This window comes from Callospermophilus lateralis, unplaced genomic scaffold, assembly GCF_048772815.1.
Source record: "Callospermophilus lateralis isolate mCalLat2 unplaced genomic scaffold, mCalLat2.hap1 Scaffold_45, whole genome shotgun sequence".
Classification (NCBI taxonomy): domain Eukaryota; kingdom Metazoa; phylum Chordata; class Mammalia; order Rodentia; family Sciuridae; genus Callospermophilus; species Callospermophilus lateralis.
Genome location: NW_027514398.1, coordinates 10384419 through 10456507, shown reverse-complemented (window position 1 = coordinate 10456507; position 72089 = coordinate 10384419). Strand labels below are relative to the sequence as shown.

Here is a 72089-nt window from a genome sequence, read left to right as displayed (position 1 = left end):
CTAGTGAAATCATGACTCCATAGTATCTATTGTCTTCTTATGTTAGTCATATTAATAAGAATTGGATCAATGAAAGATAAAATAAATAATATAAAAGAAAAATCTCTTTGCCCCTAAATTAAGCTCTAGTTATTTGCTATATGTAAGTAGTATAACATAATAAATATATTTATGTGTATAATTATTTTAAGAAAAACATGGTATAATTATTGTAAGCAAAAACCAATAATCAGGATGGGAGTAGAACTCAAAGGGATCAGCAAGCTTTCCTTTATTTTGGAACAGAGTCAATCAATCAGGTATAGAAAGGGCTTATTTTCTTTCTTATGCTTATTTTCTTCACACAAAAATGGCCACTTGTTATAGAAGGAGTCAGAATTTTGTACTTTACAATGAGTGTGGCTTAATTATTGGAAACTGAAGCAGGACATGTTGGTTTGGACAGTCAGGAAAGAAGTTGTAAAAAGCCCTTCACTCACTGTCAATGGGAAAAGCTCAGAACTCAGTATTTCCAGCTCACCTTCCTCCCAACCCCCATGCCCCATAGTGCTGGGGATTGAACCCACAGCCTATGCATGAAAGGCAAGTACTCTACCAGCTGAGGTATATCCCCAGGTTTTCATTTTCCTTTCTCAGTGTCTTCAGCAGCAAGTGTATCAAGTGAAAACTACCTTTAAGTCATTTTAAGTACCCAGAGCTTCACTATTTGCTTTTCTCCTTCTAGGACTCATCAGCAATGAGAAAGGGTAAAAGTCCAACTTTAGAACCCTTTGTGGTTGGAAGGGGGTGAATGAACCCAAGAAGGGATGAAAATTAGCTTTTTCCCTAGGAGCCCATTGTTACTGGGAAAGGACTAACTGAGGGAAGTTTGATGTTTGGCTAACTTCCCTCCCTCTCCAAGCCACACCATCTTTGAGTTTTATCCAGGGACTTTATATCCTTCAAGTTTAACATTTACAAGCAATATCATACTCATTGTAAAATCACATATCAAACCAAAAAATAAGTTCAGAAAATAAAAAATGTCAAGACCAAAATATTTATATTTTTTGATGAATGAAATATAGTAAAACAAAGACAGTATAAGTAATTTGTTCTTTTTGTAGATATTTAAAATTTAGGGTCTTTTTGAAAGGAATGAATTTCAATGCTTGAAACAAATGCAATTACAATAATTGAACCTTTTGTTGCTGAGAGTATGTCATATATTCCATTGTGTGGATGTATCACAGTGTGTGTATCAGTTCTTTTAGGACATCAGCTATACTTCCAATATTTGATGGATAGATTTAAAGCTGCTAAATATTCTTATCCATTCATTCTTGAGAGAAATGTTTACATACATACATTCTTTAGCCTTTTTTAAAACAAATCTATTCTTTAAGGATTACAATATATGTCTTAAATTAGAGTCTATCTTCAAATAGTAGTATCTTGTTTCAAGTGTTCTGAAAGAATTTCACAGCAGCTTTCACAAATTCCCTTCCTCCACCCTGCCTTATGGCTTCACTTTTACGTATGTTAAGACACATAGTGTATTAATATTATTTTTGCATTAGGCAATTATGTTTTAGAATTTTAAGTTGTCTTAAAATCACAATTTATTCCATTTCAAGGCTTTTTGGTTTCTTTCTGAATAGTTTTATATTTACTTTTCTTTCTAGTTGAGAAACTAAGTATAAAACTTTAATTCACCGAGTTTTTGTTGTGTTGAGAATGTCTTTTGTTTTTAAAGATGTTTTTGTTGGTATAAAATTATTGGGTGACAGGTTTGTTTTCTTTTGTTTTCTTCCAGTAGTTTAAAGGTGTTATTCTACTGCCTTCTGCTTTATATAATTGCTGATAACATGCCAGCCATGCACAGTTTTTATCTTTGTTCCTCTGTATATGTTTTTTTCTCTCACTTGTTTCTGTCAATACATTTTTCCCAGAAGTTTAAGTATGCCTAGAGATAATTATTTTTTTAAGTTTTATCATAATTATGTGGTATCCTCTGAGCTTCTTATTGTCTGCCATTAACTTTTAAACTATCATTATTTGTTCAACTATTTCCTCTGTGTTATTATCCTTCTCTTCTCTATGGAGGATTTCAATTATGCATAGATTAGAATGTTTGAAGTAGTTCTACCTCAATTAAATGGTACTATTTTTTCTTTTATTTTTGTCTGCATTTCAGTTTGACCTGTCTTTAAGCACAATGATTCTTTTCTCAGTGACATTGAGTCCTCTCCTGAGCTGTTGGACATTTTTTAAAATTTCTGTTTTGTGCTTTCCTCTTTCTTGTTGTCCTGAAGTAATTCAGCCTAAACAAGTATTTGTATTTGACTACTAATTTTGGCCCCAAACAACCTGCATACATGGAGAATTGCACCCTGGATTAGAACAAATTCCAATATATCTTAAAGGTGACCTTTATAGCCAAGGCAGTCACAGCAGTTAAGTTACAACCAATCACAGCTTTCAACTTACCAGAGTATGTCCACAGAAGAAAAGTGCTAATTGTTTTTAAAAAGGTTGTCTCTGTATGTTACTTTCTTTTCTGTTCCTATAAATATAACCTGTGTTAAGATGTGTAACTTCTTAGAATATTTTCTTTGCTCAAGTAACCTTTGCTAAATTGAACTGGTTTCAGCTTTTTTTTTTTTTTTTTTTTTTTTTTACAATTTGAACCCTTTTAAATTCCATAATTTTAATGAAATGATCAATCTGATCTTGAATGTGCTCCATTTCTTCATTAGAGCCTTCAATGTATTAAACATATTTATTTTAAATTTCTCCTCAAATAATTCATATATATATATATATATATATACACATGATCTATTTCTGATGACTGTTTCTGATAAATTTTAACCACCACAGAGAAATGATAGTTACCCTTCCTCCTGTTCCACATGTTAAGTTTTTTTTTTTTTAATAACAAAAGAAGATAGATTAAGGGAACAGTCTCATATCATCCCTGACTTCATGTTTACACCAAAATTAAAATATCTCAGGATGTATTTCAGTCTTTTCTACAAATGCTTATTGGTATCAGTAGAGAACAATCCTAACAAGTATAGAAACTCCCAGCTGCTGTAGAATCTACAGGTTTCCAAGGCTCTCATCTTCCTGCATTTGACATTTAAAAAATTATCAACTCTTCTGGCTGTGCTTGTCATTGCCATCCAGTTATGTCTACCTCAGGTGATACAGTACTCATATCTTCTTTTTTCCTGCAGTCAAGTTTTCTTGGGACTATTATTTATTCTTCATGTGCAGCTCACTTTGGGTGCCCTAGAAGTCAGCACTTGGATATTAGTCTTACATTGCTTCTAGATCTCTACATCCTAGGATGGATGTTAAATATCATGATTTCAAAGATAGACTAGATAACAGCAAGAACAAAAACCACAATAATAATAAATATCCAGACTTACATGGTGAGTATTTTCTAAATGTTTTATCTGTATTCTCTGTTTATCATCATGGTAATAACATAGAGTAAGCAGTACTGTATCTATTTTCCAGACAAAGTAAGGAAGACATACTGAGGATATTTCATTTACTCAAATTGCTATCTGAAGAGTAGAAGCTTGAGCTGAGTACTGACACATAGTCCATAGAAATATAAGCATTAAATATCCTTGGTTTCTATTATATGTAAAATCATGTAGAAGCATCTAACATTTTATGATAATACTCAATAGGTATCCAGCCAACATTTACTTTCTTTCTGTTGTTTATTTATTTATTTATTTTTGCTTCAGATTCTGCCTGAAATTTATTGTCATCTCAAGAATGTCAAAGTCCATCAAAAGCAATTCTTGGTTCGTTTTGAAAGCCTTTCCAATAAGGTTTTTGTTTTTGTTTTGTTTTTAACAAACACAGTTATATTGTTTGGGACACGTTTTATTCAGCAGCTTGAACATTTTAGTTTACAAATAGAATCTAAGTCATTATTGATTTCTTTTTTCCCTTTCTTAGGGGGAAATCAACTTTGCAACCAGTGTTTATTTATAGAGGTTAATAATCAGATTGAGTGGTTAATGGGGCTGTTTGCTTGTTGTGGTTACTGAGCACAGAGCTAAAGCTTCTGGCCACTCAGGAAGGCATCCAAAGCGAAAGGTGTGCTATTTCCACTTTTGAGGGAAAGAAATGAGTACACAGGCAGTAAGGAAATAAATAATCAAAGAGTTTTATAAGAGTTACACTATGCAATTTTGACCTAAGATTTCTCAGAACAGCATCTCAGTCTCACACTGATGATTCATGAAGGCTTAGATTGGCCTCTTGAAACCACAAATCTGTGACACTGATATTTTTAATTTCCTTTTGTTCTGTCCTAGGCTAACCCTGTCATTGTCAAACACCAACAGGTCACAGGAAAAGAAATGCAGGTGAGAGCATTCAGTTTACCCTGAAACTATTTTCAGAGACCCCACCCTCTTGATCCAATCAGAATTCCAGACATTTTCCTTAGCTTTGTCTTCTAATCTAGTCATGGGAAACGACTCTCGAAATTCGCATTAGAACAGCTCAATTTTAATCTTTTGAGACACAATGGACTTTGATTAATTAATAAGCTAATGGACTCCAATTTTATTTTATTCATTTTGACAATCAATACATGGACTTCCAACTTTGATTTGAATGGCTTTTCTCATTAATATGCCAATCTGCATGGTTACACTTCTGGTTTTAGAACAGTCTTGTTTTATGGTATCCTTCTTTAATACCTCAACTTTTTTCTTAAAAATCGAGACCGTTTTCAAGAATTTTTATTCTCAAGGCAATATTTTATTACATGAAAGTTATTTACCCAAATCTAAATAATCATTCCATATACATTGTATATACTGTTTTTATTTAGAATAAAATGATTATTTCATAGTTTTAAGAACACTTGTATAGGAGGAAGAATTCCAAGATCATCCCAAATGATAGTCGCCCCTGTATAATCTCCCTCTTCTGTGAAAGGAACCTCTGAATGTGATGAGATGTCACTTTCGTGATTACTTTAAACTATGGCATGTGCATTTTAGTTGCCCTCAAATTCATAGGTTGAAGTCTTAACCCTTTATTTGATAGCATTGGTATCATTTGGGGAGGCTGATTAGGTTACAAGGGTTGTCATGAATGAGGAAAATAGTATCTTCGTAGACATCCAATCTTTTGGTACCTTGACTTGAAATTCGCTAGCTCCAGAACAATGAAAAATACATTTCTGCTGTTTTTAAGCCACCCAATCAAAGACACTTTGCTATAGCAGCATGAGCTAAAATGTTACCTTCTGTGGCAAAAAATGGGTTTGAAAATATAATTAAAGGTCCAAACTGACCTGAAGTTAGAGATAGTCTGGATGGACATGACTGAATCATACAATTCTTACAAATATGCATGTAAATATCAAAAGTGAAGGAACTTAGAAATTCAAAACACAAGAATTGATTTGAAGTACCATTGCTGGCTTGAAGGTTGAATGAAGGTTGAATGTGCCACATGAGGATAGATGACGGGTTACATGAGGGCAGCATCCAACAGTTGAGTCATCCCTAATGTGCAGTAAGCAGGGAAATGAAAAATGCACATTCTCCTACTTCAAGGAATTCAATTCTGCTTACAAGATAAGTTCAGATTTGGAATTTCTCCTAAATCTTCATACAAGAACTCAACCTGACTGACAGCTTCATTTCACTAAAAAGATACCATGAGCTGAAAATGTTGCCATGTTATCTTGGACTTCTGACCTTCAGAATTGTGAGCCAATAAATAGATGTTATTTTAAGTTGGTAAATTTATGATAAGTTATTTTATGACAAAACATCTATTCTTCTTCTGGTATATTGAAAAGTCATTTATCACATTCTCTTCTCACCACTAATGATATTTATATCCTTGTTACTTGAGAATTTTAAATAAAAACTATCCATTAAAAATTAGCAAAATAGCTTTCATATAAGTCATAAATTTATCTCACAGGATAAGAATCTCTTTGGCATTTAAAGGCCTTTATATTTCTCATAATTTAATAATTATGTTTTTTTCATACTTTGTATTCTACAAGGATTAAAAGTAAATAGAAAGGATATAATACGAAGTAAAAAAACTAAAAACAAAAAAACTCTCAGGTAAGAAACAGCATAAAAATTTGTAAGACAATATTAAAGTGCTACAAGGGGTAGTCTGGGGTCACTAAGTCTCAACTGTTCTAATTTTAAGAAACATAAGAAGCCTCTGCCAAGCAGTGGTGAGTTTATTATAAACCCTTAGAGGGTGTGGGTAAAAGTAACTTCCATACTTCCTTTGTCACTTGAAATCCTGAGATTAAAAAAGACCCAGAGACATGTTTAATTATTAATAGAATTTTAAGTAAGCCCTATTTAACAAGAATTCTGATGTCAGATGTGTAGCCATTGTCAAATATAAGCTATTGTTACTTTTTGCTCTTGAGCTTAATGAGTTGGTTTTTACCTGAGCTCATGTAGTCTCTCATAACAAAATCTGTTCCTTCCCCAGGATTCTTTACTTAAGTTAAATCCAAGCCCCTGGGAGAAATGGCCAAATTCAATATTAGTTCAAAGAAAAAAAAACAGTGAATCAAAAATACATTATTTGTAAGAGACAGCAAAACTAAAAAAAACTGGTCATGATGTGCTAAAAAGATACAGGAACTGACTTGAAGGGGCTTCCACTGCCCAATTGGAGAATAAGATACCTAATGGTAGTGACAAAGTATAGTGTGTTACCTAATAGCAGTGACAAAGTATAGTGTGTGTGTGTATGTGTGTGTGTGTGTGTGTGTGTGTGTGTGTGTGAGAGAGAGAGAGAGAGAGAGAGAGAGAGAGAGAGAGAGAGAGAGAGATGTACTATAAATATTGAATGTCTAATACTTAAATTATGGTAAATCACACCCAGCTAATGCAACTGAAAATATTTTAATAAAGAAGCTATGTAGGAAATGCTAATAAGATTGTGGGAACCAACAAGAGATGCTGAGATACTAGGTGTAAATGGCAGTAGAAAGACCTGAATAGACCTGTAGAGGAACTTATATTGTAACTGGAAATAGGTGAGAAATTGAACTGCAGAGGAGAAACTAATGCATGTTGCTGAAGTTTGGAAAAATATCTGAAACAGAAAGGGAGTAGGATCTCTCTTTTCTTCTCATTGGTAATTGCAGCTTTTGCATGAAGTATTTTTGGGTATTTTAAAAACATTAAAATTCATTTTAAAAATTCACCAAATATTTATTCTTTGGGGGCACTTTTCATTCTTTCATAAAGGTCTATGTTTATCTCTGCAATTAAATTCATTCAGTCTGAAAAAAAATGCCCTTTTAGCAAGCTTATCTTTTAGTGTCAATCTGGTTGTGAATTCCCTTAGTTTATTTTATACCAAAGTAGCTTTTTAACCTTCATTCTTAAAGGACATAGAATTCCAGGATGACAGGTTTCTTTCAGCCAAACAAATTATGCTGTGTTCCTTGTTCTTTTTTTCCACTATATGCTTATATTCTGGTTGACTTTAGTTTTTTTTCTCTTTATGTTGGTTTCAGCAGTTTGACTATGACATTCTAGATGTGGTTTTCTTCATACTTACTCTGTTTAGTGTTTCCTGAGGTTCGTGAATCTGTGGAAATCGCTGTGTATTTCCTTTACCATATTTGGATGTTTTCAGCTGTTCTTTCTTTAAATAGTTTTTCCTTCTCAAGTCTCTCTTTTCTTTCTTTTTTTTTTTTTTGGACTAAAAGAATACATATTCTAGAGATTTCAAGATTTTACCCAGTAGTTCTGGAGGCTTTCTGCATTATTTTTCACTCTTATTTAGATTGGAAGAAATTTATGTCTTGATTAATTTTTAAGTTTACTGAATACAGCTTTTGATATTTCCATTTATGATTTTAAGCTTTTTCTATGAATTTCATTTCAGGTGTTTAGGTTCATTCTTTATTTTGTTTCTTTGCTGAGATGTCTGTCCTTTCTTCTGATTCATTAAAGCATTTTTTATCTCATTGAGCATTATAACAGCTTCTTTAAAGTCATTGCCTAATAATCCCAAGGTTGGGGTCATTTGGTGATTGGCTTCTGATGTTTGTCTTTTCCTATAAGAATGGTTTACATATTCTTGGTTCCTCATTCTTTGAGTAATTTTGGATTATGTCCTGCACATTGTGTGTTTATATATTGGGACTTTGCATACTGTTTTAATCTCTAAAGAGTATTCATTAGCAGGCACTTAACTTGGCTACACTCAGACTAGAAAGCCTGTCTCAACTGTGGTGAAAATTTAGATCTCAGACTAGTTCTTTTAGTTTTATGTGAATCTTTGAGTGGATCCAGCACATGTATTTTAGAGTTCTTACCCATTATCTTGAACCCCTCTTCTTTAGATTTCTATCATCTGAGGTTAGCCCCTCACTTTCTGGTGACTGGATTTCCCAGACTCCATTGCTCTGCTCCTCAGGTGACTAAGATGGAAGACTTTTTCTCAGAGTATTAGACACCCTAATACATTTGATTACATCATGACTGCAGTTTGTCCTCAGGCCATGGGAGTAGACATTGAAAACTCCTTTGAGTTTCTTCACCCAAGTTTTGATAACCTTTCAAAATTCACTGTTTTGTTTAGTCTCCAGAGAACACAGGTAGATTGTTTTTTCTTTCTGTATTTTCTCTGTCATTTGTCATTGTTTATTAATGGATCATTCTTTTCTCTGAAAAAGAGGGGAGGTGTGTTTCTCCTCTTCCCAATTTTGTTGGCAGTAATTTCTGTTTTAAAAGGCATTACACTTATATATAATTGTGATGTTTTCAGGGCATTATACTTATATATAATTGTGATGTTTATTTTGACATAATGATACACACACTTGACTACATTATATTTTTATTTCTTTCCTCAAATATTTACTAAATCCTGTAGCAGGTTCTGGGAATATCAAGAAGTACAAGACATAGCAATTGAAATATGGTCTTTGGAGTATGAAGATTGGGTTTATGTAGTGACTTCCTACCTTACTCACCCAGTGTCCTTGATCAAGACATTTAGCATCTATTTCTTAACCTGTTAACGAGTAACTGGAAAAAGTAATTAGAAATGCTGAACACTAGCTTTCGCATTGGAAGCATTTTATATGTGCTAGTGTCTCTCATTTTATATAACACCATCAAGTAAAGGAGATTACCTATAACAGATAAATATTATACAAAGGGCAACAGAGGATTTTACAGACAGAAAAGGATTATCTGTCACATTATGAAAAGAAGTAGGATGACTTTGTGGGAGAAATGATAAGTAAGCTGAGCCTTAGAGGACCAGAGGAAAGACTATACTCTTATTTGGAAAAAATTACTTTGTCACAGTGAGACTAGCAAGTAGTTAATATTAATAGTAAGGAGGTAAATTAGAAATTTCTTACAGTAACATAGGTACCATATATCAATCATTAATCATAATGTATTGATTGTAAATATTGAGTATTTATACTAATTCAGTAAATATTAAGATTAGATATTTATATTAGATGTTTATATTAATCATATTAACATTGCATTAACTTTTCAAACAATATTTTTTCTTTCTTTTCTTTTTGCAGGGGGATACCTGGGATTGAATTCAGCTGTACTCCCCTATTGAGCCATATTCCCAGCCATATTTTGTATTTTATTTAGAGACAGGGTCTCACTGAATTACTTAGTGCCTAACCTTTTGCTGAGGCTGGCCTTGAACTCATGATCCTCCTGCCTCAGCCTCCAGAACCACTGGGATTATAGGCATGTGCCACCACACCCAGCAATACTGATTCTTACATAATAGTTAATCTTCACAACAATCCTTACACATAAATAGAAGTGCCTTAACCCTATCTTATAAATAAAGTTTAGGCTTGGAAAAGCTAAGTAACTTGCCCAAGACCACACAGCTAGCAAGAAAGAGTATAGAACTTGATAGAGATCTATCAGTTGTATGGACACTAGTGGTTTAGCAGAGACAAGATGAAGGCATAAATTAAGACAGATTTTTTTTTCTGCCTAAGATTTGGTTTTGGTAGCCTCAGAATTATTATTCTTTTCAGGTATACATCAATGCCTATGCACATCTTTTTGGATGCTATAGAATTAAGTTGATGCTATTTAGGAATAATTGCATAAGATCTTTTATTGAAAGAGAAATATCACATATAATTCTCACATGCCTGCTTTTTAGAAAAACTCTTGATATGTACTTTTTATTTTTGCATATTGTTTTTACAGAATTGTGGGTTTCATTGTGGCATATTTGTGCATACATAAAAATGTAATTATTTTCTGGAGGAAATTTGTGGCAACAATATAATTGTATTTTTCCAGTACCTTGTATATATACAGTTATTCCTTGGTATCTGCTGGTGATTTGGGTTCAGGACCCTTAAATCCTCTACATGTAATGGTGTGGTATTTGGATAGAACATATACAAATGCATACACTTATAATGCCTAACACAATGTAAATGCTGTGTAAATAGTGGGTAATAGTGTATAGCAAATAATAAAAAGAAAAGAGTCTGAGCAAGTTTAGTAGAGACATATTTTTTCCCAAGTTTAATCTTTTGAATATGTAGTTGTGCAGCTCATCAGTATGGGGACCAAGTCTGAGGGTGCATAAGTATTAGTGTGTATGTCTATGTGTATGCATGTATGCACATAGGCATACATAATAACATATGTGATGTTTAATAAGCTCAACTCATGGATGTAATAGTAAAGATATTTTATATATTTTTTCACTGTGTCTCTGAATCTTCTCTGGGCAATAGTTCTTATCCTGACCTAGATGAAAATACATTTGGGTTGTATGCCTTCTCCAGTCACACAAGTTAAGAAAATAATGTGTCAGCCCACTAATTACCATGTTCAGACTCAATAATAACAAGAAAATCTGGATTGGATATAAATATTGGCCTTGTTTTAGGAAAGCAGAAGGAGTTGGTTTTCTCATTTTCCTTACCTAGAACTTTTTGTTGTTTCCACTCAGCTCATCATCCATGTCTTTCTGACTCTTCTGGGTTACAATAGTCTTTCCTCCACCTCTCTCTCATTATTAGATATCAATCTTTTTGTTTCTGCCAGTCTGATGAAAAAACACATCTCACTGTTATTTTAATTTATAATTTCCTGATTACCTGTAAGATTGAACATCTTCTCAGATTTTTTTGGCTGATCACATTTCTTCTTCTGTAGTTGTCTATTCATGTCTTTTAACCATTTCTTTCTTGGTTTTAATTTAAAAGTTGTAGTTCTTTATATATTTTTAATAATAATTTACTTGTTATTTTTTTTCATCTATCTTTTGTCTTTTTTTGACTTTTATTGAGAAGAAATTTTCCATTTGTTTTTTATTGGTGGGTATACTGGGGATTGAATTCAGGGGCATTATGATCACTGAGCCACATCCCCGGTTCTATTTTTTTTTTTTTTTGTATTTTATTTAGAGACAGGGTCTCGCTGAGTTGTTTAGCACCTCACTTTTTGCTGAGGCTGGCTTTGAACTCACAATTCTCTTATCTAAGCCTCCCGAGATGCTGGGATTACAGGCATGTGCGCCTAGCAAGTTTTACATTTTTATGAAGTTCAACCTTTTGTCTTTTAGATTTGTGTTTAGTCTAGGGAAGTCTTTCCTATTCCATTACTGTAAAATATTCTCATGTAATTCTTAGTATATGTTCACATTTTGTGTGTTTAGCTAAGTTCATAATCCATTTGGAATTTACTTTTGTTTATAACATTCGGTCAGGATCTAAATTTATAGTTTTAAAAATTGATGGCAATTATTCAATGCAATTTATTGGAAAGAACATATTTTCCACATTGATATGAAGTTTCACTTTTATCATAAATAAAATTACAAATAGGTTTTGGACTCTGTTCTATATCATGGAAGAGTTTTCTATTCCTATGCCAACACTGTAGTTCTCACTACTATGACATGGTTTGCTTTGACATCTGGTAGTGCAGACACCCCTTGTTTTTCCTTTTCTTTGTTTTTAATGTTCTTGACTATTCCTGTGCCTTTTCTATTTTATATGAATTTCAGAATCAGCTTGTCATAGTTCACAAATGATCCAATTGAAATTATGGTTCTAATTTTATTTTATTATGAATGAATTGGAAGAGAATGGACATTTTTATAACATCAAACTTTCCATCCAGTATCATGGTACATCTCTGACTTTATTTAGGTCTTTAAAGCGCTTTAGTAAAGTTAGCTTGTTACAAAAGACTGAATCTTTTACATTTGTAGTTAGTCTGAATTCTATGTATTCCATGTTTTTTTTAAAAAAAATATTTTTAGTTCTAGATAGGCACAATGTCTTTATTTTATTTATTTTTATGTGGTGCTGAGGATTGAACACAGTGCCTTACATGTGCTAGGCAAGTGTTCTACCACTGCGCTACAACCCCAGTCCCTCATGTTTTGTTTTAATTGCCTTCCCTAACCATATATGCAGTCATGTTTTAGCAAGATTTTATGGCCATCGCAATTTGTACAAATCATGAAAGATTCTTTAAACACTGCATAATTTGGTAACATTAATTCTTAGTAGAAAAGAAGTACTAGATTTAAAAATCACAAAATATGGGACTGTGGCCCTCCGATTGTTAGCTATAAATTATTTAATTTTTTTCCACACTCAGTTTCTTATCTGTGAAACACAAGTAATGATTTTAACTACCTCCAGGGTCATTGTGAGTATCCAGTGAGACAAAATTTGCAAATATTCACTATATGAACATAAGGGGCTAGCAGCAGAATTCTTGCTTTTTACTAAAATACTTGGGAAAAGTTGAATGGGCAAACATTTGTATTGATATAGGAAAATCTGGAATATACCAATAAAGAAATTATTATTTTTTGCGTGTTACAATAGCCCTATAAGTTAAAGAAAAGGCAAAACTCATCAGAAAACTTCCTCAAAATCCCATTAGAACCAGTTCATGGATGTATAATGAGAGCTTTACAGTGTATAGTAACTATGATTTGCTAAGCATCTTCTAGACTCTAGCACCAAGCACTTCACTCATATTAAATCTATAGGATAGCTCTTGTTACCTCCATTTTTAAGAGTCTTTTCTTCTTCATTTAATCTTTCAAATTTACTAAAAAGTTGCATGAATAGGTTAAACTTCTGTGCAAACTTAACTCAGATTCTCCAAAAGTAAACATTTTTCTATATTTACCTTTTAAATTTCTTTCTCTGTAATGTGTGTGTGTATATATATATTTAATTTATATTTTTATTATTATATTATTATTTTTGAAACATTAGAAAATAAGTTGAAGATGTAATGCCTTTTCATAACTAAATTCTTTAAGAACCCTGTGTTCCAAAACCTTGAGAAAACTATCAGAACCAAGTAACATTGATAAACTATTACTATTCAATACTGCACTATATTTAAATTTTACCAGTTATTAAAAAATGCTGTTTGTAAGTGGCATCCTTTCCTTTTCCTTAAGAGTTAATCTAGGATCATCGTTGCATTTAGTTGTCAAGTGTCTTTGGTCCTCTTCAACTTGTAAGATTTTTTTTCCCTTGCTATTCATGACTCTGACCTTTTGGACAAGTACAGGAAAGTTACTATGTAGAGTGTTCCTCAGAGTTATCTGATATTTTCCCATATTTAGATTTATCTGATATTTTCTCATATTTAGATCTGATATTTTTTGCTGTAGGCAAGAAAAGCAGAGTAATGCTGTGCTATTATTAGTTCTTCATATAAGAACTAAGGGGTGTATTCAAGCCATTGTTTTAGGTGTTGAATTTTATTACTTGACTAACATGGTATATGCAAGAGGTCTCCATTTTTAAGGATTTCTGTACTTATTAGTTATCAAGTAGGTAACAAATAGTGTATGAAGAGTTACTTTGAAACTATGTAAAATTTCTGTTTCCTAAACTTTCACCCATAGTAAAATAGTTTCAGTATATGCTGATAATCTTTATTTGAATCACTTCTTATGGTCAAGGTAGTTTTCTAATTCCATTATTCTTCTCTTATTATTAGCTAGCATTCTAACTGAAAGGTGGTACTTTCCATTCATCTCTCTTTATTAATTTTAGTATGAATTCAGGAACTGCTAACCATAGTCAATCTGTTGCCATAGTCATGCTCAAATGATCTCACGTTTGGTCTGTGAAGTCCCCTTCAAGTTGGCTCTGGTATCCTTTTGACATGACTCCCTTATTTTCAAGGCACTTCTTTCTTTTTAGTACAAGTTCTCCCTATGCTTTCCCCCTGGATCTGAAACCATCCCCTTTTGGTGGCTCTCCATGTTTTTGTTTGTTTGTTTGTTTGTTTGTTTTTGTTTTTGTGGTGCTAGGGATTGTACCCAGGGCCTTGTGCATGCAAGGCAAGCACCTCCATGTTTTTTAATGATGGCTGTGCCAGTTTACAGTTCCACCAGCAATAAATAAAAATTATCTTTTCTCCACACTTTTGCCAACACTTGTTATCTCTTGCCTTTTTGAGAACAGCCTATTAACAGGTGTGAGGTGATATCTAATTGTGGTTTTGATTTGCATTTTCCTGATAATTAGTGATATTGACTACTCATAATATCTTCTTTGGAAAGATATTTGTTCAAATTCTTTTGCACATTTTAAAATTATTTTATTTTATTTCTTGAGTTGACTGAGTTCCTTAACTCTATCACATATTTTGGCTTGCAGACATTTTCTCCCATTAGGTAGCTTGCTTTCCATTTTTCTGAGTTGTTTTCTTTGATATACAGAATATTTAATTTGATCTAGTCCCCTTGTTTATTCTTGCTCTCATTGATTGCACTTTTCCAGCACATGTTTTAGGATTGTCTTTTCTATTTCTGTGAAATGTGCCATTGGAATTTTGATAGAGATTGCATGGACATTTCACTCTAGTTTTAATGAGGACAGAATTTTTATTTGTGGATGGGTATGAGGGTGCTGGCTGGGTAGAGTATGGCAGGTCACCTTCAGGGAAGGTCCAAGTGGATAAACTGTCTGCAGTTCTGTTAGCTGAGATTTGTCTTGCTGAAAGCTGTGTAGTCCTCAACAGCCATGTCTGAAGTGGCAGTGAGGCCTGCTGATGTCTTTGGTGAATGCCAATATTTGGTCCCACTGAACATCAGTGACAGGTGACATTTTCCATATGATTTCCAGGCAATGTAAAACTTAGCTCAGGGTCTTTGCTTATATCATAGACTTTGCTTATATCATAAACCAAAACCACTTTTTTTGCATTCACTGTGTTTTCTCATATAATTTCAATAATAAGCATTTATAACCAGTATCATCCTAGACATATGATAGGATGACCATTGGAAATGCCACTTTCTCCAAGGATAGAAGGAAAGGTATATTTTATTCACTGTTTTCTACCTACCAAATATGAATTTTAGACCATTTCTAAAAAGAAAGATCTGTTCAACAAAATGCTGTCATGCTTGTTTATTCAGCAACTGTTCATTAGTTGTATTCTGGGTCCCATGTGTGCTGTGTATTGTGACTATAGAAATGCCAATACCAATATGTTCACCCAAGGAGGAAAAAGAAAAGTCCAGGTAATGGTTTACAGAGAAAGTCCTTTATAGTTGTGGTCAATGCTTCCAGGAAGAATTTAGTTTTAAGGAGAGCATGTGGTAGGCCCAGAGCCTGAGGAAGAAATACAACTTATTTGGACTGAGAGAGAGATCTAGTTACTGAATCCTAAGTGTATAGAATAAGGATACCCTTTCTTTGATAGTTCTCTTGGCTTCCTTGGTGAACCAAAGCAAAATAAGGGAAGTCTTAGTTTGAAGAAAGTGAGAAGTTCAGGTAATCCATATATATTAAATATTCCTTATGCCATTTTAGCTTAATGGAAGTACTTCCTTTGGACTAAGTGATCAGAGCAATGTCTTAAAGTTCAGATTATTTACAGCCCAAATCCTGGGATGCTATTTAAATATCCATATTTGTAGACCTAGATCAACCTGCGTGATGGCAGGTTGGGGACGTGGTCAGCATTTTAAACAAACTTCCAAGGTGATTCCAATGTACTCCCTAATTTGAGAACATTTGCACTTATTTAGATTCTTGTGATTGTTAGACCTTCCAAATGATCTCTATGCCCTTTCATATTTTTTGCTGAATCAATTCTGGGATTGCTTCACAGCCAATTTAATGACATTGGTCAGACACTTGGAAGAAGCAAGGAGCCAATCTATAATTCCACAAGAGACTGAAATCCTTGCTGAGAGGAACAGTGAAATGCATAGGAAGCCAAAATGTGATTGAATTCTGGCTATATCATTTACTACATATATGGCCATGAAAAGTAATTTTTAATTGTGATTTTGTTTGCTTATTTATAAAATAATCAGCATCTTCCAAATTTCAGACGATAGGATACTACTTTTCAAATTAGTACCACCTGTAATATTAAGACTATTTTCATAGTTACTTAGTTCAATTTTAAAAGCAACCTTATATAATTTCCATCATGGGAAAACTAGCATCATTCATCATAATTAGAAGTTACAACTTAAAATATGTTACAATTAAAAAAAAACTTAGAGTATATTATTGATTCTCTAAAATAATCTCATCTATAATTAATGATATTGTATTATTCTTTGGGAAATAGTAAATTAAATGATAGTTAAGGTAATTTTTCATTCTACAGATCTATGTATTTATTGGAGTTATGTTGGAGGTCTTCTTTATTTCTGGAAAGGAGAACAGAGTCCAATTTCTGAAATATCAACTTTGTGTGATTATCAAGGAAAAATTCTACAATAAAAGTATGAAAAAGTAATGGCTCTCCCTCCAAAAGAAATGGTCTTTGATGCTACTCAAATATTTAATTAAATTCTTATATAAAGTATACAGTTTGAAACAAGAAATGTTTTCCTTTATAACTTCTGCTAACCTCATCTGCCTTTTCAAATCTTTAAAACTAAATTGGAATTAGAAAAAAAATTACAGTTGTAGCAGACATGAAATTCCATGTGAGTTTACAATACACATATTGTGCTTTCTTTAGGTTATTGTGTGGTGATGGTAGGGAAAAAGTTGGGAGATAGGTGTTTGTGGTGATGAATTGAGGGTGGGACCTTCTAAAAAGACACTGTCTAATATGTTCAACCTGTACTCCAGGGTCTCATTCATATTGCTTATCTTTGAAGTAAGTGGTCACAGTTGCCCTTAAGATTTATCACAGTGATTATCATCAAAGGAATTTGTTGTGGTTCTGTGCACGCAACATCAACATAGTTGGTTCATTCAGTAGGGGAACAAAGGATAATAAAAACTAGTACAAAGAATAACAATTGTCTCTGTGTTATGGTCTCTGTGGTATACATTTTGTCCTTGTGAAGAGTTCTCTCTCTCTCTGCTTCCTGGGGCCACGTCTTGAGTTGTTTCCTTTCACCACACTCTTCTCCTATGATGTTCTGCCTCACCTCGAGTCCCAGAAAATGAAGTTGGCCATCTATGGACTAAGACCTCTGAAACCGTGAGCCCCAACTTTTCCTCCTCTGATTGTTTCCTCTTCTAATTTTTCTTGTCAGGTCTTTTGGTTGCAACAGAGAAAAAGCTGACTAAAACATCGTGAGACTGATTTATCTTCTTGTTCATTGGCAGTACTGAAGTATAGATGGGCACAAACTCATCCCATTTAGATATGGTGTTCTATTCAACAAGAAGGAAAATTGTCCCCTCTACTGGGAAAATGGTAAATCAATCTATTTATGAGGATGACCGAGATAATGGAATGAAAGTGTGTGTGTGTGTGTGTGTGTGTGTGTGTGTGTGTGTGTGTGTGTGTGTGTATTTCCTCCTTCCAGTATTTAATAGGCAATTTGCAAGAATTGTTTCTTAATTTTCTTTTAGGTGATGTCAGTTACTTTTAATATATGATTAACTTATGATTTTGATTTAGAAAAGTATGCATGATACACATGCACAAATACATAATAATTTTGTATTTATGAACCTCCTTATGTCAAATTCCTGAGCTTTAAATTCCATCAAAGATAGAACAAAATCCTTTGGGGGTTTAATAATAACGGGAGTCAGATATTAACATGCTATACTGTACCCTTGTATCAACATTATTAATGTAGAAAATACTCAAGAGTTAAAACACTCAGTATGCTACTACTAAGATTAAATGAAAGCAAAGAGTCTCATGATTTGGTCAAATTATTTTATGTTTCAACTAAAATAAACAAATAAAAAGGTGATTCTCATCAGAGACACTGATTAGTTAATGTAATCAAATACTTGAGAATCCAACTACTTAGTTATAGGTAATGTGGCATTTTCTTTTACCTTCTCTTATTCATTCTCTGGTTCTCTTCTTTTCTTTATTTCAATCTGAGTTTTTGACACATAAATTTGTTTCTCTCTGAGCTTCTTTTAATATTTCCTGCAAAGCAGATATAATGGCAACAGATTCAGTTTTTGTTTGAGAAAATTTCTGCTTCTTTTTCACTTTTGAAAATTCCTTTTCAGGGTCTAGAAATTTAGGGTGGCAAATGTTTTTTTTTTTTTTTCACAACACTTTAATTATTTCACTTCACTATCTTTTTGATTTCCTGTATGGTGTCTGAAGATAGGTATAATATAATTCTTATCATTGCTTCTCTGTAGATAAGCTATTTTCCTCTGGTTTCTAACAAAACATCTTTAATTGTCTGAAATTTGAACATAGGTATGCCTAATTTTTTTTTTAATGTTTGTTCTTTATTTTGGCATTAGCCTGCTTTGTGTTCTCTGACATTTTTGGATCTGTGGTTTGGTGTCTAACATTAGTTTTAGGTAAATTAGTCATTATCACTTCAAATATTACCTCTGTTTGCTTTTGTTCTCCTTCTGATGTTTCTATATTGTCTATATTACACCTTTTATAGTTGTCCCACAGTTCTTGTATATTCTGTTGTTTTCTCTTGTAATCTTTTTTCCCTTTGATTTTCATTTTGGGAATTTCTATTTTCATGTCCTCTCAGAAATTCTTTCTTCAGTCATGTCTGGTCTACTAAGGAGCCTGTCAACGGCATGCATAATTTCTCTTATAATAGTTTCAATCCCTAGAATTCTTTTTATTTTTCCATGAGTTTATTTTTGCTGCTTGTTTTGTCCATCTGCAATATCCACTTACATATTGTCTACTTTTTCCCATTATGAGATTATATTAATCATAGTTTAAAAATTTCTATTCTAATTATTTCATAATCTTGCCATATCTGATTCACTGAAGAGGCTATTTCTCCTATGTTTCATTGGTATCTTGTAACTTTACTGAAGTTGTTGAATTACCCATTTTTAAGTGGAGCATTTAGGGTTTTCTGTGTAAAAGATCATGTCATCTGCTAACAGAGACAGTTTAATGTCTTCCTTTAGTTTAAGTAGAATCAACCATGCTCTAGTTTGGTTATCACTTGCACAGAATATCTTTCTCTTTCTTCACTTCACTTCTGTGCTTTTAAAGCTGAAGTGGGTCTCTTATAGGTAACATATACTGTTGGATCCTGCTTTTATTAATATGTTCAATCACTATTACCATATTGTTAAATTCTTTTCTGACTGTGCTTCTTAGTTCCTTTATTTCTCTCTTGTTGTCTTCCTTTGTGATTTGATGATTATTTGTAGGGGTATGTTTTATTCTAGAGGTTTTCTCTTTGGGGTTACAATCAGACTTGTCTGAAATATTTTACAGGTGTAGCAGTCTATTTTAAACTGATCACTTCTATTAAATATAAAAATTCTGAACTTTTGCTTCTCTCTACCACACAATTTATACACTACAATTACAGACAGAATTAGAGAATTCTGAATTTGACTATATATTTGCCATTACCAATGAGTTTTATATTTTCTAATGTTATGTTGTTACTTTATGTCTTTTCACTTCTATTTGAAGAAATCTCTTTGGGATTTGTTCTAGGTCTAGTGGTGATAAACATCCTCAGCACTTGCTTATCTGGAAATCCTTTCTTGCTTTCTAAAGGACAGTTTTGACAAATACAGTATTCTTGTTTGGCAGTTTTTGTCGTACACTTTGAATATGTCCTCTTACTCTCTCTTGGACAGTAAGGTTTCTGTTAGAAATATAGTCTCATGGAGGCTCCTTTGTAGTCATTCTTTTCTTGCTGCATTCAACATTTTCTTTATCTTTGCCTTTTGGCAAATTGGTTACAATGTGTCTCAAAGAATATAGTCTTTGAATTGATCTTGCTTGTCCTCCTTTGTTCAATTGCTTGATGATGTCTGATAGGTCAGGTATGCTTTCTTGTCTTTTTTCCCCTACTTTTTCTTTTCTTTTTGCTCATTGGCTTATTGTCAATGCCTTGCTTTCAAGTGTGCTAATTCCTTATTCTGCATGACTGAATCTGCTGCTTTTCTGGTTTTGTTTAGTTTTCTAATCTGTTTTTCTGTCTTATATCCCACTGAATTTCTTTACACTGATTAGTTTGAAATACTTGTCAAGTAACCCAGGGATCTCCATTTCTTTGGGGTTAGTTATAGGAAAGCCATTAATTTCCTTGGAGATGGTGTGTTTGTCTCTTTCTTTGATATATGTAACCTTGAATTAATATCTATGCATTTAAAGAAGCAAACACTTCTTCAGGTATTTACAGACTAGTTTTAGCAGGTGAACATTTTTTTTCAGTTGGGTCTCTGCCTTGATGTAATTGCTTCTAGGATCACAATTGACTGAATCTATAGCAGGTTGCATGACCTCTGATGGATCTTGTGGTTGGAAGGCCTGTTATTTGAGGCTCAGCCAGTGTGAATCTTGTCTGGCCCCTGGGTATACTAGACTGCCTCCAGGACCTGGGTTAGTAGTGTTGGAGCTGGGACAGGGGTCTACTTCAGGGTCTATAGTTATGTCCATAGACAGCACATTTGCTGCTGGGTTCACAGAACGTTATGTCTCCTATCAGGTACCTGGGAAGGCTCTTGCCAGGTTATTAGGTGGGATTTGGGGAGGCAATACCAGAAGAGAGTCAGAAGGATACTTCTGTGCTTACAGTTGAGACTGTTGTCTATAAGTCTACCTTCAGGTACATGGTACATGGTGCTTCTTGCTGGGGTCCTGGGATCTGTTTTCTAGAGTTGCCTTAGGATCTGTAATCTGACTGAGAGAGCAAGCAGAATCCAGGGGCATGAAATGGGCATGTCTCATGGTGGATCCCTAGCCTGCAGCTGAGAGGGCCTGGAGGGTTGCAGGGCTCTTTCAGGATCTAGGCAAATTGGCTTCCAAGGTCATGGACAAATGTGTCTCTTAGTGGGTCTCTATGCAGGCAGGAATGTTCCGATATGGCTGGGAGCAGAGAGAGCTAGGTCACAACTCATTTTAGCATCCTCAGCTGGAATCAAATTTGGCAGCCCTATTACCTAGGGCATGGGAAGAAGGGGAATGATTCACCCTTGGTCCCACATGATCCTGTGGCAAGATGAAGGCCAAACAGAGCTATATCTAAGACCACAGGAGGTAGGGCTGATTCTGGGTCTGCTACTGGAGTATAGATCTGCCTTCTCAAAACAGGCCTTTTTAGTCTTGTGTCACTGGGATTTTGTCACTTCCTGCCGGATTCTCAAAATTCCTTCTAAAAGTGCATTTTCTGTTGGTGGCTGTCAAAATTATTGTTGCTTTGGGGGGATATGAGTGTAGAACCTTCTTTTCTACCATCCTGTTGGCCAATTGAATTGAATTTTGACGAAGAAAGGGGTGTTTTTGAGCTAAAAGGCAGTATATAGAGAAGGGTATTTTAGACAACTGGGAAAAAAGTGTGCACAGATTCAGGTATACATTAAGCTGTCACATCCAACTCTATCACATATTCATTCCAAGAACTTTTGCTTCAAATGTATCCCCAGTGATGTTTAACACACAGGAATACTTTTCTCTAAAAGACTTCTCCCATTTCATAGTCTAAACTTCTGAAGAGAAATTAACATCAGTGTTACTTGGATATAGAATTTCTTTTCTTGCATAAATTCCTTCTACCAGTATTCATTCGCTTGCCTTTTAATGGTTGGCTAAAAGAAGAGATAGAGATCATCAGGACACTGTGTGACATGTCATTCTGGTGAACTGTGGAGTTATTCCAATTAACTAGCAAGCAGCTAACATTCTCCAAGACAAATCAGAGAAATGGAAGGCAGTAGCATCTATACCGCCAATAGGGGTATTTCCTAATCCAAGTTACATCAGGTCTGTTATGAGTTTGGGGTAAGTCAATTCTTCAGACAATTGTGTCCAGGAAACCCAATAATTTTTATTCAGCATCAGCTGCTTTGCCCAATATATGTCATGTCATATATAACACTTAAGAAATTGTTGCAATTGCATCCAATTCTCTGTATCTCCTTTCCAGGACAGAAATAATATTTGCTGCATAGAAAGAAACAGGAAGGCTGTAGAGTGGTGGCTTGGGACACTGCCTTCTGGAGACAAAAATACAATATGTGAGAAGTTTATATGATTTTGAATATAAGCCTGTATTTTTCATAAAACTGATTATGAAAAATATCATTATTTTATCATCAACCCATTATGGCTGTGTCTTTAGTCACTATGTCTCCAAGGAAGCAAGTGATGATTTCAACTACAGTCTTTACACTTTCCAAATGTAGATTTCTAATCCAGATCTCTGTTCAGAGCTCTATGTGCACATATATCCAACTGCCAAATGGACAGCTGTCACTTCTCTGTGTAAAGCATTTTCCTAATGAGAAAACTAAGAGAGACCCTAGACATCTCCCTTCTTCTTATTTTTTGTGGGTCAAGCCTTTTAGATCTGGCCTTCTAAGTATCCTTGTATCCCACCTTCCCAGTGTTCTAGTGCAATCTTTCTTCATTTTTTATAAGGCTCCCAGCAGTAATCTCCTAAGTAAATTTATGGGTTTTAGTTTTGCTAACATACAATTTCCTCTACAATGAAGCCAGATGGGTCCTTAAAAAAATTAATAACTGATCAAGGCATTTCACTGCTTGATTCCTTTAAATGGCTTTTCCTTGCTCTTTCAAGACAAAATACCAACTCTGTAATGCAGCGTGCATTTAAACATTTCATGATTTGGCCTTGTCTCTGTCTTCAGTCTCATATATCTCTTCTCACCCTAACCCACCCTCTCCCTCTACAACCTCTATTATTATAAGTAATAACAGTTAACATCAATTGAAAACTTACCCTGAGCTGGAACTATACTAATATGTATATATCAGTATTTTCCAAACTTTACTAGTGATGCATATCACCTGGGATACTTGCTAAAAATATAGTTGGTGTCATTGTCCCATACTTATTGAATCATAATCTTCAGGGAATGATCTGGGATGCTGTCTTTTTTTCTGAAAAAGAAAAGGCACTGTGCGTGTGACTCATCATCTCAGAAATTTTGGAAAACACAGCTTCATTTTATTTATAATTTTTATTTAAAAATATATGAAATAATAACTGTTATTAGTCTCATTTATAGGTAGAAAGAAATGAGGCTTTGGGGGAAAGAGACATGGTTAAATGATTGCCATCATTATGATTTGAGCCTAGACATCCAATCCCAGCATTTACACTGCTGCTATAGTCTGCTTTCTGCTTTTCTCATTTAAGAGTCAACACGTGTTCTGTGTTTACTCTCAACTATCTGTGCCTCTTATGCTTTAATTGGAGAGCATAAGAGACACAGATAATAGTTTTACTTGGAAAATTACCATTAGTTCTCATAATTAACTCAGACTGCAACTTTCCTGGAGCCTTCTCGTTCTGGCTTGGTTGCCTTCCTATGAACCATCCTGTTAATGTGACACATCATTATCTAATCCTTATCTGATTCCTTAATAGGCTATAAAAAGGCTATTTCAGGACCTTCTGAATCTTTATTCTGCATATATCACAGTGTGGGATAAATATCTGCTAAATGAATAAAAAATGTAGTGTCATTTGGAAAGTGCCTGGAATTTACATGCTTTGAATAGATGAATCTGGCCTCACTCCAGTAAATTATTTGTTTTGAGGTATTGAATGCTGCACTTTTGAACTAGGTCATTCCCCTATTGAACTCACCTATTTTCATTTTAGGAGTATTTGAGGAGAGATTGGGAATCCAGCCCATTCCTTTTCAAGTTCAAAGAAATGAAGCATATGTTACACACTGCAGTGGCCCTCGTCAAGACCAGATAATACAAAAGGACATGGAAGTCCCCTGGTGATGTAGACTCAATACCAGAGTTCAGAGCATCAGAGGAGTGTTCTGACATGGGATAAAGGTACTCTTGACCCAGACTCTGAGTTCCATGGAAACTGTGTGAAGCAAAATTAAAATATGAATAAAAGCAATGTTTACGTGTGATCTTGAGGCAACAGGGAGTGCCCTGCCGGGGTGGCAGTGGTGTTTAAGACTTTTAGAACAGGAGGCTTGGTTGGGTCCAAATACTATGGACTAAAAGATGTCTGTATTACTGGAATTTCAGCAAATGCTAATGGATAAGGCTCCCCTTGTGTCAGGGCTGAGGAACTGGGCTCAATAGGACTGAGACTTCCATTGCTGTGTTCCACCACTAGAGCAAGGCATTGGCCCTGAAGAGAGCAGAGGGTGGCACACATGTAGCCTATTCATGAGTACTGCCTGTGTCTTGGTTTTTCTTCCCAGTTGTTACTGGGAGACAAGGAATAAGAATGGATCCATGACAGGGGTAAGCAATGCTGGTGGTCCGTGGGAGTTTTATTTGTGGTAAGAGAAATTTAGGGAGATAAGATTATTTTTTTTCTTAGTTTGGTATACTTGGCTTTGCTATCATAATTTAGGTATTACAAAACAATGTTGAGGTCACCACGTTGGAAATTTGGCTAATGGAATTCTATAACAAAAGTGAATAAAAACGTTCTTTGAAAATATGTTTTTCCCAAGACAGTCATATGAAGTCATGAAAAATGAGACTCCATAGGCAACAGAGCAGAAGCATGTTTTAAGAAACTTTATCTGAAGCCCAAGTTTTATTTGAAGCAAAAACTCTGTTAAAAAAAACTGTAGAAGAAATTTTTCATTTGCTTTAAAAACTATTTGTAGGCATTCTGGAAACACTCTTATGTGGGCAGAAGAAATTAGGGTCTAAACATTCAATAAGACAGAAGAATGATTTATTTGGAGAAGAGGTTATATTACTACACCATTGAAAAGGCTGACATTAAGTAGAATTACAAGCAACAGTGTATTTTTCTGAGGGTGTTACATGTTCAATGCTAAATTGATATGTGAACCATACAGATTGTGATCTTTGAATAACCATGACATATCTTATAAATGCAGTCACCAAAATCTTATTAAAATTAGAGACACAAGATTCAGTTCCCATTTGCTACACCCTGCTTTAAGATGTGAAGCCTTGACATCACCACATCCCAATCAGCATAAGCTCCCTACAGATGGAGAGTTATCTCAGTTCCTGCTTCATACTTCGTCGGCCGTGGAGTAAGCGCCAATTACCAAAAGTAATCACATCACCTAAATGAAAGAATTTTTCCCATTATGAATAATTTGTGTTTAAATGATTTACAAAGCAGGCAAATATAACAGGCAAAACCCCACTGCTACTCAGTTCATATCAATAAACAGCACATTTATTTCTTTACCCAAAACTGCACATTTCTGGTCACACTAATCAACCTCTAGATGCAAACTGCTTTACACCTTGACACTTAAATCACATAGCCTGGTAGGCTCCTGTGGACACCTTAATAATTCTTAATTGGAAGATTTGCTCTGTGTAAAGCTTTTTATTATTTTTGACTGCTTGTCACTTATCTCATAATTAGGAAATTGTTCACCTAGTTGAACAGTTTCAAATCATTATAAAGACAATGATATTCTTATTTGGTCTTTTATGGACTTTATTTTTAAGATTCGTAAGAACTCTAAAAAGAGAATTACCCTTTCATACGTGAGAACATCAAAACTTCAACAAGTTGATGGATTTGCCCAAAACTGCATTGCCTTCACATGGTAAACTTGGATTCCAACTATTTTCCCCCATGGTGTTTCAGTTTACATGTTGCCACTCTTAAAATCAACCTGCTTTTACTGCGTGGGTTTATGGTGATTTCTAGTATTTTATTATGCCAAAGTTCAATTTTAAAAATAATTTCCACCATGCATGGTGGTGCACTCAGGTAGTCTCAGCTTCTTGGAGAACTGAGATAGGAGGCTCACTTGAATTCAGGAGTTTCAGACCCATCTTGGGAAATATAGCAAGACACTGTCATGAGAAAAAATAAGAAAGACAGATAAAGAAAAAAGAAAAGAAATAAAAACAATTACAGTAAAATGAATCTTCCATTTGGCCAAATCAAGAGCAGAGAAAAATTATGCCTTTCACTATAGATAACAAAAGCCTTAAGTTCAAGAGAGTCATTGTACAATATGGTATCTATAGCTAATAACAATGTACTATATTCTTGAAAGATGCCAAGAAAGTAGACTTTGTGTTCCTACTGTAAAAAAATCATACCTATGTGAGATAATGCATATATTCATTAGAATGATTTATCCATTCCATAATATATACATGCTTAAAAGCAACATGTATATGACAAATATACACAATTTTGTTTGTCAATTAAAAACAAATAAATAATAAAAGACTAAATTGTGGAGGCACTTCACTTAGCAGAGATGGTCTAGAAAAAAAATCAGTGTTTTTTGTGCCTTTATATCAAGTAGCTAGAGTACTCCAAGTACTATTTTATTCCAGGCAATACTATCTCTGCCCATAAGTTTTAGAAATAAACTTAATACTTAAGTGTTTTATGATCGGCATTAAGAGGACATATTTATCTACCAGGATAGGAAAATAAAGTAGAAGGCTCAGCTTGTATTGATAGGCTAATAGGATAGAAAATAGAAAACACCAGACTTAATATCAGACAGAAGGTTTCATTTGGCCCAGAGTTTCTTTCAAGTAGCAGAGGTGGGAGCCAGGAGGCTGCTGTTTAAGCAAGTCAGCAGTTCACCAAGATTCTACTGTAAAACTATTCTGGATATCATTCTTCATGGGTAACGTTGGAGAAAAATCCAATTTTTTACTTTTTTGAAAAAATGTCCCTACTCACCTGGATTCATCTTGAAGACAAGCTTGTTTTCTTTGCTGTTCATGAGATGAACAAACTCTTTTAGAACAGTAAAAAAGGCTGAACTCTCTCAACAGGTACATCAAATATCGTGTCTCTAGTTGCATTGTTGAAGTTGATGGGAACCACTTGGCCTTTGTCATCTAACCTGTTGAGGAGAAAAAATTAACGTAATTCATGACATATCTATTTACATTTGTAAGGGTCAAGATATTCAATTTACCTGTGGTACAATGTATTCCTTCATGTTTTTCATTCATTCATTTAATGAGTGTTTTTAGAAATCTCACTGCAAAAATGCTAGGAGGGATTATACTAAAATTAAAATGTTACTGATATATTCAAGTCAACATTTTGTTATGCTTAGTGAAATTTATTTGTTGTTTTTTAAAATAGGCTTTACATATTAAAATCTCAAGCAATGAGTTTATAGGTCAGTTACTTTTTATCTAATTGGGGTCCTAATATTTTATTGGGGGAGTGGGGCAGGAAGAAAGTTTTATTCTTTAAAAGCTTGACATATATGGTTCTTATTTAATGCCTAGTTTGGAGATGGGGGAAAGTGAAGAATAGAGGAAAGAAGAGACTAGCCTGAGAACATTCTTCCTATCTACCTCTCTATACCATATGTCTTAGTATGGAGACCTTTAGAAGATTGATACTGTATCTCACTCAATGTTGTATTCCCAGCTCTCAACATAAAGCCTGGACATAAGAGTTGGTAAATAAACATTTGTTGCGTCTGTATATTTTTCATGCTTTGGGGGAGTACTGAAGTCTCTTTAGTACCTTGGAAGATTCTAATGTTGTGATTTCTCTACCCTTTCTTATAATATGGACTGTGATCATGAAAATTCAAGATAACACAACTTTCAATGTAAGAAAAGATAACAAACTTTCTGAAGTTTGGACTATGATGGTTATAATTAGCAAGACATGGACATCACTTACATACAGAGGCAAAAAGCGGAGATTTTTTTCTGTGTGTGTGTATACAGTTTTTGTTTTTGGCTTATTGGGAAGGTGGACTTTCAGCCAGACCTTCAGTACCAAGCAACTCCCAAATTTTATTTTTCCTTTAGGTAGAAACAGTAATTATGAATGAAAATAGGAGAGAAAGTGGTCCAGGATGGTGACATATTGCTTAGTATTACTTCCTAAAGAAGTGTCCCCAGGGGACAAACCCAGGGGCTAGTAATGGTAGCCAACAGCTGAGTGAAGTCCACACCTGGAGGATCAGACCAAACAAATTGTTCCATTTGCTTGGACATAGAGAACTTGTGTTGGGTCTGGGCTGCACTTAGCTGACTGGTCACACAGAGAGTGAACCATTATCAATGTCAGGATACAGAAGGGAGGATGCAATTGACTACTAGAGAAGACATTAATCTCAGGATTGAAGACTTAGAGGAAGTGGGGGGCTGAAACCTTAAGGATCAACCTAAAATGCAAAATTGGTTCTTAATAAGCAGGAAATTCCTTTACAGAACAACGAAATAAAAGGAAGCATCTAATGCAAACTTTCATGCAGAGGAAGGGTAAAATGTCATAAAGATGAGAATAATTACCTATATATTTAGCTGTGAACAAAGGACAAATGTTTAAAAATGAACCAGCAACAAGATGACAGTGAACCAATCTAGGCAAATCATCATCAGTGATGCCAACAAGAACCCGAAATAAGGACCATAGATATCTCCCGCAGTCCCAGTTGCCACTATGAATATTTCCCATTACTCTTGCAGGGAGATGGGATGTTTTATGGAAGTTCTTGCTTTTACTGGAGGAGTGTCTCTATGGTATTATCTATTGTATCACATTTTATGAGAGAATCTGCAGGAAAAAAATTATTTCAGACTTTAGAAGCAATTTGACTCTTATAACTGATCATATTCTTTCTTCGCTTTGGTTTCTAGGTTGGATCTGAAATAGAAAACTATTACCAGTAAATTGTTGGCATTTATAAAATGAAAATTATAGCAAGCTCAAATATACTTTGCATTTTCACTGATAGGCATTTTGGTAAGTGCTTCCATTTATTAACTCTAGACTTCCTACTTCATCATAAATTATTGATAAGTGGCAGGTATTCTTTTTTTTAAGAAAAGAAACTGAATCAGCAAGGGGAAGTAATTGAATAAGTGGTTGCATAGATAGCAAATAAAAGACTTGTATTCACATGAGTAAACTTGCAATCAATAGGATTGATTAATTCCACTATTATTTTTTGCACCAGTTTCTTCATTAATTTATTTTTATTGTTTTGGATTGTTACTGATTCTTTTAGCAGCCTTAGAAACTCTTTTGTACTAGGAGGATATGAAAATTTCAAAAGAATTTAAAAGTTTAACTACAAGAAAATTCAATTAACCCAAAACTCAGGAGATATCTCGGAAACACTCATTAACTAAAACTCTTGTTTTCTCTCTTTTTGTTAAAAATGTATTTTTAAATGGATTAATGTTAAACACTTTATTCTCTCCATGGATATCCCTGACACCTTGCAAATGGCCAAATTTTGGATTGCATTACAAAATATATCAAAGCCAAGTCATGATTTGGTTGATGGACATTCAGTTTATCTCATTCAATAACTAAGTTTCTTGCTTCACTTCTCTTAGAGAATCTGCAATTATTTTAGGTCTTAATAAAAATTTTTATTTTCATGGATTTTTAAAATTTAAATTTATTTCAACTCATACATAAAGCATAAAAATTAAAAATTATACAATAATAGGGTAACAATGTTTTGATACATTTATATACATGTGTAATGTGTATATTAAAGTCATCAATCTCCTGATGATAAAAGTTCTCATTTTAAAGGGGCTGTTTTTAGACAATTAAAACTGTAATAGTATGACTAAGAAGCTTGAATTATTTCTTCTCTTTCTCCCCTCAATGGCTGAGTTCTCAGAGAACACCTCAGCTTCACTGTGATCTAGAATATATTCCTGAGGATTGTCTTTCCTTCATAACTCTTATCCAAACTATCAGGAAAATAATCTTTTTCCCTGAAAAATATATCCTTTTCAACATGGCCATTACTGTCACTTGGACCACTCATGTTCATGGTGCCATCATCTCTACAGGGAGCCCTAGCAGTAGTTACTTGCCTCGTCTTCCCTCTCCTGTTCTTGCTCTATTTTATACTATGTTCAACACCACAGCCAGAGGATCTACATAACACATAACTAAATTCAAATGTCTTTCCTTTGGTCAAAACCTTATGACAGCTCCCTACTTCACTCAGAATAATAACCTAGGTGTTTATAGTTATTAACAACACTACGGATGAGCTGACCCCATCTGACTTCCTCTTCCAACACCCTTCCCTTCTCTCAGCTCTGGTTGTTTCTTGGAACTCTCTAGACATGTTCTTGAAGATGTCTTAGGACTCTTTCTTTAGCACTTTCTAGAAAACTCCTTCACTTCTTTAAGTCTTTGCTCAAATCTTTCCCTTGCTACATTATTGAATGATGAAAATTTTATCCATGCTAAGTCTCTGGTCCTACAGATTCCCTTAATCTTGATCTACTTTTCCTTTTTTCCCCCTTAAGCCTGTAATAGTTTTTAATATTCATTATGATTTGCTTATTTATTTTGAAATTTCAAATTCTCCCCTTCCCCACTAGAACTCAAGCTGTGTGAGAGCAGGCATCTTTATTTTGTCCACTGGCATATCCCAAGTACTAAGAAGAATGTCCAGCCTCAGTAACTATTTGTTAATGAATAAATGAAGGCTGTACATAAAAATACAATAATGAAACTATGGATTTGATAATCTACTAAATGAATTTATTTCCATATGTAGCTATTACTTTAAAAAGAATACAAATTTAATTCTAAAATCAGAAATACCCCCAAATTAACTGAAGTCTCTTTGAATACATAATGTCCTAGAGACACAATCTAAGATAATTCTCGAATAAAATGATAAATTATAGCCTTAGTGGGTACTTGGAAAAATCATGATAAAATCATTTTAAAAAATCAAAGACACAAATATTCTCTGTTAGGAATATATGATCTTTGTCAACTTAGCATCTTTTGAGGGAGAGTCTGTTTCATTCTCAGTCCATGAAGTTCAAACAAGGCTGACCCTGCTCTACAGATGAGCATGTGGTCCTGGCACAGCCACCTGGAATTCTCCAACTTTGGCCACGGCATTTGCTTCAAGGACAGATATAGACATAAGCTGGACAAGGAGTCATCTACCTTTGTCACAGTTGTGCAGAAAAAAGTACACTCCTTGTGCTGTGATTGTCAGTTTCAAGGTAATGCACACCTGGAGCTTCAGAGTATCATCTTTAAAAAGGAGTCAATATGGGGTGGGGAAGGGTAGAGGAAAATTCCAGATGACAATGTGTAACTCCTGGATCTACCTATTTTAAGTTATGTCCTTTCACTTTTGGTTAGTACACTCACATTGACTAAGACTATGTAGAACTAACACTTTTAAAAATGAAGTGCACATTAAATCTTATTTTTCCTCTAATATTAATAGACTATTTAAGGTAATTTGATTAAAAATTCATTCAACTGTGCAAAGATTCTTTTTTCCCTTTTGGCTTAAAAGATAGATTAAACAAAAAAAATAACTTTGCAGTTAAAGCATTCTACTGTTTAAGCATTAGATTAATGGAGAGTTTGCTGTCAATTGTTTTATTGCAATGAGAAATTCATAAATAATACTCACTCTATAATTTTGTGTTTAGACTGTACAGAGAAATCACAGTAATCCACTCCAATGTCTGTAAAGTCCACAAAGATGGAAGACAAAATCTGGAATGCCCAAGGATTTTTTTCCTTGAGCTTTTGGCACACATTAAACCCATCTACAATTTCTTAATCACCCTCTGTGACAGTTTGTTTTATGCAGTGCAGAAACTTAACCTGAAAGAAGAAATGAAGAAATAGAGTTTAAAATAATAGCATTTTACTATTTTTGATTTAAATATTCAAAAAGATATGCACAAATTAAAATCAATGATATTTGTTTTTATATCTGTTCTCTGACATCAGCAGAGAAAGAGGGTGGGAACAAAAAGGATGGTTATGATCAATACTGTTTAGTTCAAACCTGTTATAATTGAAGACATGGTCATAGAAATGATAATGTTCACTAGTAAGCAAAAGGCACAGGTCATAAGAGCTCTAGAGAGTGAACTCTTGATCCTGGAGCAGGCAGGAAAGGTCAGCAGAAGAGTTGGTATTTAAGCTGGGCAAAGGGCGATAGATAAGATTTGGTATGTGCAAACTAGACTTGAGAGTGCAAATTGGAACACAGATGATGTGCGTGCAAAAGTGCACAGTTCACTCAGTAACAAACAGTTTTGCAGTGGCACAGGGTTATAAATGGAAAGAGAAGATCAGGTTGAAACATTATTTGGAGTTTCATGTAGAGTCTTAAATGTTAGATAAAGAATTTCTGTTCTTTCTGTTGGGAATTATTGAATATGGATGTAATATATAACTGACCTGAAAAAATTAGCCCAGTGGTGCTACAGTAAACGAATTATTTTTGAGGAGGAAACAGGCCAATAGTAGCTACTTGAGAGTCTAAGGCCATAATTCATATGTAAGGATAAGAAGGGAAGGAAGTGGGGTGGGAGTCTGAGGGATGGATAAGCTCCAACACACTGAGAATGAGAAAGCCATGCTATTAAGTACTAATAAATTTTATTAAGATTTTTGGGAAAATGTTCAATATTATTTCATTTTGAAAACTAAATCATAGTAAAAATTTAAAGATACTTTTGAGTGGATCTTTTCATTGGTTTTGTAATGCCTTTTGGTAAGTCAACAAGGATGGGTGATTTTGAGTATTTAAATTTAGACCCTGGTTTTCTGTTGAAAGAAACTAATAGCATTGAATTGCAAAACCTCATTCTCACTGAGTGAAATAAATTAAAAACATTGTCTGATGGATTGCTTATAGAATGGAAGAGACAAATATAATCAAATACTCAGACTTCATGGAGAGATACCAGTATTAGTTTAAAAAAAATTTAGCATTTAGTTTGGTTTGTTCCCTAGCTGGCCTGAAATAATGATGCCCATCAGAAGATTTTCAACAATGGAATATTCTTATTTGCTGTCTAATACAGCAATCTCTAATTTCACCTGGTTATTGTGTGCTTGAAATGTAGTGTCACTGAGGAATTGAATTTTGAATTTTATTTAGTCTAATTTTAATTAAAGTGTGAATAGTCACTTGTGACTATTAACTACTATTGGATAATGCTGATCTAGAACATAAATACTGCTTCTCTTCCAAATCTAATATACAAGTTTCCCCAGTTTTTATAATTTTATATATAATTTATTCTAAAATTGAAATTGTATCATATATATTACTACACATAAGAATCCTTAGAATTTGATAGTTTTATCTTCATTTTGCAGATGGAGAGACTAAGATATAGAGGTGTCAAAACTGGCTAGCTAATAAAAATTTGGCTAAAATGTGGAAAACCTGGTATTCAAACTTTGGCCTATTTGCCTAAAAACACGTATACAGCAAGTCTTTTGTTTACAAAGAGAAAAATCCCCTTATAATACACTCTTAGTTATTCAGTATTGTGTGGTGTGTATATATATATCTGTGCTTTGCCAATTTAAAATATCCAGCCTTATTTATTGATGTTGGAAGATAACTGGTCTAAATTAATAATGATTCAATCTTTAAATTGATAGCATTTTTTTTTTCTTTTTTGGTACTTGGGGGTGGAACCCCAGGGAACTATACTACTGAGCCACATCCTCAGCCCTTTTATTTTTTTATATATATCTTATTTACAGACTAGGTCTTGTGAGTTACTTAGGAACTTGCTAAGTTCCTGAGGCTGGGTTTGAACTAGTGATCCTCCTGCCTCAGCCTCCTGAGCCACTGGGATTACAGGAGTGTGCCACCATAGCCAACTTTATGCCATTTTTTAATGCTTGAAAAATACATGCATGGAGCTGGGGATGTGGCTTAAGTGGTAGCGCATTCACCTGGCATGCGTGCGGCCCAGGTTTGATCCTCAGCACCATATACAAAGATGTTGTGTCCGCCAAAAACTATATGAAAAAAAATATTAAAATTCTCTCTCTTTCCCTCTCTCTCTCTTTCACTCTCTCTTTTTAAAAAAAATACATGCATAAGCTGATCAAGTTGCTTAAGAAAATCATCTCACAAGGGCCATGAGGGACAATGCAGTATGATGAAAAAGAAAAGGAAATGGAAAAGTCCATCAAACTCTCAATGGCAAAATGATAGCATAATTTTATTTTGGAGAGAATTGGAGGATTCTTGAGATTCTTTTCAATTTCATCATAAATGAACTCACAAAATATTTCCAATATCAGTTTTTTAAAAGATTAGCTGATGTTTTTACACAAGGCAAGGCCAACTAACATTTTCTTTTATGTAGTTAAGTTTTTAATATAATCTTATGACAGGAAAATGATGATGGAACCTGATATCCTCACCACTAATTCAAATTTGTAGAAAACCAAATTTTATTTCATGTGAGTCATTCAAAATTAAAAAATATTTTATTTTAAAGAGTTTCTTTATGGAAGCATGTGACTTTTGGCCCAGAGAAAAATAGTGAGCAAAGTAATATCTGTGTTTCATTAAAGATGTGTCTTCTTATCCCCACCCCATTGGATCCAAATCCATCAAACTGCATGCTCAAGAGGAAACTAATTATCCAAGTCATTTCATCTGTAATTAAAATGACATTTTAATTTGATAAACATTTATTTGATAAACAATTTACTATAAATCATTTAATTATCTTTTCTAATTTCTTTTCTAATTGTTAGGGAAAAGCTCAAATAAAAAGAAAAAAAATAAACATTCAAAATGGAAGTTTGAACAATAGTATAAGCAGGTATCCATATTTTTTTCTTTTATCACAATCACAAGTTTGAGTAGAGCCTGGGCAACTCAGGCTTTATTCAAAAAATAAAATAAAAGTTGGGAAAACAGCACTGTGATAGAGCATCCTTGGGTTTAATTCCTAGTATTGTAATTATAGTAAAATTATAGTAAAAATATATCAAATCAATTATGTAATTTTAGACCTTTTTTGCACTTTGCTTATATATAGAGTATCTGTTATTTCTATATTATGTGCAAAATGATGTATGAAGTTTTGAGATACAGAAAGGTATGATTCAGTCCTTGTCTTTGAAGAGTTTGCAAAGTGTGACAATATATACAAATAATCTACCACATTACATTATATCACATTATACAACTATGTAATTAGAAATTCCAACTCAGGAGCTTTATGATGTGATGATAAACTAGATGGAAATCTAGGTTCAAGTTCAAATTCCCCATGAATCACCCTATAAAAGTTTTTACCCTTGTACTTCATTTCTCCATTTTACATAAAAGTCACAATCATGTTAACCTTAAAGGAATATTAAGAGTGATCATATAAAGAAAGACAAGTCAAAATTATTTGAAAAGCATAACTTTCTATGAAAACGTCAAAAATTCCTTTGTACTTCAGGAAAATTTATGACATCATTTAATCACTTTTTCTTAGGCTTTCAATTTTAACCCAGAAACAAAACATGAAGTCATAAAATACAGAAGGTAATTTAAAAATTTGAAATAGAATCTTTAGTTTTCTCATCTCATTCTTCAAGTTTTATTCTATCCAACCTCTCTAACTGATCTCTGAAAGGTGAGTTGAGCTGATTAGTTTGGCTTTTAATAACAGGGTTTCAGAAAAATAACTCAGAACCATATTTTGAATAAAACATATTGTTGTGTCTCCTCCGTCAACTCCCACTCAAAAAGGTGACTATAGGAGTCATTTTTCTGTCATCATTTAGTTCAATGAAATCATGTGGATTTATTTTTTCCAATCAACAGAATAATTTAAAACATGTGGTTAAACTCTATACTCGCTTAGCTAATATTGGCAAGAACAATGGGTAGCAACCAGGGCACAGAGAAAATACGTTCAGTCAAGATGATTAAAAAAAGGGATTAATTTTGGTTTTGGCCCATTTCTCCTTTATTAAATTGAGAATTGTCCAGATTTTCATTTATCTTAGAAGATACAGATTTCTGTGTGGTTATTTCATTTAGTCCAGTTCAGCTTTAAAAATAGGCAAAGAACATATATTTTTTTAAAAAAACATATTGTCCTGACCATTTGTGTTTTAATTTAGTAAATGGTGATTTTGTAAAAATGTATTTGGTTTACTAAAATGATAATTTTGTGAAGATGTAAAGGAAGAGTGTCTGCTCAGAAATTCCTCTGGGGCCTTCGTGGGTCTACATGGAGCACCTCCTTCTTTGAGAGGGAATTTTATTATCGAGATAGGAGATGGTTTCCAAATATAGCATGAGTATTCTGTCCCTTATCTTTGAATCCCGTTATTATGCATGTTCACAGCTCCTTCCTTGAGTTGACTACTTCCTCACTTCTTGAATCTGGGCAAGACTTGTGGTTTGCTTAGACCAATAACACACAGCAGAAGAAACACTGCACAAATAATAGCCCAGGCCTCAGGAAGTCTTGCATACTTTGGCTCTTTCTCTGAACATTGTGTCAGTTGCCATGGGCAAAAGCCTGGGCTAGCTTGTGGAGGATAGTAGACCAAGTGGAGCAGACAAGCCAATCTAGATGAAGTCACCAGCCCTTAGCCAACTCATCAGCTGAGTTAATCTGCAAATAAGAACTTCTCAGCAGAACACAGCCTGAATAGCAAGAATGGGCTAATTACGTGGGTACTCCTTTTAGCCATTAAGTTAGGGAGTGGGTTTTCATGTAGCAATAACTGATAAAAATGACAGCCATGTCACACTGTGGGAGAACACCATCTTGTGTTCCCTGATTTCATTTTCTTTTTTTAACTCTCTTACTGGGGATATATATACAAAAAGACACCAGGTGATACTATTGTCTTAAAAAAAATCTGTCATGGCAAAGCAAAAAGTGCCAATAATTATTTCCAGGAAGAAAAAATAAATATTTTTTTAAAAGATATATGAAAATGTCTTATCCCTCAGCAATTCTGATATTCAGAATTCAGGCACATAAATGTTGTGTTTGAAGATAAAAAATTACATATGAAAAATTAGCTGGTGAAATATGTAATCTTATACACTCAAAATATAAAAGGATTTGGACCTTGGCCTTCTTTGTGGAAAATATGTTGAAGCTCACCTTACCCCAGGTGGATGGTGAAGGGCTGGATAATCCGTGTGAAAGCTTAGCTTCCCAGTTGTGTAAGACACATTGTTTGCATCAATTTTGTCTTGTACTTGCCAAGTATGTCTGTAAAATACAAGAAACATATGTTTAAGTAGACTGTGTTAGAATGAATTAGATATGGAGGGGGATGATAACTTTTCATTTTATGAAATAATTAACATAATGACTATGAACCAAAAAGATAGTGTAACATTCCTATGGCTGAGGTAATATAATTAGCATTCCTCATTTCTCCCCTCAACAAAACCACATCTTCACACTAGTCTATCCTACAGAGTTCATAAAGAAGTGAATGTGGGATTGTAGGTCATCTTTTTTTTTAATAGCTTGATGCATATAACAAAATGAAGCTTTTTTGGTGGGGGGGTTACTGAGGATTGAACTAAGGGGCACTTGACCACTAAGCCACATCCCTAGCCCTATTTTGTAATTTATTTAGAGTCAGGGTCTCACTGGGTTGCTTACCACGTCACTGTTGCTGAGGCTGGCTTTGAACTCAAGATCCTCCTGTGTCAACCTCTCAAGCTGCTGGGATTGCAGGCATATACCACCACACCCATCATAAAATGAAACTTTTTAAAGTAAGTAATTCAGTTGGATTTAGTACATTTACAAGTGGCAACCATCACTACAATAATTATTATATATCTGGTTGTTTTGTTTGGCTTTGGTGGGAGCATGCTTGGGATTGAACCCAGGGCCTCATGGATGCTACATGAGTGCTATATCACTGAGCTGCATCCACAGTCCCTATATCTTTCAGGTTTAAAGCATTTCTATCATTCTTAAATAAAACCACTTTCTCAGTAATAAGTTTCTTGCTCTTCCCGAGGTCCTTGGCAGCCATTAATCTGCTTTTTCTGTTTATACTTATTTTTAATATTTAATATATATGGAATTATATAGTATGTGATATGTCTGACTTCTTTCACTTAGCATATTTTCCAGATTTCTCAAATTGTAGAATGTACAATGTAGAATATATAATTTATGTTTATGACTTAATACTTTATTGTACAGATAATCACAATTTGTTTATCCATTCACTTACTGATGGATATTTGGACTGCTTCTACTTTCTAGTTATTTTAAATAGTGCTGAGTTTGGAATGTGCCTGGCATGTCTGTGGGAGAACAAGGAGAGTGTGGCTGCAACAGAGCTGCCAGGGAATCAGGAGGGGGAAATTCATCAGATGCACGGGGGAAGCCAGATCCTGAAGGGCTGGTGGAATAGGCTAAGAATTTGTGATGGAAGACTCCAAGTTTCTCCACTGTGAAAATTATAATGAGTAGTTGTTTTACAGAATTGCTTTGTTGTTGAGGGGGAACTAGATGGTACTGGAAAAAAGATGCCAAAAAAGAGATGATGGTGACCAAGACTAGAGTAGAAGCCATCATAGGAAAGAATGGCCAGGTTTGAATTTTGAAGTTAGAATTAATAGGGTTCTTTTACTAATTGGAGGTAGGATGAGAGGAAAATGGAGTCCAGAATGATGCCCAGGTTTTCAGTTTGAGGAATCAGATACTGAGTAAAATCCCATTTACTGAGATTGACTCTGTAAAAAAACACCATCAGGTTGGAGAAATCGATTTCTATTCTTATTCTTTTTGCAGAGTTACAGAAGAGAGAAATCAAGAACATCCTATTATAGGCAGTTTGATTCACGTAATTTAAATGACTTTTTTGGTGCTTTAAAAAATTCTGTATTCACCAGAGATATGAGAAATTGTGTCATGAAGAATACATAGGTCCATGTACGTTATTGAAAATAGTGGTGCATGCCTGTAATCCTAGCAGCTCTGGAGGCTGAGATAGGAGAATCTTGAGTTCAAAGCCAGCCTCCATAAAAAGCAAGGTGCGGAACAACTCAGTGAGACCTCATCTCTAAATAAATACAAAATAGGGCTAGGGATGTGGCTCAGAGGTTGAGAACCCCTGAGTTCAATCCCAGAACTAAAAAAACAAAAACAAAAACAAAAAACCAAAATTTGATTCACAGATGGACACATGATCCCCTTGGTTTTGGTGCATGTCACTCAGGGGCAGGTCCCCTTGCCTAGTATTCCACCCATATCCTACAACCTGGCAAAACATTCTTAACCCTGCATGTTCACTCTGCCTTTTCCTATCAGAGTTCGTATTGGTTCTCCAGAATTCAAACATCCAGTGAAAGTTCTAGGTTTGCCAACCACTGCCATAGTTGAGTTTGTTTTCTGTTCTGATCCTGTTGATCTCATTTCACTGCTTTCCTTAAGCTTTTCTGCCTTTTCTTAATTTCCTATCTAACTAGACCCACTAGTCAAAGCACAGCTTAAGTGCCAACTCCTTCATAGTCTAGATTCTAGAAACTCAGTTTTTAAATTTAACCACAACTATCTTCAAATTGTCTTAAACAATTTATAATTTCTGAACTTCAGTTTATATATTTGTATTGTAAAATAGTTATAAACTTCAAAGGGCTGCTACAGCAAATAGACAAGTTCTATGTTTGACACATAAGAGATGCTCTTTAGGAATTTCTGTCCTTTTTTCATTTCCTGTTTACTTAACATTTACCTCTCACTCCTTGGGATTCTCCATGTATGTTTATTTGACTCATTTATTGGAACTGAAGTTGTTTGGTGTTTTGTGACAATAGTTTCAATTTTAAAAGAGTTATCACTCTGATTCTATTTTGATGTATAATAATATAATTCTGCTTTGTCTTCTGGGTTTTAAATTCACTAAGTGCAAAACCAAGTTTTGCTCTTCTCCTGATACCTAATCCAGTCCCTATGCTAAAACAGGGAACCAGTAAATATTGACAGAATGAGCATAAGAAGGGGCACAGGGTGAATTTTCTGAGCCTTCATTTTCCTAGGGTAAGGGTAGGTTAAGGATGACCACAGGAGGGTGGGAAAAGATAAAACAGTCAAGTTGAAACCTTCCTCCTCCTTCCTCCTGGGACACAACCTAAAATGCCCTCCTACATATGGAACTATTTTTCTTAATGAGCAAAAGTAGGGCTTCTTCCCTGTTATCCAGGTCTGAGAATGAAACTGGCTATTTTGTTCTGCTTTACTCATTTAAAATTACAAAGAATAACTTAGTATGTTTCACCGAAGGTCAAATGGCCATCCATATGTGGCCATAAACTATAATAAGACTAAGTGGAGGGAAATAGGAGTATATATAGACAGTTGCAACCCATTTTAAGTAGGGGTCAGGAAATCCATTATATTGCAGTGACTGCAGCCAAAAAATACATGTTCTCTATGAGGTTCATGTAATTCTATAGCCCATATAAAATACAGCTCCAGACTGCTGTCAACATTGGCATTTTTAGAATTACCAACATGTAGCAAAGGATTTAAAGAGATCAAAAATATAACTTCATCAAATTATAAAATGTATAATATCTTTTGACTAAGTCGACAATGCTGTTGACAATATCAGCAGAAAATGACTATTCAGATTTTCTTTACAAAAGTGATGATGGTTTTGCATCAGTCCACCTACACTCTTTTTCATGATTTTCCCTATGATTAAGGATGGAGTTTTGCTACAGCTAAGAGCTGGCTGAGATCCAGGGCTCAGACTTCAGGCAGAGAACAGATATTTTCTTTGTTTGACTTTAATTGGCTTCTACAGGGATGAGGCTTGGGACTTGGCTTCATCAGAACTCCCCTGGCCTCCTTAGATAATAGTTAGGGGACGATAAGTATTTTCCAGCCCTAGAGTGTCTTAGGCATAGTAGGAGATGTGTAGCCCAAAAGTCTGTGCTCACACAATCTGATACATCCTAGGAGGGGAACTCATCAATTCCAACCATAAAACATTCTAATGGTTATAGCATGAGTTTGGAAAACCCCTTAAAATGTCATCCAGTCTTCCTTTCAACATCCTTGTAGAAATTAATCATGGCAAACAATATGATGTCTATTGTCTGTGACTTTTAAGTTTTTACTTATCCATCCCAAACCTAAATCTCCAAGAAAATTCAGGAAAAAATACAAAGCAAACACACATGATGCAATGACCTGTGTAGAAATTATTTTTAAAGCCTACTTGTAAGGTCTTAATAAGATGATGCACATATACATGAGCTTCTCATTAGAGACAGATTCTAATTTTTTTTCCCCACTTTTTTTATGGTGCTGGGGATTAAACCCAAGGCCTGTGCATGCAAGGCAAGCACTCTACCAACTGAGCTATATCCCCAGCCCTTTTCCTCCACTCTTTAATTGATGCATTATAGTTGTAAATAATGATGAAATTTGTTGTTACATATTTGTATATGCACAAAATGTAATAATATAATTTGGCCACTATCACTCCCCAGAACTTTCTAATATTGTTCTAGGTAAAGCAAGAACCCAAGAAGATGACTGAGAATTGCCATTATTACAGCAGTTTTAAAACTGAAGAGACAACTCAATATGACATCATAATCCAGTGGTATAGACTCGGTTGCTATTGTGCTAATGTGGTAATTGCATGTTTTATTTGCAAGTATTCCTGCTTTAACTAAAGATGCCTAAGTGTTTCTTGTCATTCACAACATTTTATTAAAACATTTGCTTTTGTTTTTTCAGTGACATTTATTTCTTCAAGAATTCTATTAAAACCTCTTATACTTTATTGATTTTTAGAAAATATGTTGTTGGGTTGTCTTGAATGCTAATTTACTAGATTTACCCAAACACGATGTCTGGTCATAGATATTCATGATATCAATAGTATTTTGGGACAAATTTGAATTCTTTAGTGCTTATGGAATATTTTAATATTGTTTTTACTGAATTTGTTCTTTATATCTTTTTACAGTCTTTTGGTTATACTTTGTACTTGGAAAATCATGTTGAATTAATTTGTAAACTTTTTTGTAATAAATTTTATGTGACAAGATGCTCTATGTATGCAAACCTGGATTTATTATTACCAGCAAACACAACCTCCAATGAACCTACTGCAAACTCTTATCAGATTATGCAAGATTCCTTATTTTGAACATTGTTATTCCATTGGATCCAAAACAGAATGCCCATATGCCATTTTTAAATTTCAAAATGGATAATGATTCTCCAGCTAAAGTTTAAAAAATAATTTTAAAGCTACATGTGGAAAGAAATATTATATTGCAGATTATAGTTGTAACATTTGCATCTGAACTACCAGATATAGTCAGTCATTCACTAGAGCTCCAGGTATCTATTTTTTTTCCATTATCATTTATTATACATCTACAATGAGCTAGAAACTGGGGATCCAGAAATAAATAGAAAAGACACAGTGATTGCAATATCCAGAAATTACTTGGAAATCTACTTGGAAGTCAAGTTGATGTAATTTATCTTCCCAAGCTAGAGAACCAAGTGTTATATGAGTGAAGAAATAAAGAATAAATGGTTTTCTGAAGATGGAGTAGATTTACCTCCACAGGAGAAATAGAAAGTAGGAAGGCCCACTTCCTCTGAAAGCAAATGAGAGAAGTCCAATAAAGTATGGTCAGGGTTTGCTCTATGACTCTTCTTGGTTTCTGTTCAAATTTCTGTTTCCCTTGTTGTGCTATAAAATGTTACAAAACAACTCATTACTTTAGGGAATTGGGTTCAAACATTTTCTTTATCTGGTAGTATTTAACCCACTGCCAAAATGTGTTGATTGAAGACATGCATGCTATAATTGTAAATTGCATTATTTCACATTATTTTACTGGTTGTTTAAAAACTATAATCTTAGTCAATGATATATTTTGAGTATATGGAAATCACAAATAATTTCTTATATCAATAATTGTTATTGTTTCCATTCTAAGGAAGTATTTTAGATTTTTTTTGTTTTTATATCAGTACATGGCAAATTTCTAGAGTCCTGTTTTAAAAGGTTCCAGTTCTACTTATATTAGAGTTAATATTTTACATTGATTCATATCTGAAAAATAATGGCTTTATACAATTTTAGGCTGAGAGTATCCTCAAATAAAAGGTACAAACACAAAAATAACGTTTCTGATGTATAGCGTTGCTCGATTCAACCCATTAAATAAATGAATGTTGAAATCTCCATGAAACAAAGATTTGATGAAAAGAAGAAGGATTCTGGAGTTTTGAGAGTGATATACATTTTTTTACACCTCTCTGAATTCCTCCTACAGAATATTTAGAATAAAAAATTTAAAACTCATGAACAATATCTAAACCAAAATTAGGTGACAAGATACTCCCATAACCCCAAAATAAAAGTGGATAGAGATAAACCTTCCAAAGTCACAAGACCTAAGTGAGATAAGCAACAATGCAAGAAGAAACAGAAGGAAGCACTGGGGTACATGACATATCTAAAACATTCTCATATCACTCACAGATGTTCACTAGTAAGTTCAGTAGAACAATTTGAGGATGGTAAGTAAATGCGTTGAGGTGGGGTGGGGAGGATTTGTACATTCCAGTATAGCTGAGTATGGGAGGTCCAGGGTTAGGGATCAGTGTAATCTGGGCCTTGTGAATTCTAGAAACTAACCAGACAAACCTCTTTTTCATAGCAAGTCTTTTTTTCTGAGGCGGGAAAAACCCCTCCAAATTGAGCAATGCATTTTCAATAAAGATGAAACAAAAAGAAGGGCCATATAAACATGAAGGAGAGGAAATCAGGTCTCAGAACGTTATCAGCTGTAATTTTGAAAAAGAGCTTAAAATCATAAGTTTTAAAAAAGTTTCTGAATCATATCTCCCTTTAATAGTAAAAAAAAAAAGAAAACTAATTTCATGTAAAATTAATAACCAAATGTAATTAAGCCTTAAAATAAAAACATTTTAAGAATAAAACAAACAAGTAACAAAATAGCATATTTACTGACAGTATCTGTCACAAGGCCATACACCTCAGAAGATGATAATATTTTAGTTTTCCAATTTCTGTTTTCTACTTACCATGACTTCTAATGAATTCAAAAGTCCTTAATAAAATGTTACAGTATATAAAGAATAACATACATCAGAATCAAAGACTTAAAATTAGGGTGATAAAGTCAGGAAAGAAAACAAACAATCATTAAACAAACAAAGACTAAACAAGAAGGAATGTATGATCAAATAAGCCTTATAGGTAAGGCTGAAGGAGGACACAGATGTTGTCCCAACTCACTCCATTTTTGCCTTTCTAACTTGTTCTTCTTCTAGATACTTCCCAGTTTATCTCAAATTTTGGGAATAGCAAGCCCTCTGGGCTTACACCCTATGACTGGAAACAAGGCTGCTCTCTCCCCCTCCTAAACTTGTTATAGTTTGGATGTGAGCTGTCCTATAAACATTCCTGGGTTAGTGTAAGAATGTTTGGAGGTAAAAATGATTGGGTCGTGAGAGATGTAACCTAATCAGTCCATCCTAGTATAAAAGGATTGACTGTGTGGTAACTGTAGGCAAGTAGGGCATGGCTGGAGGAGTTGGGTCCAGGAAGATGGGCCCTGGTAGGCTTGTTTTTCCCAGCAGCCACTTCTCAGCAGCCTGCCTCTACTTCCTGGCCAGTGGAACAGCTTTCCCATCCTTCCTTCCTTCATGATGTTCTGGCTCATCTTGGGCCCAGAGCTAAGGAGTTCGTCCACCATGAATTGAACCTTAGATACTGTGAGCTAAAATGAATTGTTTTTCCTCTAAGTTATTTTGATGGGGTGTTTTGGTCACAGGGATGAAAAGCTGACGAACACAGAGTGGGAGCACTAATTTCATTACAGGAAACATCCTCAAGCAAAGATAATTTACCGGATGCCAACGGGCTCTCATAGAATCAGACCTCATATAATGATCAACCAGATTACAGTGTGACCACGACTCCTGGACTCTGCATATTTCTTGGCCCCTGCTTTTCTCCTTCCTCAATGCAATCCTGGAGCTTTTGTCAGGACCCCAAAGACAGGGCTTAGAAAGTTGCTTCTCCTGTTTCTTCCCATTGTGGCCACACTAAATACATTCTCTTTCGTCACCACCACTTTTGTCTGTCTGATTGGCCTCTCAAGGTGGTAGATGGCAAAATCTGGGCTGCTGGGACCTCCAATGTCAGGAATTCAGCCTAGGATTTTTCAGTACAAATTCCTTTTAACCATGTGATAAAAGAGAGAAAAATTTAAATATCAAAAACAAAAAAAAAGAGATAAAATGGATCTAAGAAACAGTAACAAGAGGACAGGCAAAGGAGATGACTTAATATATTCATAGTAGGGGTTCTGAAAAGAACAGAACAATCACTAAAAAAAGGACAAATGCTGAGAACTCCAATTCAAGAAAAGTTTCTTGAAATTAAAAAAAAATTGAAACTGCACAAATAAACTGCCTAAGAGCAATAAAAAAGACATAGTCTGTAAGATAAACACACTTTAAAGAAAAAAAGTCTATTCATCATCCAGATAAAAATGTCAAATTACGCAAAAGGAAAAGAAAATTAGATTACCAATAAACCATACTGACATAAGACCCTATGAGTCAAGATTTCTATATTTAGCCAAGTCCAATTTCAAGTATAAATACAGACCTTACACTGCTGTCAACATATAAGGAGTCAGGGAATGCTGTTCCCATTAGAACTTCCTGAGAAATTTGCAAGAGAATGGGCTTTAGACAATCAAAATAAATACAGATTAATTTACTCAGAATTTCTGCTGAGCAGTAAATATATTTACTTAAACTGGTTATAAGGGTTGAAAAAGACACAAAAATTACAAAGTAGGGAAACTATAGTGCAGAGAGATGCACATGTGGGTGATAATACTCTAAATTAGGAAGGTGTCAAATACCACAAAAATTCAGGAAAGTCATTACATTTGAAGAGAAATGAAGTTTGGTTTTGGTAGGGACAGATGGATGGGTTTTGGAATGGCTGGCAACGTTCCATTTCTTGATCTGGGTGGTGCTTAAGAGTGTTTGCCCTTTGTAGGTAGATGGACGGAGTTAGAGAAGATAATGCTAACTGAAGTTAGCCATTCCCAAAAAACCAAATGCCTAAAGTTTTCTTTGATATAAGGAGACTGATTTATAGTGGGGCAGGGAGGGTGAGCATGGGAAGAATAGATGAACTCTAGATAAGGCAGAGGGGTTAGAGGGCAAGGGAGGGGCATGGGGAAACTAATGATGGTGGAATGTGATGATCATTATTATCCAAAGTCCAAGTATGAAGACACAAATTGGTGTGAATATACTATGTATACAACCAGAGATATGAAAAACTGTGCTTTATATGTGTAATAAGAATTGTAATGTGCCTCAGTCTGGCTGGGCACAAATCACGAGCCACTCAAGCAGGAACAAACTTTATTTCTGAACTCCCCCAAACGCTAAGGGCCATGTGCCAAGGACTAAGAATCTTTTTTACTTAGACATCCTAGATCTCTAATTATAGCCTAATGTATAAAATGCTGCTGGGCTGGCATTCAAACACCTTTCAGAAATGCTAGCAAAAATCCAGTAGATGCTGGAAAGCCTATATCCTTGTCTTCCCCAGGGACAACAATTTCAATATTGTTAATTTGTAACTGGTCTGGCTGTGCTAGTTGACAAACAGCCCACTAGAAACATATTTGTTGACTTTTTAAAAATTCATCTGATGAAGGATGCTGAAGGCACTCACACAGTTGCAAAACTGGGTAGCAGTGGTCACATTTCCCAGCAAACTGTCCTCTGAGGGCCTCAAAGTGTGAGACAGGTATTAACATACTCCCTTAGAAAGAGGAGAGTCCTCACTGGAGGAGAATCAGAGTGATCTGGGAAATTACATAAAGAGCTTAAGTCCACTTATTACCTACAAATAGCTTTCAGTAAAGCCATGATTAAACTTATTTCCCTGTTGGTTCTTTAGACAGCTCTCTGGGTAGTAATGCAATGCAGATGCTGTGGGCTGTTCAGTCCTCAATTCTTTCCCAAACTTTTGGAAAGAAGAGTTCCAAAGTATTTATTTATATTTTTCTATGACAGCTTGTGGCCTTATAAGTAATAAGCCATTGTCCAGTTTCTGTGTAATGCTCCACAAGATAAAATTTGACAATTACCAAGATATGTATGTTTACTTTCTTTTACCCCCTTTTGTTACTGTCTCTTGCCTTCTTCATATGATTCTTAATATTTCAGAAGGAGCATTTTCATTTTCCTCCCATTATTCTTAGCACTCAAGCCCTGTGCTACACATATTAACCATGTGTTAACAATGCAAATTGCTTGCACCAGCCAATCATACATTCTTAGAGAAAAAAAAAGCAAGTCTGAACTTCTGAGCTCAATTCTAGGAGGAAAATAGTTTTTCTAGCTAAGGTTGAAAGGTGATTTTCATCCACTCAACTTTTTGATGAAGAAGTCATTTTGAGTTGCTGACAAGGTTAATTTTTAAACTGAGGACTTAGGTTAACAATGTTAAGAAATGAATTTTTATTGTTTTGCCCCAATGGAAGTCTTCAGTATCTCAGCATACATGCATTCTCTTTTCACTAAAATTTCATGACAGATAACTCCCCCTGCATTGAGTTAATACTAAAGACATGATCTGGATTAGACCACCATTTCCAGACTCAGCCCTATTTTAGAACAAAATGCCAAACATAAAGTATTTTTTAAAAATTCTGTTTGAGAGCAATCGTAGTGTTTTTTTTTGTTTGTTTGTTTTTTGTTTTTGGTGTGTGTGGGGGAAGTGTTTAATTTGTAGGATGCATATTTGATGTAGTTATTGAAGATATCAGTATACAGATAGAAGCTAGCTTATGGTGACTACTTATTGGGTTAAATCATGTTACAAAATTCAGATAGTTTTTTTCACCAATATCACCTTTCCCAAAAGGGCTTCAGAAAGTTATTGTTATCTTTTTTTTTAAGTGGGATGGGGAAGAAATGGGATGAGAATTTTTACTCCATTCTGTAAAAACTACATTACTGAAAACCAAAGGTTTAAATTATTCGAAAAAGGTAGACTTTTTTTTAATATATACTACTCTCATGATCAATATTTAACAAAATTGAGAGTGGAATTTTCTTTACTAGCTCTTTATTTCTATTCCGGGAAAGCTTTCATCATCAAGGCATTAGGGTTACTAAGAATTTCACATAGTTACATAAAAAAAAATATTGCCTAGATGATATGATGACAAAATAATGGCAAGAATCTGAGAAAACGCAGATGTGGAAAATGATATGTGTGCTTTTTTTCCTTAATCTATTATCATTTTGACTTAGTTGAACAGAAGTTTATGATTATGAAATGCTCTAATAATAACTGTATTCATCTACATTTTTATAATTCTTTAAAAATATCTAGAAATGCATTTATTCACAAAACACTTATTTCTTGCCTCCTTTACATGAATACTATGTGAAATTCTGGAATCACATTTGTTTTTTCTTCCAATCAAACATTTAACAATTCAGATGACAGCCAAGAACTAAAATTAGCTATTCTCATTTCTCATTTTGGACCCATGCATTTAAAATTCTCCAAACTACTAGCTGTTTTTTTTTTTAATATTTATTTTTTAGTTGGACACAATATCTTTATTTTATTTATTTATTTTTATTTGATGCTGAGGGTAGAACCTCGGGCCTCACTCACACGTGCTAGGGGAGCACTCTACCACTGAGTAACAACCCCAGCCCAAACTAGTAGCTATTTGAATGGAAAAGTGGAAGATGAGTATTCATTTCCCTAGGAGGCATGTGAAATTGATACCTACAACAAGCTACTGTTGTTTTTGGCATCTAAGCAAGAACCCTCAGAAAGTTTCTTGACAAATTTGCATGAAAATCAAAGTTTCCATTGAACTGGCTCTCACTTTCCTTTCTCTGATTTTCTTCTATATTTGATAATCCCTCTTCTATATTATTTATAGCCTTCATTTATTTGTTCCATTTGCTCACTCATCAGCCAGTTGCTTTTCAAACAAGAGTAAAACAATTTACAATAGAGAAACAAATATCTGAAAGATAGTGACCTTGTTTAAAGCAGGTGTCAATTCTGTTACAAAGATAAGCCATGCCCAGACATAACCAACATAGAAAGAAGAACTTGATCCATGCTATTTAGTGCATAGAGTTGAGAGTTCAGAGAATGTAAAACACTCAACTTCTATTGCAATTGAGATCTGCCTTTAAGTAACCCTTCCTTTCATTTGGAGGTTTTCAACTTTGGCAGCACATGAGAATTACTTGATGGGTTGTTTTTGTTTTTGTTTTCATCACTGGATATTGAACCTCTGAGTTACATTCCTAGCCCCCTTTTTTCCTTTTGTTTTGAGATAGGATCTCACTAAATCTTTAGCTCAGGCTGGTCTTGAAGTTGTGATTCTTGTGTCTCAGCCTCCTGAGTATCTGAGATTAAAGGCACATGCCATTGCTCATGGCTCATCTGCTTGGTTTTTAAATCAAATCAAATTTACTTAGATCAAATATCAGCCCTGTTTAAAAAAAAATCTTTGGAGATAGGACCCAGATGTGTGACTTTTAAAAACTGGTTATTCCAGTATTCAGTCCTGGTTGAGACCCCCTCTTTTAGCTAATTCAGAATATTAAGGGACATTAGCATGCTAAGGGATATTCCTTGATATTATTTTAAATCACATATTACCCAAATCTCAATATCACTTTGCCACATTACGGTGAAGAGGACAAGAAAATAGGGATGACTTTGGAGAAGATATTCACATATTTCACTCTCTTAACAACAGCAAAAAAAAAATAAGCAAACAAAACAACAGCAGTAACAACAAAACTCTTTTCTAAGTTCTTGAGGTAGAGAATTAAAAAATTGTAAAGAAGAAAAATGGGAGGGGAGAGGGGGAGAGGGGGAGAGAGAGAGGGAGAGGGGGAGAGAGAGAGGGAGGGGGGAGGAGAGAGAGAGAGAGAGAGAGAGAGAGAGAGAGAGAGAGAGAGAGAGAGAGAGAGATAGATTGATTTTGGTAATCCTTGGTGGAATTAGGGGTCATGTGGCAAAAAAAGGCATTTCTCCGCTTGTGTATTGTTTGAAAGACTCTGGGAAGAAATCTGATCATCTGTGGAAGGTGAGATGGGGCATATCAATGTTGTTAGTTAGATGAGAAATCCCTGGATATAGGGAATGGAATAGTAGTAGGAGGTCTGATTTGTTTTGACAACAGACCTTTAATATTTATTCCAATAAGTTTCACAACATTAGATAGTGGCAAGTTATTCAGTCCTTTTATAGGACTTGTAGAAACACAACAAAACAAAAGACAAATCATAAATCAGGACTAAGATTCTGAGCTCTAGTGAGATGGGTGGATGGACAGGTGGAGTTAGGGAACTCCAGAAAAGAGCCCCTGAATTTGCTCATTGTTATAAAATTGTGCAATGTGTTGGAATATATCCAAAAGTGTTATTAGCAAATAGAAACTGATATAAATTTATTTTGAAATGTTTTGTTTAATTATAGTGACCAAATGCATATATATTAACATTGGAAACATGAAGAGGAAAGCCCAAATTTACACTTTTTCATTCCTTTATTATTACTTGGGTTACAAATGAATTCTTTGGGTTCCAGATTCCTTGTCAGTGAATTGGTGGGTAATATCTATTTCAGAGATCTTGTAAGAATTAAAGAAATAATACACTTGAAGTTCTTAATGATTTCAAGTATATTTCTCCTATTTCCTTTGTTGTTAGTGATGTAATTTTTATGGCAGCCCAAATTCTTGCAGATGGAAGGGATGCAAAAAAAATTTATATGATGTAAATATACTAATGGCACAAACAAATTTTTAGGAAGGAGATGGAGACTAGGTTGTTCAAGTCTCAACACGGTAGATAGAGTGTTCTGCCATTAATAAACTTGCATAATTTATTAAAGGAAGTTGAATAAATTTTTCTGATGCCTTTTTTTAGAAAGAGAGAGAGAGAGAGAGATTTTAATATTTATATTTTAGTTATTGGCGGACACAACATCTTTGTTTGTATGTGGTGCTGAGGATGGAACCTGGGTCGCACAAATGACAGGCGAGCACGCAACTGCTTGAGCCACATCCCCAGCCCCTCTGATGGCTTTTTTTTATGTAAAATAATGTCTTACTCTAGGTTGGGGTGGCAAATTCAAATGTTATCAAGGCCCTTAAGGCCTGGGAGGGGTGGTGGTGTTTGGCAAACTCTTCCAGGCACAGCCTCTACTTGTGTCTGGCAGACTGTTCATATGCTGGCTTGTGGGCTCAGTTGTTCCTATATTTGATTTCTCAAGAAAAAGGCAGATCCATAAACATTTAAAGACTTCCAGTTTTTAAGTGTTGACGACTAATTCCATTTTCTTTCAACATCATGTGTGCCAAACCAAACATATCTGAGTACAGCTTCTGTGCCACTAGTTTTCGGTCTCTCCCACTTCCAATGCTCTGAGTCCAAAAATAATCATATCCATCTTGCATGAGGTGCTCACCCTAACGTTAGAAATTCAGTTATACCCACTCCCCTCCCTTTCAGATATGTCATAATTAATGTTAATGTAGGAAATTCTTATGAAAATAGCTTCTTATACCATAGTTAAAATTAATTATATTTCCTGTTACATTAAAGCACATAGGCTCAAATTTCTGGATGTTAATTTTATCTTTTTACATCTGGTGGCTGGTTTCAATTCCCTAGGATCTAACTTTATTTTATGCCAAGTCTTGAGAGGTAGAACTTTAATCGACTTTAACATTAATGAAGTTGAGTGCTTTTTAAAAGTCTTAGAGAAACACAATCTTTAATCCCACCTGTTTTGAATTTAATTGTGTCCTCCAGATTCATCTGTGGAACTCAAACATCCAATGTATTTGGAGATAGGGCCTTGAACAAGGTAATTAAGGTTAAAAAAGATTTTATGGGTAGTATCTAATCCAAGAAGGCGTGTTGTCTACATAAGAAGAGGAAGGAACAGTAGGAGTATGCTGTGCACAAAGGAAAGGCCACATAGAGAAAAACAAGAGAATCAGGGGAAAACCAGTAAAAGAAGCCCTACCATAAACTAAGCTAGTCAGTCACTACCTTCATCTTGGACTTCCAGATGCTGTGAGAAAAATTAATTCCTGTTGTTTACATCACTCACTCTGTGGTATTTTGTTATGGCAGCTTGAGTAATATACCACCTGTAACTAGCCTGATGTCTTTGTTACCTGAGGTCTTTGAGCTTTTGGGCTCTTTAAAAATTCTAGTCATTCTTAGAGAAATCCTTCTTTTAGACTCTTCTTTCCATGTGTCTTCCTAAGACAACATGGACATTACTGTATTTTCAACCAAACGCATACCCGCTTTGGGAAATATATCAAACTGTCTTTGTGATGGTAGAATACAAAACATTTGGTAACTCATCCTTAAAATGCGAGATAGAGGAAACCAATCATTTTCCCAAGTTTGTTAGATGCTCCGTGAGTCGCACAATGCCTACTTTCTTAAGGCTGGAGAGCCACTTGTATGCATGTTCATCATTTTTTAAAACATCTTCAAAACTTAGAGTAGGTAGCTGGAGCTCTGAACCCCAGTATTGATGTTCTGTGAATTAAGGAAATGAAATCATATGAGATTACATTTGTTTAATATAAGACAGGAACCTTAGAGAAGGGACTAGATCACTAGAGTTGATCTTTGATTGATCATGGAGATTACTAAATGCTAGTTTTACCAGAAATGCCTGTCACCAGGCCTTGCTTCCTGGGAGCCATGCCATTCTATGATATGCCTCTTACTACAACTGTGTCTGGCACAAAATCAGTATTCAGCATACTACATTTATTGAGGGAATGTTGTTTAACTTTGTTCTTAGAAATTCCCTTTTAGGATACTGGTTAGAAGTGACCCTGAGACACTGTGAGTGTTAACAGCTAAGTTCTATATCTTAACTCAAAATGGATGATAAAATCAGAATGGTGGACTAGAACAGCATATGCTTATTCTGTTAGGAGGGTAGGTACAGTCCTTTCTTTCTCTTATTTCACCTGATTAAAATCTATAAGACTGTATCTGGGATCATGTTGTTCTTTGGAGTCAGTGAGAGTTGGTCATAGTGAAGGGAAGATGAAGGTGTGTTCCTGGGAGGCATAGATGGCTTTGGAGGTGATATGCAGGATATAAAAGTCAATGCCTTTCCTTAACCCTCTCCTTCCTATTGATTAATTACTTATCAAAATGTTGATCTGAGAAAACATAATGAAAAACAAATGTAAAAAGTATTTGATTTGCAAACTAGGCTTTGCCAAATGAAATGGAGCACTGAGGAAATGTAATTTTTCCTAGGGAAAAAACTCAGATACTAACAACTGATTCAGGAAGGACCAAATGCTAGCTAATCCATATCATTTCTTCCTTTCTTGGGAAGGAAATTGCCTTAGAAAGGCAAACCTTCCTAACAAGTGATAGAATGAGAACATATGATCTCAATATTATCCTGGGCAGCACTCCCTTTTCTAACAGAGGAATATACCACATTATGGAAACCAACCCCAGAGCCCTCAGAATGGAGAATGGCTCAGTGCCACTTGTACTTGTGAATTATAAGTCATTTTCTCTTTGGTGTCATCATGGCTGGTTCTTCAGAAATAGGAGTTATTTCAGGAATCAGTAGCTTCAGTAGTGGAAAGATATAGGCAGCTATTGAGCTACTTCTTCTTCTTCTACCAGCTAGCTGTATGAGGACATTTGCAGGAATGAGTAGGTGAGTTTATTCAGGAAGTCCAAATTAAGTGATTAATGTATATATTGCCAATGTTTCTGGGTTGTTAATCATGAAAGCTTGCATAATGAACTAGAATTTTCAAGATCTAAATTCCAAACTAAGCTTACCTGGCAGATACATTAATTCAGATGCATTAATTCTCTTTAGTATTGAAGAGATTCTAAAGGCTCAATTGACTTAGTACATCATCTTAGCAAGTAAAAGATTTACCAAGTTACTGTTTCCTAATTTTTCACTTTAACTCTGTGGGACTAACCAAAATAGTAACCAAGTCATCTTGGCAAAAGAAAGCATGTTGCATTAGACCAGAGAAGGTTGGATGAGGCAATAGAAACCATGAGATATGGAGGTTTCAGGATAATTACCTTAATTGTTTTTTTTTTTTTCTTGAGAGTAGGATGGCATCTCTTGAGCATATTAGCTACCCAATAATTATTTGTTCACTTATCTTTTCAATAAACCCAACATTTTACCATGTCACAATCAACTATAGATAGGCAGTAGGTTTTAAGGAGCTCACAGTCTATGGGAGAATCAGACATGGAAGCTAACAATTAAAACACAGTAAAACCAGTAGAGGTAGAGGAAGGAGTTCAGGGAAAAGGAAGAGGGAAAGAAAAGAAAGCCACTGAGGATTTAAATTGACCAGATTATATTGTTATGCTGTGTGTATATATGAGAATTTAAGAACAGATACCACCATTATAACATACCAACAAATATATAAATAAAATACACAATAGGTTAGATACCATAATTGATGAATGTTTAAGAGGTATCAGGTCTTCTGATCTTTATCTAAAACTCTCTCTATAATGCCAACTATTCTTTTACATGCATGATGTTACTCAGGTCTGTTCCTTCATGCCTCAAATATTTTTTCTTCTAAAGTCAAACAGCGTTGGCTTTATATGAAAGAGACTCTGTTCAAAGGAGGAATCTACTTGGCTTTGTTTTGAATATTAAATTATGTGGCTGTTTGCTTTACCACTCCCATTTACTCATTGCATTTTAAGCCCTACATTGTAATACCTGATGTCAATCAAAAAGGTCTGCAAAAAGAAGATGATAAATGCCATGTGTATTAAATATTGATTGCCTGCCTAGGAAGGTCATTTGGTTTCCAGCAAGGAGAAAAATTTCCTGGGGCAAATATCAGTGTTATGGGAGTAGATAACCAGTCACCATCTTCCTTCTAAAGTTAATTTCTATACAGACTATATTCAGAAACTTAATTAAAACAAAATGTGAGAACATTTTTACCTTAGTGAGTCTCAGAAGAAAATTAGGGATCCACATGGTACTAGAACTGGATGAATGTTAGAGAATCATTTGGCATTTTCATACTGGCTTTAGATTTCCCATTACCATTAGTTTTTATCATTGGGTAAAAATTTGCCTAAACTACCCTGAGAATTTTTCTAGTATTCTGGCACGGTGCTAATTTGTGCAAATACATGTTTTCCATTCTTATGCAGCCTGTTGGATGGAATTAGCTACTGTGTATATGTGTATCTATAACAAATTCATCGTCTTTATCACCAAGGTTTTGTAACTTATTAAGGAAAATTTATTATAATTTTTAGAAAACACATTTTTTGCTATTAGAAGTCAGCCTAAACAGACTGGTATAGATTATAGTGATATTCATTAGAACTCTCTGAATTCATGGGAATATTCTATTATCTGCAACATCCAGTGCCATAGCTATTAGCAACTAATGGCTGTTGAGACTTGATATCCAGCTAATGGAATTGAAAAACTATTTTTTACCTTATTAAATTTTAATTAATTTCAATTTAAATTGACACATATGACTGGTGACATATAGGCAAGGGCAGAACTTGGATGTCCTCATATGGGTTTTATTCATTGTTCTTCTTCTTACTAGCAAGTTTTTGGGGCTCTTCTCTGAGTTTCAGTTTTTTAATTTGTAAATCAGGGACAATTATATTTATCTTGTAGGTCTTTTGTGACCATGCAATGAGATTATGCAAGGCGTTTAACATAGTGCCTGGCACAGAGTAGACCTATAATGACAATAAAAATATTTACTATTTGCTGAATACTTTCTAAGAGTAATCCCAGTGCTACAATTTTTAAAAACATTTTTTTAGCTCCACAACAAATACATGGGGTGGATGCTTTCAGAATTTCCATGCTATAATGAAGGAATTAGATGTCTAAGGCACATAGCTAATGATTTGCAGAACTGGTCAAATCCAGGTGACAGGTCCCCAGGTCTGTAATTTCAAAAATTGTACATAAACACTTGATACCTTGAAGTGCTGTCATCATAGGCATTTTTGAATCCTATGTCTAAATGTCCATAGCTTGTCCTACCTTTATAAAGGAAGTCTACTAGGTAATACAGAAAGTAGGGCAAGTTAAATGAGGAACACTTTGTCTGAACTTGTTTGAGCATGGGCATTTAACGTTAAACCTTGGCTCCCTGACAGAATTTTAAATGCAGAGAAAACATTAGGAATAGGACTCACTGCACAACCCTGCAACAACATCACTATTTACCTTTTGTGAAATGAACCAAAGCTTTGCACATTTAAAAATCAGCTAACTTTAGCTTCTTTAATTCATGCCAATGCATTTCACTGATCCATTCCTTTTTGGTTTTATTTAAGGCCAGTATCACCTTTCAGAGAGTTTCAGTGACTGTGTGATAGTAAGATATAATAAACAGAGATTTAAAAGTTTTTTCACAAGATCTAATTGTTTTTAAAACTTTTGAGTTTGTGTTATGACTTCTTTGTATATTTTAGAAAACTCTGTTTAAGGAACATACTATATATATATTTATAGCATATTTTCTTCTTTTCTTGAAAATATACTTTTTATAACACCTTTGCAAGAATTTTTATTTACATATGAGTTATTTTTTCCATTATAAAATAATTCATACACACAAAACTCCACTATTTTTAATTTTAGCAATATGGAAAGATTTAGATTCTTGTAATAAATGTTACTCTTTAGATATGTAAAATTAAGCATATTACATATCAGAGACTCTGGAAAGAAACAAGCCTGTCAATAAAATATACAGCAAAGACCACATTATAAAAAACCTACAGCTTTCAGAATGTTAATGTCAAAAACACAATTGCAATAGTTTTTAAGTTCTGTAGAACTTCTAATGTTTTTAACCATAGCTCTCATTTTGGAATGCCGTTGTAGGAGCTTTGCAGAAATCCAAAACCAAGGGACACAGCCCATCAAAGAATCTATTACTGAATATGAACCACTCAAACATATACTAAATGTGACTTTTAGAGATAGTCCTGTAACTAGCCAGTTTCCAAATTCATCATGCTCTCTTGAATATAAAATGCCAATTTTCACAGAGAGGCAATAGTATTCTATTTCATTAACTCTAACAGGAAAATTATTCTGTGATATCTGCACACAATATTAAAACTTTAACCTTGAAAGAGTAATTTAAGAACATTTTCCTATTTCCTACCAACTGCAAAACCTAACTATCAGGGGAGCCAAAAGAAAATACATCTGACCAGAGTAAATCATTTGCCAAGAGAATACATTAAAAACAAATTTAAGTTTCACGCTTGGGTATGAATACATGAACTGAATGGAAAATGATGGCATATTTAAGATATGAACCACTCTTCCTAATTTAACTTATGGTCTTACTAATAAATGCTTCCTTGAACATGTGCTTAACACATCATAAAATTTATGAACAGGCCACATACTGGCTTTCAAGGAACCATTTGTACAGGTTTCCTTCTGAAGGTTAAGCACCACATTCCAGGGGCCTGAGTTATGTTTCAAAAGGGAGAAGACACAAAGAAGTTATTTAGCTAAAAATTTATGAGCACAGCATATTGGTTTGCAATGTGTTATTTCAGAAGTTTAGGACCTTCTGTCTACCTGCACTGAATTCAGCTTCTGGCTATGAGATGGCATCAAGAGCATCAGCCAATCTTGTACTGTCTTTTCTAGGAATACTTTGGAAGGGCCCTACCAAAACTAAAGTCTGACTGCTATTAGAGAAAAGGCACCTGAAAGGAAGGAAATAGGGCTTTGATTATCTTTTCCAGCACTGTTTGAGAGATTGCTTTCTTTTGGATATTCTTTCACCTTGTGTTCAGGGAATTCTATGTGTCTTTCAAGATTCTGGCTGCTTGTCGTCTCTTAAGAGGTATTCCTGAGAGGAGGATTCAAAGATGAATAATTTATTAAAGAGTTAGCCCTGGAAATACTAATAAGTGATGGGGATGCAAGAGAGTAGAAAGCCTGTGGAAAGAGTTTCAGTGAGTGGGTTATAGCTTTTGGCAATGAGTTCAGCACTGTGGGACCTTATAGAGTGACTATAGAATTATACTCTAGGCGTGTCCCAGCTATGATGCAAGGAGATGCAGAGGCCCAAACACCCACTCTTCACTCTTGGGTCTTTCTGGTCTTCCCTATGTGCAAGCAGAGCATGCTCTGATGAATTCTTCAGAAGCTGGCTCAAGCATCATTACCCCATCTCCTCAAATTCCTTCTTCTGGGTCACCATTTACCTTCACTTCATGCTTCAATATACTTCATGTACTCTGCTTACTTGTTTTCATGACTTTGTTCTGTACTAGACATGATAAGTGCTAAAGGATGGACACAAATGATTTTTCTATTTTGGTATTTTCTTACAGATTCCCCAGCACAAAATTGGTACACCACTAAATAGAAATTAAGGAAAAGTGATTATTATCCACATCTTCCTTTTAACTGTGACTGTTCCATGTTAGTCTGTCCCATGACTGTCCCACAATCCATCCCACAGCTGATTATCATTTGCCTTTTTAATTTTGTATTCAACAGCTCATTCCAGGAGAAGACCAAGGCCAGTGCTCTGCATCTTGACTCCAGATTTTAAAAATCCTATGGCCCTCACTCTTAGGAAAAGCATAGGAGGAGTCATTGCTATTGAGATTCAAAACAAAATCCTTCCACAAATGTAACTCAATTTTAGGTTCCCTGGAGTACTGATGTTTAAAAATATGCAATGACAATGAAATAGAGTATCAAATTCTGTAGGCAAAAAGCCATAGAACCAATATCCCCAAAATGAACCATTAGTGTCTTCTTTTACTCACCAACTGCACATCTTGGGAACATATTTTAAAAATCTGATCTTGTTTTAAATCATTAAAGTATTTTCCAGTGTCTACATTACAGCCAGTTCTCCTTATATTATTTGTTATTGCAGCCTGTCATTGTGATCAGTTTTTTCCACTACTTAACTGAGTGTAGTATCATGTCTACTTTTCTACTGCCTGATAGTACTGAGAAATGTAAGCTGTAAAACTGCAATCAAGAAATGTTAATAGGGGGTGACCATATCCTTTTACAGTTCTTAAAAGCTTAAGCTGTAATAATAAAATGTTGGCTTTTATTTCCTGAAATAATCTGAAGAAGAACTTGAAGGAAATGAAAGTAAAATCCAACTGGATTACAAAATTAGGGCTTAATTAAGAAAAAAATGCTTTGAGTACCAGAAGAAATCTAAAATAAATAAAAGATAATACATTTGAGATACTACAATTTGACCCAGACAATTTCTATAAAGTTGTGTAACTGGATACTCCTTGAAGAATCTAGTAATGTGCTCATTGGAAGAAAGCAGAAAAAAAAACATTTTTCCCTGGCTACTCATGTGTATTCAACCAGCTAGCAGGATTGAAGAGAGGGAAAAACGGATTCCTGGTGGTTTAGACACAAAACACTAGAACAAAACCTTGACAGCTACAGAATTGTCAGACTAAGCAAGCAGAGAAAATTAATTCTTGACAAGATCGGTCTATGCTTAAAGACAAAGGGGACACTATCATACCCTAGTACTGACAACCACAGGAAAAGTTAAAGCTATCTGGTGCAGTGATTAATTAGTGACATGCACAGTAAAGTATTCTAAGTCTAGCATTCAAAACCATGGATAATTACCACATTTTTGAGAATTTGAAAGAGTAAGGTGAAATCTCTTTTTAGTGTTTGACTCAAGAATTCCCACAAAGGTGTTACAGAATTCTACAAGGTTGCTGAAAGGGGTAGACTTTCAATATGTCTAGTTAATAGTAGCAGAAAAAGTTTAAGGGAACATGTCACATTAGTGTGTTCGTATTAGTCAAGGTTCTAGCAAATACACAAAAATCACCCTGTTCGCGAAAGTTAGCCTTTAAGCCATGTGAACAAATATTCAAGATGCAGAGTACTTCATGCACTCCTCCCACCCTCAGGAATGCCCCTGCATTAGCTCTATTATTCTGTATCTCTGACAATTATACTTTAAAATTATCTTTCTCTTTGTTTTAGGTATTTCATTTTATTTTGTCTATTAGCTCAAAAACAAGTCCTCTGTTTTCTACAGAATCCATCCTCTGCATCTTTTCTGAATATTTTTTCTGGCAACAGATTCTCCTTGAGACACATATACATGCTCTCCAGACAAATGTGCTGGTATGCAAATGAACACATATACTTTCGGTCAAACTCAACTCACACTCATACTTAATGCTGTGTTCACCATTCTATGGGTGCGTTGATCACATAATTCCATCTGTGGACACCAGGTTAGGAATTCTTGCTTGGCTTGTTTGTGTTGTTCTGGCACTAAGACAAAGTTATTAAGGAGAATTCTGCCTCTGGTTCATCCTGCTCCTTTTCAGGGAACACTTACAAAGTGCCAGTGAGATGCCAGATTTAATTTTAGACTATAAAGACACAGTCTGCTGAAATTCTTTTTGTTCCACCTATTTTCAATGTCTTAGAACTCCTCTGTACTTCTTTTCATTTTGACCCAAATAATCTTTAGTGGTAACATTTTAAACATTTTATATAAGTGGCAATATTATTTTTTAAAAATCACAGAGTTTGAATTTGTTGCTGAGCAAATTCCTTACCATAAAATCCTTACAAAGTGATGATCAAGAGATAGAAATACAGATCATATCTGGATATTTATGTATTAAAATATCATAGTGCATCTCATAAGTATGTACCATAAAATTTCTAACTACCCTGATTTGATATTTATACATGCATCAAATTATCAAAAAGAGTACCCCCTCCAATTATGTACAATTAAAATAATTATTTTAAAAAGACCCTTACTGATAGTAATGGTTTTAAGTAGCTTTGAAGACTGTAGCAGGATTACCTGGCAAAAAAAAAATTCTTCTTGAAGTTTTGCTCTGGCCTTCCGGGAAAAACATCTTTTCTTCAGCCGATCAGCTTCAAATTCACTGCAATGCTCATTCGGCCATGTGATATTTACCTTGTAATAGAAAGAAAATATCACCTAAGTGTACATTATACTTCCAAATAATTGTGTCCTCTCTGGTTGCATCATTTCTCAATGCTATTTAAGGTATTCAGGGAATGTAGTTATCACTTGCAAGTCAAGGCTGTACATCTGAGGATGAGTCCACCAAAATAGTTGTGTAAAAAGTAGAATTTGGCTTGACCCAAAGTCCTTTTTCTACAGTGTCTAAACTTGTGATCCCCAAATATTCTGTGAAGATTGACGTTAGATAGTAATTATGATTCCCGGCAAGGGTATTAGAAAGAGTAATGATAATGAGACAGAAATAATATTACTAATAAAAGTGAGAACACCTGGTCCTCAGGTTGAGACAAAGATGAAAGAATGGGAAAAGGATGCCCTTTCTGCTAAAATCTTCCCTTCTGTTAAGAATTCTGGTAAATTTGGTCATGTCTCATTTCATTTTGAGAACTATTCTTTCAGGGCAAAACTTTATACAACTACTAACTAATAAAAAAATACAATGATAAATTTAAAAAAATCATCAGTACTATTTTTTTGAGTGTCCACTGTATGTTGAGCAGTATGTTAAACTATTCTTTTTTTAGCCATTTTATCTCATTGAGTCCTGACAGCATTACTACGAACAAATTTTATTAGAATCCCTAGTTTACAAATGAATAAACTGAGGCTCAGAACCACTGACATAGTTGTGTCTTCAATGCCATTCATGGAAAGAATAATGAGCAATAATGCAGATTTTATTAAAAATGGTAGAATAATAATAGCTTATACTTTCATTTACTGAGTATGATTAATTTGCATTGAGCACTACATGAACATGATTCTATAGTTGGAATATACATAATAACATAAAAACAAGTTATTTCACTTATTTTAACCTAGCCCCTTTATTTATTTGGAAGACAAAGAAATGATTCTTTAGAGTTATTGCCTTTTTTGTCAAATTCCAGGTCTTTAATACCAATGTTCACATTAAGGGTTTCCAGGAGAAGTTTCCATGCTTTTGCAGAATGAAGGTAGCAATGGGAGCACTGGAAGTTGTCTTGTAGCCATATAGCTGGGTAGAGAGACTCTGTCCCATCATTCCAGAGGATTTGCATCAAGTGATTCCCATCTAGTGCTTCTGTCTTTTGGATAGCACAATGCATGTTTCTGGTGTTTGAGGGTAAATCCTGTTAGTGAGCTGCTGTTAAATCAGAGTTAAAAGGAATAGTCAGATGGAGTGGATCTAAACTTGACATCTGTGAGTGTGCACAGTTCAAGTGGACTCTGGCCTCTGCTCGTCACCTAGCTGCATGAGATTTGACTTATCAATTCTGGGGACTTTGTTCTGATAGAGCATTTCAGATGCAATAAACAGAAACACAGTGGCTAAAAGTAAATAAGATAAAAAGAATTCCTTGTTTTTCTTACAGAATTTTTAATAATAAATTCAGAACCAATCTGGCCAGGATTCAGATAAAAAGAATTCCTTGTTTTTCTCACAGAAATTTTAGATAATAAATTCAGAACCAATGACATACATACTTTTATGTTTGATAAAGGCTGTGAAATTTGTTTTTAAGAGAAAAAAGGTTACACAAATTGATAGTATAACAATTGTGCCTTTGCTATTTTAACTGATGCTCAATTGTATAAGGCCTTTGAAAAAAGATATTTTCATAATACTTAACTAGGAAACTTATTTTAATCAAGGGAATATTAAAGTAATTTATTTTAAGGCATACTATAAGTTAGAACATAATGTTATCTCTGGTGTGTGTCTCCCCCCGCCCTCTCTCTCTCTCTATATATATATATATATATATTTGGTACCATGAATTGGAACCCAGAGGCACTCAACCACTGAGCCACATACCCTGCCCATTTTATTTTTCTATTTTGAGACACAACATTTGCTAAATTGCTGAGGCTGGCTTTGAACTTGTGATTCTCGCCTTGGTCTCCTGAGCTGCTGGGATTACATGCATGTCCACCCCACCTGGTTTATTATTTACTCTTTTTCTGATGTAGTACATTGGCTCAATGAAATATTTTCAACAACTTTAAGTTATGCAAGGAATTTGTTTGTTTTATTCTCTGAAACTTTCGGCTTTGGTATAAATGAACAGTGTACTTTGATACTTTGGTTAGTTTATTCTGAAAATTTATGGATTATTATTATGTACCTTTATCTTAATTGAGAATACATGACTTTTTAAAAATTAAGACATCCACCAAATTTGTAGATATGCATATCTATGGGAAAGAAAATCTAGTGCAAGTGAGTCACTGTAGTGTTATAGACTTAGCACCCCAGTGTTGATCCTGATTCCATTAATGACTTTATATTTAATATCAAAAAACATGACAGTGCCCTAAATTTCACTTTCTTCATTTTTAACTTCCAGAACTCATAAATAAGGATTAGAGTTTATATAGAAAAAAAAAAAGATTTACATGAAAGTAAAACGTCTCAATCTCCTGGGTAATTATCAGTTAATCATGAATAGAAGGTGATGTGAACAATAGAAATGAAACTCCATTGCCTTGAGATACATGTGTTTCTCTCTCTCTCTCTCTCTCTCTCTCTCTCTCTCTCTCTCACACACACACACACACACACACACACATACACACAATGAAGGTTTGTAAAATTCCTTCCATTTACAGCAATTAGGTGGTTCAACACCAATAAGACAAAATTGATCCTTGTTTATCATGAACATCTGGCAAAGATTTTATATAACATTAAAAATAACTTTAAAAACACACAATATTAAAATAAAGCAACTTTAGTTGACTGTTACACATGTTCCTTCCAAATCATTAGCTTTAATGTTTTAGTCAGGTAATGGAAGAATGTCAAGACAAGAAAGATTGTTTTCTTTATTTAACTCACTACAGCTATAATACAATTCACTGGGTCTTGGGTATATTTCTACTTGGAAATTCCTGTTTTTTTTTTTTTTTTAATTTGTATAATGACATGACAGAACTACTACTTAAAATCATTAAAATTTAGTTAAACTCTGAAAATTTAGCTCATGAGTTTAAGTAACGAGTTTTAGGCAAGTCCTAACATTAATTTCTCTGTGAAATGGGTAGGCAATTTTTTTTTTTTCCGATAAGAAGAGGGGCAGTTTGGAATATTTTCTCACATATACAGTTTCAAAGAACAGTGATGATTTCAATAGAAATTCTGGGATAATATAATCAAATCCTTAAATAACATGTCATAGCTAAGGAAAAAAATAGAAATACAAGATTTCTAGTTTTTAAAATCTATGTGAGGAGTTGCTAAATACTATCTGTAAAAGGAAAGACAGTACCTTTTTTTTTTAATCTGCAGGGTACATACAGTTTCTGTTGCATGTTCTTATTTTTTTAAACCCTGTAAGAATGTGATAAATATTGTGAGCTCACGGAGTGCACAAAAGCAGCCTGTAGACCGCATCTGGCCCATATATTGTAGTTTCCCTGTCCTTGATCAAGTTATTCAATTCATGTTTTCACCACAGTGGGATATAACCATGCCTGGATGCAAGGTTTCTCTATTTCCTCCTCATATATAAAATTAAACTTACCATTAAAATACACAATAAATATCTCCTTTGTGACACTGCACTAGAGGGTACAAAGTTGAGCATGAAGTTCTAATGATAAGGAAAGTTGAGATGGTTATGAAAGTAAACAAAAAATAAGACTGGTGTTGATAGCCGAGAAGCTCCAGGACACCCCAGTACAAAGATGACTACTTGCGTAATTCTTAAAGGATCTGTGATCAACTTTCAGTTCTTCATAGAAGCATAAGAGGGTAAATAGCTGTGTTTACAGTTTTTTCTATAGCTAAGACGTAATTTTGGCCAAACTGATGAAATACGTTTGGAAGTTTCTGGGCAGGAAAACATTTTAAAAGAAGGTAGACTTGGCTTCCACAGGCTGTTTTCCCCTACTTACTTCCATTCCTTTCTTTCTGGATATGAATGTGGAGGTGGTACTGGGAACAGGGCTGTCATTTTGCTATCAAGAGGCATAAAAAAGTATACAAATCTACAAAGAATTCAGGGTTCCCCATGTTTCTGTGAAATCACATTACTAGGAATAGATGGTCACATCTAGATCTCTTTTAACATGAGAAAAACAAATTCCTTACTCATTTAAATCTAATTTTGCCAGCTCTGTATCAAAAGAGCAATAACTGCAATCTATTAAAGATAACAAGAAATACAACACAGAAGGCAATTGTTCACATGGACACCCAGCAGTGGATATCTTTGCTACACCTGCATGTATACCAAGTTTTCTTTTTTATTTCAAGGTTTTCCAATTAGTGGCTAGCAGACAGGGAAAATTCAGGTTTCACAGCAAATAATTATTAACATGGATGATGGCAAGCCCACAGACAAAATACAAAGAACTAAAAAAGTTATATGCATGTGTGCTAGTTTGTGTGTCTCATATCCTTTTGGTCTTTAACCTAATCTATTTTAAGTTGTTGGATTATTCATTTACTAAAATTAGTTGATAAAAACCAAAGGCTAAAGATACCTAAAAGTAACAATGCACATAAAACAAACACATATGGCTTGAAAGTTTATTTTCTTTATGATGATCTTCTTTGTAAGAAAATACTTCAAAAAATACATCTCACTTATTGGTTCTAACACAGTGTTTGTAAACAATATAAGATGCATTCATCCAATAATAATAGTGGTTTTGTTATTGAAACTCTTTTAATGTGCCCTCTTCATCTTCTTTCTTATCTAAGATAAATAAGTCCAGTTTTTCTGTTCTTCAAGACATGTGACATTTAGATTCTACACTTTCCAGAAAGCTCTCTCATAGTTGCCTTCCAGTTTACAAATTTGGTTTAAAATATGAGATTCCAAATTTTAAAGGATACCATTAATAATCTGTAGAATGCAATATTTATGGAATGGAAAGAATGTAATATTTTTATTATAAAGACCAAAAAATTAGTATTCTGTTTGAAGGAAAAGTAAAAACAAAACAAAACAAGAAACTCAACAGGTATTTATTTATTTTTTTCTAAACTTGATGGTTTGGGAGAATAGTGGTAACTGCTTATGGCATCCTATGAAAGAGAAATTGACTTGATTGTCAAACAAAAATATTTGTTTAAAGACTTACCCACGTGGAACTAGTTGTCAGGGATACCCCCACTGAAACCCAGCAAGAGGCTGGCCCTCATGGATCTGTCCAGATACTTAATCAGAAATCATACACTCAAACTTATCCCACTCTTGTGAAACCATTTTCCAGGCCCACCTGGCTAGTGACCCAAGGACAGCCAGCCAGAAGACTTCAGCAGCATGGTGACCTGTCCACTGGTTTAGTTGTCCCACCTAGACTCTCTGAATGAAGCTGTTAGCAAAGGACTTCTCTTGCTAAATCCAGTCTTCAAAAACTGGAAGAGGTACTGACTTTTTCAAATACATGGACACAAAAACAAGGGCACAAGGATTCTGAATAATAAAGACAATATGACACAGAAGAACAAAAAAAAAAAGCACTAGGTATTGACTCTAAAGAAATTGAAATTTATGAAGTTCCTGAAAAAGAATTCAAATTAATCCAGTTAGTTCAAATTAGGCAGCTTTGAGAGAATACACAGAGATAAATAAATTGTATCAGGAAAATGTGTATAAAATTAGACATCTGATGAAGGCATGGGAAGCATAAAAAAGAAGCCAATGAATTCTGAAGATGAAGAGCAATGACTGAACTAAAGACTTCACAGAGAGTTTCAGGTCATTTGAAATACACAATCAGAAAAAGGTGGGAAAAAAGAATGAAAAGGGATGAAAAAACCTTACATGGATGATGTAATACCATCAAATGAAACAACACAAACATTAAGAGAATTCAAAAGGAGCAGAGAGAAAGAATAAGATAGAAAATTCACTTAAAGAAATAATGACAGAAAATAATGGAGAGGGAAATAAATTTCTAGATTTATATAGCCCAAAGAATCTTAACTAGATAAAGTATTGAAGAAATCTGGACCAATATACATTATAATAAAATTGTCCCAAAATCAAAGTTAAAAAGAATTTTGAAAGGAGCAAGGGGAAAACAACTTCTTACATACAAGGAAACTTCTATATAGACATCAGATTTTTCATTAGAAGCCTTGCAGACTGGGGTGATATACTCAAAGTATTGATGGAAACTGCTAAAAAAAGATTATTTTATCTGAAAAGTTGTCTTTCAGAAATGAAAGAGAGATTAAAAAAAGACTTTCTCAAACAAGCAAAAGCTGTAGGGGTTTATTAGCACTAAAAATTCTAAAGGAAGTTCTTAAAATTCAAGCAAAAGGATACAAACAACATGAAAATTCATAAGAAATATTTAAGATATAGTCTAATTTGGAATACTCCAAAACAATTATGATTGTGCATGAATCACTTTTAACTATAATATGAAAAATAAAGGTATTAAAATTAGTATATTTTTAGTAATTTTTAATGAACACACAATATAAAAGTATAATTTATGATATCAAAAACATGAAATATGCAGAGTTGGAGCTAGAAACCCCAGTGACTTGAGAGGCTGAGGCAGGAGGGTAGAAAGTTTGAGGCCAGCTTCAACAATTTGGCAAGACTCTCGGCAACTTAGTAAGACTCTGTCCTAAAATTAAAATAAATAATTAAACACAAAGGACTGGGGATGTATCTCTTGGGTTCAATTCACAGTATATACCTCACAAAAAAATTCAGGGCTGGGGATGTGTTTTTTAAAGCTATTTTGAGTTACTTGTAAGCAAAATACATTTGAGTCTTGTCTTTTTTCCCCATTTGGTTAACTTATGTGTTTTCAGTGGATAATTATTGATAGGTCAAAAATTTACTATTATCATTTTATTAATTTTCTTTCTGTTGTATGGTTCCTTGAATGACACTTCTTGTCTTGCTGACATCTTTTCCTATTTCCTATTTGTTTTTGTAGTGATATGCTTTAATTTCCATTTATCATTACTAAATCAGTACAGGCTTTTTTGTGGGTATACAATGGTTATCATGATGCTTATACAAAACATTTTGTAGTTACAGTAGCTTTAAGAACATGTATTGGCTGGAAATAAAGGAATGTGAAAAGACCAACCAAAAGAAAATAATAGTGGTTACTTGCACCAGAAGAAATAGACTCAAAGTAAAAAACTGTAAGAGGCAATAAATCAATTTATCAAGAAGGTTAACATTTACATACATATGTTATGTGTGAGACATATGGAAGGTTGAATATTAAAGAATAAAAAAAATTGAACAGATTACTAATGGGTGTGAAGTTGAATCAATAATCAACATCCTTCAACTACGAAAAACCCAGTATCTAATGGCTTCATTGGTAATTTTTAAAAAACATTTAAAGAATAATTGACACAATTCTTCTAAAACTCTTCCATAAAAAATAAAAGAAGATGGAACACTTCTGAACTCATTTTATATAGCCAGTATTACCCTTAAACCAAAACTAGTCAAGGGCTTTAAAAGATTAGAAAATTACAGGCCAATGTAGATGAACATAGATGTAAAATTCCTCAATAAAATGCTAGAAAAATTAATTTAGTGCTTAAAAAGATCAAATACCAAGATTAAGTGTGATTTTTCCTGGTATATAAGGATTATTCAATATAAGCAAATCAATAAATGTGATAAACTGCATTGATTGAATGAAGAAAAAACATCATAACCATCACAATAAATGCAGAAAAAAGTCTTTGACAAAATTCAACATCCTTTCATAATAACCCTCTCAAGAAAAGAGGTTCAGAAGTAATGTCCCTTAACATAATGAAGGCTATGTATGACATGCCCACAACTAGCATCACACTAAATGATAAAAAGTAAAAAAAAAAAAAAAAAATCTCTAATAACAGGAACAAGATAAGAGTGCCCACTCTGACCATTTCTATTCAACATGATATTGGAATTCTAGGCAAAGAAATTAGGCAATAAGAAGGCAAAAAAATCATAAAATCTGAAAGGAAGGAATAAAATTGTCTCTGTTCATTGATGACATAATATAACCGGGCACCCTAAAGACTACAGAAAAACTTTTAGAAGTAACAAGCAAATGTAGCAAGGTTTGAGGATACTATCAACATTCAAATACCACATTATTTCTGTACAATAATAATGAATGTTCTAAAAAGGTAATAAGAGCATATACAATTTACCATATCATCAATGAAAACACATAGAATGCAGTATAACTAAAGAAATGACAGATCTACACACTGAAAACTCTAAGACAATAATTCAATAAATTGAAGAAGTAATTGAAAATTGAAAATACATTAGATTTATAACTAATTGAAATACCTTATATTCATGAATTTGAAGAATGAATATTACTAAAAGGGATTTGTGACTTCAGTGAAATTTCTATCAAAATGCCAAATATATTTTTTTTCAAAGAAATAGAAAAAAAGAATCCAAATTTGTATAAAACCATAAAAGTCCAAATAGCTAAAGTAATCATAACAAAGAAAAATTAAGTTGGAGGCACCAAGTAACTCAAAGTACACTACAGTACTATGGCAATCAAAATAACATAGCACTAGTAAATTAAAAAAACACATAAACCAATGGAATGGAACAGTTAAGATCAGATATAAATCCATGTATTTAAGGTTAATTGGTCTTTGACAAAGTTTCCAAAAACATTCAATGAAGAAAAGACAGTGTCTTCAACAAATGGTGATGCCATACTGTATATCTCTGTTCAGAGAATGAATTTGGACCTTTCTCTCACACCCTACATAAAAATCATCTCAAAATGGAATAATGATTTAAAATAATACACCCAAATGAAAACTACTGGAATGAAATATAAGGAGAAAGCCACATGATATGGGTCTGGACAATGATATTTTGATATGGACAGAAAAGCACAGTAAATTAAAAGGAAGAATAGACAAATGAGATTACCTCAAGCTAAAAATCTTCTGTACAGCTGAGAAAACAATCAACAGAGAAAACAGATGATCAACAGAAAGGGAGAAAATATTTGCAAGCAATATATCTAATAATAAGTTATAACCGAAATACATTAGGAACTCAAATGATTTACTAGGAAGAATATGAATTACCCTATTAAAAACTGGGAAAGGGGGCTCGGGATGTGGCTCAAGCGATAGCGCATTTGCCTGGCATGCGTGCGGCCCGGGTTCAATCCTCAGCACCACATACAAACAAGGATGTTGTGTCTGCTGAAAACCAAAAAATAAATATTAAAAAAAAATCCTCTCTCTTAAAAAAAAAAAAAATGGAAAAGGGACATGAATAGACATTTCTGCAAAGAGGATTTACAAATGGCCCAGAATGGACCAGGAGGTCTGTGAAAAATGCTTAATCAAGCTTTTATCAGAGATTGGGCACAATGGTTCTCACCTGTAGTCCCAAGTGACTCAAGAGGCTGAGACAGGAGGATTATAAGTTTGAGGCCATCCTCAGCAACTTAGTGAGACCCTCAGCAACATAGCAAATGTTGCCTCAAAAAATAATAAAAAAGTAAAAAATAAAAATGACTGGGGATGAAGCAACATGACAAAGTACTCATATGTTCAATCCCCAGTGTGTGTGTATGTATATATATGTGTGTGTGTGTGTGTGTGTGTGTGTGTGTGTGTGTTTGTACACCTTATGGTGGTTTGGGTTTGTATTTCTATGATATATATGTATATATTTCTATGATATGTATGTATGTACATATATATTATAGAAATATAAACCCAATAAGATACAATCTCACAACTATTAGAATGGCTGTGATACAAAGACAAAAAATAAGTGTTGTTGAAGCTATAGAGAATGGGGAAGCATTGCACACTGTAAGAAGGAATGCAAAGTGGTACAGTTGTTATGGAAAACAGGAATGGGATTCCTCAAAAAATTACAAATAGAACTACCATATGATCAATCAATCTCACTATTGGCTACCTATCCAAAAGAGATGAAACCAGTGTGTTGAAGAGATAGCTGAAGTATCATGTTAACAGGAGTATTATTCACAATAGTCAAGGTATGGAATCAACCAAAGGATCCACATGTGTAGGTGTATATGTATATATGTAATGGACTTTCATCTAGTCATATAAAAGAAGGAACTTTTGTCATTTGTAACACCATGGATGAAGGACATTATGCTAAGTGAACTAAACTAGGTACAGAGAGACAAGTACTGTATGATCTAACTTATATGTGGAATCTAAAAATTTTAACTCATAGAAACAGAGAGTAGAATGGTGGTTGGCAGGGCCTGGGTGTTGGGGAAAGGAGAAGATGTTGGTCAAAGGGCAAAGAGTTTCAGTTATTCAGGATGAATAAATTTTGGAGCTCTGACATAGTATAGTTAATATAATTAATACTACATTAGATGCTGGAAATTTAATAAGAGAGTAGATTCCATGTGTTCTCACTACATACACAGGCATGCACGGGCACATTATGTGAGGTGATAGACATTAATTATTTTGATTATGGTAATTATTTCACAATGTATACATTATCAAAATATCACATTGGGTACAATAAATGGATAACTATTTATTTGTAAGTTATAACAACAAAACTTAGAAAAAAAATAATATGAGTTTTAATTACCTAGACACTAGGGTTACAATAGTAGTAATTGAATTAAAAGCAGCAGTGATTATAGTAGTAGAATTAATAGTTTGCATTTACCAAATGCTTTCTTTATGCCACTCAGTGTTCTAAGTGCTTTATATAGAAACTCACTGACTCTTCACATCAACCCAAAGAAAAAT

At 34.2% G+C, this 72089-nt stretch overlaps 1 pseudogene; it reads right to left on the bottom strand.

The window, feature by feature from the left end:
* Nucleotides 1-25332: 25332 nt before the first annotated feature.
* On the bottom strand, nt 25333-62460 carry LOC143388809 (gamma-butyrobetaine dioxygenase-like; annotated as a pseudogene).
* Nucleotides 62461-72089: the final 9629 nt, after the last annotated feature.